This window comes from Rattus norvegicus, chromosome 10 (genome assembly GCF_021556685.1).
Source record: "Rattus norvegicus strain SHRSP/BbbUtx chromosome 10, alternate assembly SHRSP_T2T, whole genome shotgun sequence".
Lineage (NCBI taxonomy): Eukaryota > Metazoa > Chordata > Mammalia > Rodentia > Muridae > Rattus > Rattus norvegicus.
The window spans coordinates 79,601,783-79,664,533 of NC_141543.1; the positions used below are offsets into that span (position 1 = coordinate 79,601,783).

The 62,751-nt window shown below is 46.2% G+C and overlaps 1 protein-coding gene, 1 long non-coding RNA gene and 1 pseudogene across 3 annotated transcripts; 1 reads left to right on the plus strand and 2 right to left on the minus strand.

Annotated features, from left to right (window-relative positions):
- Window positions 1-8,374: 8,374 nt before the first annotated feature.
- Scpep1 (serine carboxypeptidase 1) lies at window positions 8,375-37,871 on the minus strand. Of its 2 annotated transcripts, NM_133383.2 has the most exon segments (13): window positions 8,375-9,087; window positions 12,623-12,786; window positions 13,635-13,772; window positions 17,122-17,235; window positions 18,184-18,277; window positions 19,155-19,283; window positions 20,321-20,358; window positions 24,514-24,586; window positions 27,140-27,214; window positions 27,902-28,057; window positions 30,490-30,579; window positions 35,047-35,195; window positions 37,776-37,870. In NM_133383.2, coding segments are annotated over 13 exon segments (1,359 nt in total). In that variant the 5' UTR covers window positions 37,852-37,870; the 3' UTR covers window positions 8,375-9,024.
- LOC148003033 (uncharacterized) lies at window positions 35,297-36,916 on the minus strand. Its single transcript, XR_015631930.1, has 3 exons — window positions 36,855-36,916; window positions 36,160-36,187; window positions 35,297-35,349 (listed from the first exon to the last, which is right to left on the minus strand). It is a non-coding gene; the product is annotated as an uncharacterized LOC148003033 (long non-coding RNA).
- Window positions 54,960-55,314, plus strand: Elob-ps4 (elongin B, pseudogene 4; annotated as a pseudogene).

The window sequence follows — 62,751 nt, forward strand, 5'->3', positions numbered from 1 at the left end:
CTGGTCAAAAACCTGGTGACCCAACATAATAGGTTCAAAGCCAGCCTGTGCTACAGGTCTCAAAAGAAAAGAAAAGAAAAGAAGAAGGAGGAGGAGGAGGAGGAGGAAGAGGAGGAGGAGGAAGAGGAGGAGGAGGAAGAGGAGGAGGAGGAGGAATAAGAGAAGTAAGCTTTTCAGGCAAAAATCCTAATCCTAGCACTTGGGAGGTAGAGGCAGGAGGATCTCTGTGAGTTCAAGGTCAGCCTGGTCTATAGAATGAGTTTCAGGACAGCCAGAGCTACACAGAGAAACCCTGTCTCAAAACAAACAAACAAACAAAAAAACAAACAAGCAAAAAGAAAAAAGAGAAAGAAGAAAAAAGGAAGGAGAGAGAGAGAGAGAGAAAGAGAGAGAGAGAGAGAGAGAGAGAGACTTGCCAGTATACACTGTATACACTGGGCCCTGGGTTTGATCCTCAACACAATAAACAAACAAATAAGAAAACACTTGAATATTGTGTTTGTGCTTCTTTTCAACCCACTCCCCCCATTAAAAATACAAAAATATTGTAAAAAGATTATGTGTATGTGTATGTTTGTGTCTGGATATGTGCATGTGAATGAAGGTGCTTACAGAGGCCAGAGGAGGGTATTGGGTTCTCTAGAACTGGAGTTGTAAGCTACCCAGTGTGTTAGAACTCAGGTTTCCTAGACAAACAGTGTATGCTCTTAACTACTGAGCCACCTCTCCAGCCCCCTTCCCTGTTTGTTTGGCACACTCTCTCTTGGCCTCCCCCCTCCCCTTGCCTGTTCATGTATGTGTGTGGATGTTCATGTGGGTGTATGTGTAGGTACACATATGGATGAAGCTAGGAACATGACATCAAAGACTCCTCTGGAGGGGCTGGGGATTTAGCTCAGTGGTAGAGTGCTTACCTAGGAAGCGCAAGGCCCTGGGTTCGGTTCCCAGCTCTGAAAAAAAGAACCAAAAAAAAAAAAAAAAAAAAAAAAAAAAAAGACTCCTCTGGAGCACCTGTCACCTAGTTTTTTCTGGTTTTAGCTATTCATGTGGAATCCGTTTCTTCCCCCCTCCCACCTTCCCTCCTCCACGTGTGTGCTTACATGTATGTGTGTGCATGTGGGTACCTGTGGATGCCAGAAGAGGGCAGCAGATCCCCTTGAGCCTAAGGCACTTACAAGCCAGTGGAAACTGAATGAACTCTGGTTCTCTGAAAGGACACTGTGTGTTCTTATCTCTGGAGCAATCTCTCTGTCCCAAACCTCGTTTGCTGATACAGAGCTTCACGTTGGTTCAGAATGCATTAAGTAGGGTAGGCTGGCTGGCCAGAGAGTCCCAGGGAAGCTGCCTGCTGCGACCTCCCCAGCACTGAGATTGTAACATGTGCTCTCTCCAAGTCTGACTTTTTTTTTTTTTTTTTTTTAATGGGTTCTGGAGTTGAATTCTGGTCCTCACGCATGAATGGCAAGCATTTTACTGACTAAGCTATCCTGCCAGCTCGCTTTTAGCTTCATCTCATCCCACCCCCACATCGGTGGAAGGGAGCAGCTCAGACCTGACTTTCATTTCTTTGTGCTCCCCTTCTGCTCTTTCCCCCTCACAACACCTCCTCCGGAAGCCATAGCTTGTTAGCAACCATCTTTCCTCATCCTGTACCCCTCCACCCCGCCCTGGTTTTCCCATGAAGTCTCAACATGGGTTTTTGGTTTGGGTTGGGTTTTTTGGTTTTTCAAGATAAGGTTTCTCCATGTATTCCTGGCTGTCCTGGAACTCACTCTGTAGAGTAGGTCTCACAGAGATCCACTTGTCTCTGCCTCCCAAGTGCTGGAATTAAAGGCGTTTGCCGGGCTGGAGAGATGGCTCAGTGGTTAAGAGCACCGACTGCTCTTCCAGAGGTCCTGAGTTCAAATCCCAGCAACCACATGGTGGCTCACAACCATCTGTAATGGAATCCGATGCCCTCTTCTGGTGTGTCAGGAGACAGCTACAGTGTACTCATATACAAAATAAATAAATAAATCTTAAAAAAAAATAAATAAAGGCGTTTGCCACCACCACCGTGCCAGGGTGGGATTTTTAGTCCATGCCTTTCCTCCACAGAAGTGTGAGTCTCTTGCTACAGTATCCTTCCTCAGGACTGCTGTGGCAGTGGGATTAGCACAGCCTGGAGCTGCTCAGGAGGAAACAGTGGTTCAGCTGCCTTTGTCTGTACTGGCCTTTCCCCCATTTCTTCCTCTCCAGAGGTCACTAGTTTCAAAGGTCTCATCCCAGAGCTCTGTTTGCCCATCTGTGGGTTTCTCCTCTTCAGGAGCAAGAAGGATTTGTCCCTGAAGGCTACAGAAGGCAGCAGCACCAGCTCCAAGAGAGCAATTACCTTGAAGAAACTTCACAGGCAAACATTCTTTCTCTCCCAAGTTGGAAAATCCTCACCTTGTGCCAATTAGTCCAGAGGGCACTTGAGTCTTAGCTAACCGAACTGCTCCAACCCTTAAAGGGAAAGTGAGCCAGGAACAAAGGCTGATTGGGGGTGGGGGCTGGGGTAACAGGTGGCATTTCAAGAAAGAACACAAGGTGACAAAGAACCATTAACCTGGTAGAACAAAATGGGACAGCATGCTGCATGGGGCTTTAGAAAGAGCCATCGACTGAAGTGACATTCATGACTTCTCCTTCCCCCAAAGAGTATGGATGTCACCGCTGTATTAGAGACCATCGCTCTAGAAGGGAACTCTCTAACCGGAAAAGGAATTAGAACATCAGATATTTCCTGAACCTATACACAGGTGAACTTGGTAACCAGCCAAAACTTCTGATTTACGACAATAGCAGAATGGCTGGGCATGCTTCCTCCCAGCCATGCTGGCTCTGGGAAGAATCGCACAATCCCCCTCCCCCCATGGTTATGTGTGTTTATATGTGTGCACGTGTGTGTGTGTGTGTGTGTGTGTGTGTGTGTGTGTGCACCTGCACATGTGGAGACCACAGCTTAACATTGGGTATCTTCCTTGATTTTGTCCACCTCATTTAAAATGTTTTTTTTCTAACTTACTTATTTGAGAAGGGTGTGTGTGTGCCACAGCATGCAGGTGAAAGGCAGAGGAAAACTGGCAGGAGTCAGTTCTCTGTTTCCACCATGCAGGCTCTGGTGATTGAACTTGGCTTTTCAGTCTTAGTGGTAGAAGCCTTTACCCACTGAACCGTGCTTCTTTACCTACGTCAGTTTTGTTTTTTTTTTTTTGTTTTTTTTTTTTTCGGAGCTGGGGACCGAACCCAGGGCCTTGCGCTTGCTAGGCAAGTGCTCTACCACTGAGCTAAATCCCCAACCCCCCTACGTCAGTTTTTGAGTGGGGTCTCAAAATCCAGCCAGAGTGACTGAGTCATCTTTCCAGCCCTGCCCAGGTTTTTTGTGGTTTCTGGAGATCCAAAGCTCAGCTCCTGAGGCTTTCAAGGTAGGCCTGGGACGCATGAGATATGGGTCTTAAAAATGAAACTAAGGGGTCAGCGCACTGACTGTTCTTCCAGAGGTCCTGAGTTCAGTTCCCAGCAACCACATGGTGGCTCACAACCATCTGTAATGAGATCTGATGCCCTCTTCTGGTGTGTCTGAAAACAGCTACAGTGTACCCATGTACATAAACTAAATAAATAAATCTTTTAAAAAATGGAACCAAATATAAACCAACCCTCAACATTAAATACTAGAAACAATAAGGTAACTTACTAGCTGGATCTCTGTACAAATTAGTAAATTTACTGCTTCCAAATCTGTCATCAACATCAGATGCCAATAAGAAGAAATGTGGACTGAAGAATGCAGTTCAGAGATGAGTGTTTGTCGCCTAAACATGATGCCCCAGGCTCTATCCCCAGCACCCCCAAACACTCCAAAAAGGGGAGAGAGAAGTCCTTATGTCTAAAGAAGTTGTTGCTTAAAATATTTCAAATATCTGATTCCAACTGTAAGGGATTGGGATACATTAAAATAGGTTTAGGGGCTGGAGAGAAGGCTCCACAGTTAAGAGCACTGGCTGCTCTTCCAAAGCTCCTCTGTTCAATCCACAGCAACCACATGGTGACTCACAACCATCTGTAATGGGATCCGATGCCCTCTTCTGGTGTGTCTGAAGACAGCAGTAGTGTAACCATATGCATGAACTAAATAAATCTTTTAAAAGAATAATAGCGTTTAAATAAATATATAATCAGGATTGAAACAGAGAAGTGTAACTCGTGTGTGTGTGTGTGTGTGTGTGTGTGTGTGTGTGTGTGTGTGTTCATGTGACCACTGCAGGACTTGACCCAGATGGTCTGGGAGATGGCCACGGTCTCAGACCCAGTCCTGGAGACTGAATTATGCAGCATAAGCAGTCAGGAAAAGACAATGGGTAAAAAGAGGGAAAAGGAAGGAAAATGTGAATCTAAGCATGGAGTAGAATCCTTGAGTTCTGTGCATGAAAAGGAACTACAGAACACATGTGAACACACACACACACACACACACACACACACACACACACACACACACACACAACCTGATCACCTTACTCAGATAATATGGCCCAAAGGCTTTCTGCGCTCTTCCTCTTTACCTGTGTCACATAATAATATTCTAATTTACCCACAATGGTCTGCACAGTCAGATCAGCCACCTCAGCTGGTCCTTTGCTTGCTGGTGCAGAGTCCAAAGAGGCCAGACGGCAGCCTCAAGGACCAGTTCAACGGTGAAACGTTTCTCCCACCGGAACCAAGACCTCCAAGCCCGTACAGCTCCAGCTGCGGGGATATTAAATGAAAACCTCGCTGCTAACCAGGGCTCATAGTCAGGTCTCTTTTGCTCCTTTGATGGCTACCCTCGTGTATCCTGAAGGTGAAAGAGGCCTGGATGCTCACGCAAGAGAGCACAGAGCACACACAACCCACTGGAGGATAGATAACACCGCAGCTCTGCCAAGCGTCCCCACCTCGCTGGGGCTGGGACCAAATGTTCAAAGACCCATTCAACTATCTGCCAAGGCAGGCGACTCCGGATGATGAAGAACGCGCCGAGAGTGAGTTCCACAGGGAACACCCGGCGGTTCCCAACTGCAGATACAATGTGAACGGAGACCTCGTACACCTACCTACCACCGTGTCGTCCCCACCATGATAGACTGTAGCCTCAAGCTGTGAGCCAAAACAGGCCGTCCCTCCCTTAGTTGCCTTTGTCAAGCATCTCGTCACAGCAACGGGAAATAACCAATACTGCTAGCGTACACTACGACATCTCTTCTGTGCGTAGCGGGGCCGTGCACGAGCGTTCACTAAGTTCACAGATGGTGGTTTTGGCAGAAGTGCCGTGACCGGGGAAGGCTGATGTACATCCAGAGCAAGTGTTTACTCCAGACGGAATAAAATACGGCCCTGTCCATAAGGAAAGTGGTCCAAGATAATCAACCTCACCCTAGGTAGCTGGCTGAACCCCAGGCAATGGTGGAACATCATTCGCTGCTGGCAGATGAGGTCCCCAGCAGTGGCTGCAGTCAGGTCATCCTTGCTGAGGGGCAAGTCCATGCAGGTGAGCCCACGAGTAACCTCCACTGTCACATGTCCGTGAGCCATCCATCGGCAGGAGCGCCTGCAAGAGGCTGTTGTGCATGGCAAGGGTATGGGTCATCCTACCTGCTCCATTACCACAATTTTTCTTTACCCTTGGATGGACATCACATGGACCACAGGACTTTTATACTCACCCTCCCCCCACCCCCACCCCCACCCCCACCCCCACCCCCACCCCCACCCCCACCCCCACCCCCACCCCCACCCCCACCCCCACCCCCACCCCCTGCTTCCTCAGATTTTTGTCATTAGTGTTGCTGTTATGTGTCTTCCAGGACCTGGGATAGCCAGTCAAAAAAGGATTTGGTCCTGGTCCACTCCACCACCCATGTCCTTTCTTTTCTTTCTTTCTTTTTTTTTTTTTTTTTTTGGTGGTTCTTTTTTTTTTTTTCGGAGCTGGGGACCGAACCCAGGGCCTTGCGCTTCCTAGGCAAGCGCTCTACCACTGAGCTAAATCCCCAGCCCCCACCCATGTCCTTTCAAATGAGGTGGAACTGGCACACAATTCCAGGTTGTACCCCCTGGGAGAATGGCCATCTTTCAGGGCTGCCACAGAGCGAGACTATGGCTGTTGCATCTTCAGGGGTTGCCACCACAGGGATCAGGAATGTGTAAACCAAGCCTGAGAGTTGCCTTCTACCATGGCTCCCTGGGAATTCCCTGTGAAGGCACCAATGTAACAGAGCAGCGTCTCAGGCTGCAACAGAATACCTCAGACTGGGGAGTTGATTACCAAGTTTCTTCTTGTATTCACAACAAAGATGTTCCGCTCCTGTGATAACTAAGCCATGAGTGGCATTGACACATCCCTGGCGGAAACATTCTCATCACCTATTAAGGCCCACCCCCAAGACTGTCACTCACAGAGGAATGACTTTGCAACACTGGCTCTGAAGAGGGACATTCAAACAAACAGGAACGGGGGTCAGTAACAACTCTAGGAATTAGGTATAGGACCTCAGGGCAAGAGAGTCACCCCCTTAGGCAAGAGCCAAAAGGCTTGAAGTCACCAAGTTCCTTAGCATCTGCCTGTATGACCTTCCCAGTGTTTAGAATCAAGTGTCTTCCCAACCAATGTACTTTTATGTTTGTGGACACAGGATTGAGCCCAGGGTCTCACCCATGTCAAACTCGTGCTTGTATGCTAAAGTACATCACCAGGAAACACACTTTCAATGGTAAAGACCTCCATGAAGCTAGCAAAGCGATGTGTCTTTCAATGCTTTCTGTGACGCACCACAGAGACTAATGAGATCAAGAAGGGTCATATGCTAACCCTTTCAGGTCCCCCCACCCGCTCCTTTATTCTATTTCCCTCCCTCCTTCCCTCCAGCAAAGTAGAATTTTAAGGGTTTTGTTGTTGTTTTTTAATTTAAAAAAAAAAAAAAAGACTTATTTTAGGGCTGGAGAGATGGCTCAGCGGTTAAGAGCACTGACTGCTCTTCCAGAGGTCCCGAGTTCAATTCCCAGCAACCACATGGTGGCTCACAACCATCTGTAATGAGATCTGATGCCCTCTTCTGGTGTGTCTGAAGACAGCTACAGTGTACTCATATACATCAAATAAGTAAATCTTTAATAATAATAATAATAAATCCCAGCACTTGGGAGGCAGAGGCAGGTAGAACTCTGTGAGTTCAAGGCCAGCCTGGTCTACAAAGCTAGTTCCAGGACAGCCAGGACTGCACAGAGAAACCCTGAATGAAGAAAGAAAAAAAGAAAGGAAGGAAGGAGGAAGGGAGGGAAGGAGGGAAGGAAGGAAGGAAGAAAGGAAAAGACTTTATTTGGGGAGATTTGAGATACGGTTTCCCTGTGTAGCCCTGGCTGTTCTGAAACGTGCCTGCCTCTGCCTCCTAAGTAGTAAAGGAGTGCTCTAACACCTTACTTTATTCTAACACCTTATCTTATTTGTAATCACATATATATGGATATGGCCACATGTGTGGGTACCCAGAGACCAGAGACGGTGGGTCCCCTGGAGCTGATGTTACAGGCAGCAGCTGTGAGCAGTCCTGGGAAAGATGCTGGGAAACGAACTCTGGTCCTTCTGGAAGAGTAATACACGGTTTTTGTTGTTGTTGTTTTTGTTTTTTTTTTTTTTCCTTTTCTTTTTTTCCGGAACTGGGGACTGAAATACACGTTTTTTAACTGCTGAGCCACCTCTCCAGCCTAAAGAGACTTCAACAACAACCAATACCTAGATTTAAGCATAGGGCTTAAATCCCTCTGGGAAAGAATAAGGCACAACAAGGGCCTAAGTGAGGGAGTTGCTTCTTTCCTTAATAACAACAAATGCAAAGCAAACACAGCAGGAGAAAAGGCTGATCCAGCACAGGCTTCTAATGAACAGAGGAACGGTCTTTCTCTGAGGAGCACAAGAGACAGGAGAACCTAACTCCAAGGGAGAGGAGTCTCCATCCAGGGAACTTAGATAACAACGCTGCTGTAATCTGTGAGGAAACCTTCTCCTTGGGCATGCAGAGCTAGGGTTTGCTGTCCGAGACTGTACTGGAAGCCACTCGACCACTTACCCACAGCTCAAGCTGTGATTTAAACATTAAGCCCGGAGCTTATGCTCTTAATTTTAAGGAAATGTGGAAATCTTTTGACTAAATATTTATCCTTCCAAGAGTTTACCAGGAGGAAACGGAGTGTGCACAGAACTATTAACTAGTTGGATGACTCACAGAGGACAAGGAAGAACTGGAAACACTCAGGGAACCAACTGGGCATTTGCTAAATAAATGCTGGAACGATCACAGAATAGAATCTTCAGCGGTCATTAAAAATATCATGGCACATTTATTGATGGGAAAAGACGTGCAAGTCATGTTGATACGGGAGCAAAGCAGACAGCAAAATAGCGAACAATATGGATTTCATTTTTGTAAAAATATATATGTAGCAGATAAAAGACCTGTAGTCACAGACACCTGGCTGGCAGCTCAGTGGGGCTTTAGTATTTTCTCCCACTGCTTTTGTCTATAAATCATGTCATCGAGTCCTTTGCTTTCTTTGCTTTTTTTTTTTTTTTTTTTTTGAGACAAGGACTCCCATTTGGTGCAGGCGGCTTTTGAACTTGTGATGGAGCCGAGGATGCGCTTGAACCTCTGATCCTCTTGCTTCTACCTCTCAAGGGCTGGGGTTTACTTGTGTTATCAGCTGCTTCTGTGCTAAGAAGCCAATGGACTGCAATCCTTCACTCTGATTAAATGAGTCTGGTTTTAAACACTGTTTACGAAGTAGAACTGATTTCTGAGTAGACACGGAAGCCACAGTCTTTTGGTACGGGAGATGGCAGGGGCTCCTGGAGTTACATCCCATGGTAGAGTCGGGAAGAAGAGCGCCGGGGATAGACATTAGCACCTGCATCCTGGGCCCTACTCCAGGGCCTCCAGGGCCTCCAGGGCCTCCAGGGCCAGCTCAGCTCAGCTACTCCTGCTGAGTAACCAGCCTCATCATCTTCAGAGCCATGTCCCCTTGGTCAGCAGGAACCTGGAAGCAAGAAGCAGTGAATTAGTGTTCCTGACAAAATGACTGGGTCATGGTCAAGGGTGACTGATACAATCCTTCCAAGGGGAGACCCTGAAAGACTGGTGACACCTTGCTGGATGAAAGTTCTTCTGGGCTCCCAGTGCGTTGGGGCCTGAAGAAGTTTGCATTTAGGGAAGTCTTCTATTCCACTTGGGGATGATGTGTTGATTTTCTCCACCCTTCTCTTTCCATGCCTCCCACCCCCACCCCTTCTCCCTTCCTCTCTCTCTTTAGCAGTGCTGGGAATCAAGCCTGGGCCTCACACGTGTTAGGCAAGTGCTTTACTGAGCCACACACCCCGAGCCCTTGCTGCCTTCCTAATGGAGGTTGAGTTTCAGCAGCAGGAGGATGCCTAGAGCTGGGCTGAGCTGGCTGGGCCTGGAGACACAGGAGCAGAGCTCAGGTGTTGGGACCCAACCTATTTAAGAAAGAAGGAGGGGCTGGGGATTTAGCTCAGTGGTAGAGCGCTTACCTAGGAAGCGCAAGGCCCTGGGTTCGGTCCCCAGCTCCGAAAAAAAGAACCAAAAAAAAAAAAAAAAAAAAAAAAGAAAGAAGGAAAATGGTGCAGAGAGAAGGGCCCAGGATGTAGCTCAGCTGTTAAAGCCACTGCAGGGCATGCACAAGTCTTGCATTCCATCCCCAGACCACCTAAAACAGGATGAGACTGCACATGTCTGCAAGACCAGCACTCAAGAGCTGAGGCAGGAGGATCACGAATTCAAGACCAGCCTTGGCTATATAGAAAATCAGGAGCCAGTTTAGGCTACATTATTAGACCCTCCCTCAAAAGAATAATCGATATGTTTAAAAGATTGGGGGGTGGGCTAGAGAGAAGGTACCCCACACTCACAGATCCATATAACAAAAGCCACCTTAACCCTGGCCTCTACTGCTTCATGTGTCCGTTCTTCAAAGGGCAGGTGGTCCTCCCCCTTTTCTGAGAATCTCCTATCTGAGGCTGGCCTCGAAGTCACTCTGTAGCTGAGGACCCTCTGGCAGGATGGGGCAGGGATGCCTGCAATCACAGCACTTAGGAGGCAGAGGCATGAGATCCAGGAGATCAAAACCATCCTCAGCACATGGTACATTTCGGACTAGCCTGGGCTAAACCAGACTTTGTCTCAAAAACAAACAAATAAAACAAACGCCCCAAGACAACTAATCTATTTGAGTTGTTGACTGGAGTTTAGTGAAAAAGTGCTGGGGAGATACCCCATCATTAAAAAGCTTGCCCTGCCAAGTATGAAGATCCGAGTTTGATGCCCAGAACCGTCATAAAAAGGTGGGGTGCACCAGGAGTGGTGATGCACACCTGTAATCCAAGCAAGTTCAAGACAGCCTGGCCTACACAAGGAAACCCTATCTATTTTTTTTAAAGATTTATTTATTTTATGTATGTGAGTACACTGTAGCTGTCTTCAGACACACCAGAAGAGGGCATTGGATCCCCATTACAGATGGTTGTGAGCCACCATGTGGTTGCTGGGAATTGAACTCGGGACCTCGGGAAGAACAGTCAGTGCTCTTAACCACTGAGCCATCTCTCTAGCCCCTAGGAAACCCATCTTGAGAGAGAGAGAGAGAGAGAGAGAGAGAGAGAGAGAGAGAGAGAGAGAGAGAATATGCTGGGTGTGGCGGCATGTGCTTTGAATCCTAGCACTCAGACAAAGGCAAAGACAGGAAGATCCCTGAGGCCTGTTGGCCAGCCAGCCTTGCCTAACTGATAAACTCTAGGGCCAAGGAGAGCCCATGTCTCAAAAGAGGCTGACAGCATCCTGAGGATACTGTTACAGTTATCCTCTGGCCTCTACACACACACACACACACACACACACACACACACACACACACACGCCCTCCTGAACACGTGCACCTGCACAAACACATGTATGTCCACACACCAATTTTAATCCCAGGACTCAGACAGCAGAGGCAGAAAGATCTCGGAGTCTGAGGCCAGCCTAGTCTACATAGTGTGTTTCGGACTAGCCAAGGCTACATAATGAGACACGGTCTCAAAACAAAACAACAACAAACAAAAACCAAGGAACGTAGGACATACTTTCCAATCATTTTAAAAATAATCCTAATTCTTTCTACTACTTTCCATTTCTTTCTCTCTCTCTCTCTTTTTAAATTTATTAATTATGTATAGTGTTCCGCCTGCATGTACACCTGCAGGCCAGAAGAGGGCACCAGATCTCATTACAGATGGTTGTGAGCCACCATGTGGTTGCTGGGAATTGAACTCAGGACCTCTGGAAGAGCAAACAGGGCTCTTAACCTCTTGAGCCATCTCTCCAGCCCTACTTTGCACTTCTTATTCCTAAGAAGCAGCATTCTCAGCGGTCACAAGCAGCTCAGTCATGCCTGACAGCCCAAGTTGGATCCTCTGGACCCATAGGCCTTAGGAGAGAAGTAAACTGCTCTGAGTTTATCTTTTCACCCCCACACGTTCATCACGCTCCCAACCTCTACAAAAGTAAATGTAAGCAGAAATATGCTAAAGTCAAAATAGCAGGGCTGCAGAGGTGGCTCCGTGGTTAAGAGCAGTGCCGCTCTTCCAAAGACCCAAGTTCGGTTCCTAGGATCCACGTTGGGTGGTTCATCGTAACACCAGCCAGACACCCCCTTTTGGTTTCCACAGGCATCCATACACATGTGGTACCTATTCATATAGACATTTGAAAATAAAAAAGGGGCTGGAGAGATGGCTCAGTGGTTAAGAGCACTGACTGCTCTTCCTGAGGTCCTGAGTTCAATTCCCAGGAACCACATGGCGGCTCACAACTATAATTTCAGTTCCAGATCTGATACCCTCACACAGGCCTACAACCCTCCCTCCCCCCAAAAAAAAAGGTCGATGGAGATGGTGCAGCAGTTAAGAGCACCAGAGGAATTCAATTCAGTTCCCAGCACCACTTGACAGCTCACAGCTGTCTGCAACTCGTTTTGGGGATCTGACATCCTCACACAGAAATACTTGCATACAGATATACAGGCAAAGGACTGATACACAACAAAAACAAACAAATAAATCTTTAAACTAAGTAAAAAAAAAAAAAAAAAAGATCAAGCCAGGTGATGACGTGTGCCTTTAATCCCAGCAGAGGCAGGCAGGTGGATCTTCGTGATCTCATTTAGGTTAGCCCTGTCATACATGTTCCAGGTTAGCTGAGGCTAGGTGGTGAAACCCTGGCTACAAACAAACAAACAAGGCGGGGAAGTGATGGAGGAAGACCACACCCTCATCAACCCGGGCCTCCTCCACACATATGGAAGAACGAAACACGCATGCACGCACGCACGCACGCACGCAGAGAGAGAGAGAGAGAGAGAGAGAGAGAGAGAGAGAGAGAGAGGGAGGGAGACTCTAAATCCTCCCAAGCCTGAAGCTCTTCTTTGAAGGCCAATCCAGGCAGCGGACACGTGTGGTACACTCTGGTTTCCCACACAGCATCATCCTTAAATCTACAACGGAAGGCAGATCACTCACCATGTGACCCGCCTTTAGGATCCAGTAGAACGCTAAGTTCTCATAGGACTTGACAAACGCAGATGTTTCTGAAGACTTAGGATTGGTGTACAGGGCCTTCCATTTTAGCTGATTGAATCTGGACAGCTGTGGCCACTTCAGCTTCTGAACCCAGGACTCCTGACCTAATGAGGGCCCAAGGATCAGATTCAGTATTAAGGGCTTGGTGGGGGATAGAGGAGGAAAAAAAAAATCTAGGTCTTGGGGTTGGGGATTTAGCTCAGTGGTAGAGCGCTTGCCTAGCAAGCGCAAGGCCCTGGGTTCATTCCTCAGCTCCGAAAAAAAAAAAAAAAATCTAGGTCTTAAAACAGTGCTTCCCAACTGTTATGTGCACTACACTCGCTGGTGTCTTGTCACAAGCAGCTCTTGGTGGGGCCTGTGCACCCACCCCTTCCTAAAAGGTTCCCATCAATACTTGGCTTAATGGATATCCCACAGCTGAGTCTAGCTTTTTTTAAGCTTTTAAATGTCTCAGCCTTTTTTTTTTTTAATAAACTGTCTTGCTAAATTTCAAAGTGTCCCAGGCTGGCCTTGAACTCACTCTGTTGCTTTGTGATTCCAACCAGTCTCAGCTTCAGTAGCTATAATCATAGGCATAGGATACACCTCAGAGCCTACGGAGCTCCTTAAGCCCAGTTCTCCTGGGGCCTTGGAAACCGAGCTATAGAAGTTAGTGTTCACCATCTTCTGTAACCCCACAAAAATAAACTTCCCCTCAAGTAAGTAGTGTATCTGGCCAAGAGCCAGGAAGACTTTAACTTTTCATATACCCAGGTACCCCAGGATTGGAAAGACCCAGAATTCTCTCATGCATCGCAGCCCCAGAGTCAAAGTCAGGAGTGGATGGATGTAGCAGGAAATGGTAGTCCTCCTGGCATTAATTCCACCAATCCCAAGGCTAACGCATCCAAGGCCATTTCCTTTGAGCTTGACCCATGATTGCTTCCGCGTGTCCCTCAGAGTTGGTTCCTACCTATGGTGTCCACAATGAGATCCAGCTGCCCATTGTACACAGTCACATTGACCCCGAGTTCCAGCAACGTATCCACGATGTCGATGACAGGCTTCATGAAGTCCTCTTCCATGCTTATGAAGACGGAGGACGACTGGGCTACAAACGGTGAAGGAGAAAGAGGTATCGGGTTGGAATTAAGAAGGATCTTTCAGCCGGAACATCCTAGACTACGGTTCCTAACCATCCCTAGGTGTTGGGGATTGGTTCTAATGCTTTGAATTGATCCAGCCCCTGAATCTGGAATCTGCAGGTCCAAATGGGGTTCTTGTCCCCAATTGGTTTTGGGTCAACCAATAAAGAGACAGTGGCCAATGGCTGGTCAGGTACACTGAGGCGGGACGTTTAGATTTGCTTCGGCTAGGTACACTGAGGCCTTTAGATTTGCTCCAGCTAGGAACTGGGAGGAAGGAAGGAGAATCACCATGGGAAGGAGAGAAAGCCAATCAGCCAATCAGTAAGAATTGGAGTAAATGGCCACTGGCCACTTCCCCGATTGGGCCTGAGGTAGCAGGGGAAGGCTTAGGAGCCAGGAATACTGGAGGGAAATGCATGCTAGCTGGGTGGAGGATTAGAACTGCCCAGCCTTTGAGTGAGTCAAGGCATATTGAAATTAACTGGCACAGGCTCATGTGTGTGTCTGTCTCTCATTCAAGAGTCCAGGCAGCTCCTGGGCAGGTGCGCAAGTGTGACCTGCCAGGAGCCAAAGTGGTGTCGCTAAAGTCCTCCTGCACTGAGGAGGTAATGCTGAAAGACAGTCGGTCCACAGAGAGGCCAACTGGCCAGCAAGAAGGAAATAGAGGGGTTGGAGATTTAGCTCAGTGGTAGAGCGCTTGCCTAGCAAGCGCAAGGCCCTGGGTTCGGTCCCCAGCTCCAGAAAAAAAAAAAAAAGGGAAATAGAAATAGTGCACACTGGGACTCTGTGTTGAGGGTACATGCCACGTACAATGAGGAGTGGAAATCCGCAGAAGGAACAGGGAGGCAGCGGCCCAGTAAGCTTTTAGCTGGTCCACTTGGGAATAAACTGTGCTTTGGGCCAGAGTGCCAAGTGGTACCAAGACCACGTCCCTTATTTTGAACCTGAACGGGGGTCTATCTTACCACGAACCAAACCAGACCGGAGCTACTTCAAAGCAGACCTTCAGGAGAGACAAATGAGTAACAAGTGCCAGGCCAGACAGTAGACAGCCCAGATTCCTGCTGATGCATGACCACTTGCCCAACATCATTGTAACCGATGGCAGCTACGCTTATCTGTTTATCTGACATGCACTAGGCTAGGTAAATTACTACAGAAGCAATTTCCATGTCTTCCTCACTACCCAGGAAGATAAGGAGCCCAGACGAAGTTCAGGTAAACAGGGCTCAGAGGCTGAGAAACACAGGCTGGGTGAGCCAACGATGATCTGAGACTTGAATTCGGGGATGACTGACCAACTGCAACTCAGAGTCAAAGGCAGCTTATCTGTTTTAAATCTTTGGATTTTTTAAAAGGTATATTTCCGGGGTTGGGGATTTGACTCAGTGGTAGAGCGCTTGCCGAGGAAGTGCAAGGTCCTGGGTTCGATCCCCAGCCCCGAAAAAAAGAAAAAAAAAAAGGTATATTTCCTGTTTGTGTGTGTGTGTGTGTGTGTGTGTGTGTGTGTGTGTGTGTGTGTGTGTGTGCCTGTGTGTAAGTGGTGCTCACGGAGGCCAGGACAGGGCACTGGATTCCCTGGAACTGATGTCATAGGTGGTTTTAAGCTACCCAGTGTGGGTGCTGGGTACCAAACTCAGGTTGTCTGCAAGAACAGCAAAGACATCAACCATGAGTCATCTCTCCAGTCCTTACTTGATTTTTTTAGACAAGGCCTCCCTCTTGCCTAGACTGACCTAGAACCCCCAGAGATTCCTACCTCAGCATCCCAATGCTATGTTTATGCATGCCAGCCAGTACACCCAGCTATTTATTTAAAGACAAGATCTTGCTATGTAGTCCTCGAAATCCTCCTGCCTCAGCCTGCTGAGTGTGGGGACTGCAGGTGTCTGCCTGCCACTATTCCCAGCCCAGTGAAGCAACTGAAGCCCTAGTCTAGCTTTTACCCTGAGTTATTAATTACTTACTATGTTTCATCTGGGCTGCTCTTGACTCCAGTAGGCCAGCCCTCAGGACCAGGTTTCCATGACTCACCTAACCCAGGGCAGCTTCTCCTCCATTTATTTTCTACCCCTCGTGGTTCCCCCAGGCCCTAGAACTCTAAACCCTATCTATGTCTCTTCTGCCCAGCTATTTATTGGCTGTTGGCATCTTTTTTTACCAATCAGAAATAACTTGGGGTCAGGGTCACATAGCATTAGGTCACTTAGGTCTACAGGCAGACTCTCTGGTCTCTGGGGCAACCAGGTCTTGAGGAACCAATATTAGCATTAGGACGCAAGCAGCATTGGGCCAACCCCCACAATGCAGATTGTGATAGAGTGACCCGTGACCCCCTAAAGAAGTCAGGACAAAGGTCAAAGCACAGCCCTCAGCAGCTACACTGGAGAAAGGGACCCCTTGACCTGGTAGTCTTGGGGTATCTTGGATGTAAGCCAAACAAATGCGGTTCACTCTGCTTGTCCAAAGGTCCCCGTGGGAGTGTGTCGGAGCTTACCCAACGGTTTCTATCTGGACTTGGTCTCCAAAGACTCAAGTATTTGCACAACGGTGACCTTCAGAGCAGAACACACATGGCAGACTATATCTAGCACCAGCATGTTTAAAGGCCAGCCTGGGAACTGGATGAAACCAGCCCATGCACACGGATGTTGGCTAGCAATCTCACCTGTGGCCAGCTGTGGCCTTACATGTAGCCCTTTGTTCTATCATAATTTTAAAAATTCTGTTTACTTACTGATGAGTGGGCAGGGAGGTGGAGACAGACACCCGCTATGGCGCACATGTCGAGGCCGTGACTTTTGGGAGTCCGTTCGCTCCTCCCAGCATTTGAGTCCCGGGGGCTGAATTCAGGTCATCAGGCTCGATGGCAAGTCCCCTTAACCACTGAGCACCTCCCCAGCCCTTTACTTATTTAAGAGACAGTGTTTAGCTAAGTTGTCAAGGCCAGCCTCAAACTTGTGATGCTCCTGTATCGGCTCCCTCGGTACTGGATTTCCCGGCATGTGCTACCATGCCCACTCTTACTGTCAATGTGTTACAAAGGTAAAGGGTGCCACCGTCCCCATGCACCCAGCCTTCAACCAATCACAACCAATCACATGCCACATCTCCTCCCACCCGTTTCTCTGTCAGCTCCTTATTCTGAATCACTTTTGCCACGTCACTGAGTCCACACCTGCTGCAGACTGTAAGATCAATTTTACTCAACGATGGACCATCACCACCGAGGAAACCCACTCTACGGATTAAGGGCTCTGAGTCTGCGCACATCGCCCCTGCAAGCCGCACTTGATCAGCGCACGTTCGTACCTCCCCAGGAGACATCGTCAGGGATAATTTTGAGCTTCTTTTTGATGGGACCGTTCATGAGCTGACTTAAGGCGTCTCCTTGTAGGTGTCTCACGTGGCGCTGACAGAGACGAACTAAAAGCAAACTGGTATACAGTGAATCAAAGGGCTAGGGTCAGAACCCCACAGACATTTTCCCCCAAGCTGCTGGGGGCAGGGGGGAGACAACACAGTGGAGAGAGGCTTTTTCCTGGAAAAGGAGAAAGTGTCACTTTGATCCATGTAGAGGAGGAAGGAGGCCAAAAGCAGGTTGAAAGGAGGTCTGTTAGTATTGATAACTGGATTCTGTGAACTTTAGGGCCACTGGGATTTGCGCAGAACACCCTGCAGGGTCCTGACACAAGCTGCTTCCCCTGGGGTGTAGCTCACTGGCAGAGCAGGCTCTCAGCATGCACTAGGTCCTGGCTACCGTTCCAAGCCTTCTCTCACCAAAAGGCATTGGTTCCCATTGCTTCCTGGCTTTTTTGGCTAAGATCAAGTGTTTAAGTATGCTAAGAAAGGAAAAAAGAAAAAAACAGACAAAGGGCCAGGTAATAGTGATGGTGACACCTTTAATCCTAGAGCTCGGGAGGCAGAGGGAGGCGGAGCTCTATGAGTTCATGGCCAGCCTGATCTACAGAGCCAGTTTCGGGACAGCCAGGGTTCCACCGAGAAACCCTGTCATGAAAAAATCAAAGAATTAAAAAAATAAAAATAAAAAAAGAGCTACTGTAGGATTCCATTTATATAGAATGTTAAGACAAGCCAAACCGAGAAACAGAAATGGCTCACTGATTGCCTCAGGCTAGGAGTGGGAAGGAGAAGGAGACGCAAGCAGATGTGTGGGATCTCTTCGGGGTGACGGGAATATTCTAAAACTGGATTGTGATGATGACTGTGTAACTCTGTGAATATACTTAAAACCACTGCGAGCTACACTTAGAAGAAGTGGATATCCTGTTATATAAATGCAATGCTGGTACCAGGACGGGTCCTCCTGCACAGAAGCTGGGGAAGGGACCAACAGCAGCAAGGTCCACTCACCTAAGGGGCTCCGGAAGAACTCGAGGCTCGACTCCATAGAGGTGTCGGGGGTGCTTTTAGTTAAGATGTTATAGAAGTTTACCCCGTCGGTGTTCTGAAATCAAGAGCGCGTTTGGATGGTTTCTTTCCCTGTCTACCAAAGTTGCAAACCAGAGAAGTGCCTGGCTTTCCAAGGACGACCTTGATCTTATAAATTTACTGGACTAGTAAAAAGCCTCTCTGACGGCTCAGACAACTGTGGCCTCCCATGTACCCGGAGCACATAGCTCATGGGAACCCTGACATCACTGAAACCCAAGGGCCCATGTGTCAATGTACAGGGACTGGAGTGATGGAGATCCTCTTAGCTATCTTACTCTTTCCTTCCATTTCAAGAAAGAATGCTACAAGGATCCAGGTAAGACAATACATTGTCTTGAAATACCCCTGGAGCAAGGCAGTCTCTAATCTCTGGTCTTTTGAGATGTTATCTCTTGTGCAGGAGGGCCTCAAACACTGTATCTAGCAGAGATAACTGGAACTCCTGATCCTGCTGCTTCTTTTAAGAGCTAGGGTTACAGATGTACGCCACCGTGCTAAGCCACTGGGCCATAGGCTGCAGATGTACGCTAAACCACGGGGCCATATTTTTTGTGCCCCTGGATTTCTGATCCTCCTGACCCTGCCTCCCAAGTGCTGGGATATTACAGTCATGCACTAAGACGCTGGGCCAACAGTCTTTCTTACAGAATCCAAATACTCAATCAGGGACAAATGGGTCTCTCAAGTCTAGGAGGCTTTGTGAGCCTATAAAGGGTCACTGTGTCATTGCTGAAAGTCTATAGGCTTATCATTCAGCATTCAAGCAGTTCTAAATTTGTGGGAGACCTAGGATAGGTCAGATCCTTACAACATCAACCAGGGGTCCCATTCTCCCACCCATCTCCCCTGGGAAAAAGCCATGTCTTGGTAGCCCCAATTCAGCCCCTTACCTTTTCAATGATCATTTCTGCTTTCCCCCACAGCTGAGTGGCTTCCTTGTAGAAGCCCTTGTTTACAGCATTGAGGACTTGCTCCGCAATGTCGGACACCTCAGCCAAGCCTTTATTATCAAGGAGAGACTGGAAGATAAACGGAGGGCAAAAAGCCCACTTGATTAGAGAGAGAGGAGACTCTGGTACCACTACAGCTAGGGAGGAGGCGCGGGAAGGGGGAGGAGACAGGAGCTTGAAGAGTGTGGTCAGAAGCCTCAGAGAGGTGCTGGGATTGAATCCAGGACCTTGTGCGTTCTGGGTAATTTCTACCAACTCACGTACTTATTGATGGGAGAGGCAGAGCAGAGCATTAAAAGAATCAAGAGAGCAAGCACATGAACGTTTACCATAACCGTTCAGCTGAAAGGTTGTATTAGAACAAGAGAATTTATGATTGTGTATTAGACTGGAATGGAGACGGAGGCAGGTGGATTTCTAGGAGCTTTAGGTCATCCTGGTTTACACAGCTTTGGGGTCTGGGAATGTCACACAGAGACACAGAAACAGACACAGATACACACAGAGACAAAGACACAGACACACATGCTCACACACAAAAGAACTCCCTAGGGCATTGGTGAAATTGACTCTGGGTGTGCCAATGGACAACCATCAACTGGGGTCGCAGACTGAATGTAAAGGGCAAATCAATGCCTGATGAGGGCCATCCTTCCTCTCTCTGCATCCTGCTCCACCCAGATACAAGCAGCTTCCCATCCCTGCTGCTGTATTTTCCTTGCCAGGACAGACCACACAAACTGTAAGTCAAAACACATCTTTTGGGCTGGGGAGATGGCTCAGAGGTTAAGAGCCCCGACTGCTCTTCCAGAGGTCCTGAGTTCAATTCCCAACAACCACATGGTGGCTCACAACCATCTGTAATGAGATCTGATGCCCTCTTCTGGTGTGTCTGAAGACAGCTACAGTGTACTTATATATAATAAATGAATAAATCTTTAAAAAAACAAAACAAAAAAAACAAATCTTTCTGTCCTTCGGTTGCTTTCTGTTAGCTCACAGCAATAATACTACACTCTCCCCACAGACCAAAGGGATCAGGCCCTGAGAAGTCAGTGGGGCTGTTTCCCAAGGAGACTGCAGAGGACAGGACCCACCCTACTTACCACGCTGTACAGGTAAGGTCCCCAGGACAGCACTGAATCTAAAGAAAATCAGATAGATATAAATTAGCTATGTCTTTCCAAAAGACTACCCCACAACGATTTCTCTTCAAAGGTACAGGAGCAAGAAACCCAGTGACTTTGAGAGTAAATGCTCCAGAGGCCCCTAGTGTCCAAGCAGGAATGGTTGACATCTCAGTGGCTGGAAGATGTCCTTCCTGTAGATTCTAAGGTCCAGTGGCATGGTGACCTGATTGCTGACCTGATGTGACTCTACCCGGCAGGGTGGCCTGGGCACAGATGTACCTGACACACCATACAGGCAGGCAGTGCCAGGTGTGTATGTGCTGGAGGCTTGCTTGTCTCTGCAGCCTTCCAGGTTCCTGACAGCATCAAAGATTTCCCCACCCTCGCTGCCTCTGCAATCTATTTGCTCCTCCAGTGCAGAGAGCATTTGCTTCTGCCACTGAACTGTAGGAAGAAAATGAATGTGACTCTAACCAACTCCTGCGTCTGTGGCTACCCTGCCACCCAGCTCATTTGTCCTCTGCAAACTCTATACAGTGAGAAACTCCTAAGGATGCTAAGGGAAGGGGTTGGGAATTTAGCTCAGTGGTAGAGCGCTTGCCTAGCAAGCGCAAGGTCCTGGGTTCAGTCCTCAGCTCCAGAAAAAAAAAAAAAAAAAAGAAAAAGAAAAAAAGGAAGAAAAAAAAAGGGGGCTAAGGGAAGCAAACAGCTCCAAAGGACTTCAAAAATGAGTAGGACAGCCAGGCATAGTGGTGTAGGCCATTAATCCCAGCATTTGGGAGGCAGAGGAAGGTGGATCTGAGTCTCAGGTCTACAGAGTGAATTCCAGGATGGCCAGAGAGAGAGAGAGAGAGAGAATTACCTTCTGGGAACAATGAGATGTGAACTGGTGAACTGGTGGGGCAAGTCTACACAGCTACCACTACCACATCCCCACCAGGTAGAATACAAGCTACTGAAGTGTGCCAACAAAAATACCAAGGACCTACATGAGCCCTGCACATTTGAGAGCATCGCTCTGCTGCTTAGAACCCTCCAACTAGGAGCCATTTAGTCCCCAAAAGAATATCTGACAACATTTCTTGTCACACTGAGTGGCACCTCATGACCAGAGAATGGAGATGCTGCAAATAAATGTCCAAAAATGAGGGCTGGGGAGAGAGTTCAGCAAGTAAGAGTGCTTGCCTCACAAGCATGAGGATCTAAGTTCTAATCCCCAAACCTACGTACGAGGTCAGGCTTGGTTGCATGTGCCTATAATCGTAGCACTGGGGGCTGGGGAGGCGGTGTGTGTGGCAGAGACAATCTATCATAAGAAATAATCTTGTGAGGGCTGGAGACAAGGCTCATTTGCTCTTCCAGAGGTCCTGAGTTCAATTCCCAGCAACAACATGGTAGCTCACAACCATCTGTAATGGGATCTGATGCCCTCTTCTGGCACGCAGATATACATGCAGATAGAGCACTCATAACGTAACTAAATAAAGAAATTAAGTAAGTTAGGTTGGAGAGATGGCTCAGTGTTTAAAAGCACTGGCTACTCTTCCAGAGGTCCTGAGTTCAAATCCCAACAACCACATGGTGGCTCACAACCATCTGTAATGGGATCTGGTGCCCTCTTCTGGCCTGCAGGCAGAATGCTGTATACATAATGAATCTTAAAAAAAAAAAAAAAAAATGTGGGGGCTGGGGTAGGCACAGCTGAGCAGTTAAAAGCACTTGCTGCTTTTCCGAAGGACCAAGTTTGATTCTCAGGTGTTTACAACCACCTGTCACCACAGGACTGAGGCTGTCCTCTGTCCCTGGTGCACAGACATACACGTAGGCAAACACCCATGCACATGAAATGAAAATAAATAAGATCTCAAAAGGATTGTTTTAAAGACATGAGGTGGATAAAGCAATAGAGAAAGATGCTCTCTTCTGGCTTACGCATGCATACACAGGCATATGCACTTGCACACATGTAGTAATACACCACGTGGGTTGGGGATTTAGCTCAGTGGTAGAGCGCTTGCCTAGCAAGCACAAGGCCCTGGGTTCGGTCCCCAGCTCCGGAAAAAAAAAAGAAAAAAAAAAAAAAAAGAAAAAAAAAAGAAAAAAAAAAGTAATACACCACGCACACACATCTGGCACTCTTCTGGCTTACACATACATGCATGCGCACATGCACTTTTACACAGGTAACTAATACACCACGTGCATACATCTGGCATTTATCTCTTCCCCCCAACATATACATGACAAAAGCATTTTAAGTCCTTAATACTCAGAGCAGTTCCCAAAAACAACAACCTAAACTATTCCAAATAGCTGTGGTGTTGAGGTTGAAGGAACCGAACCCAAGAGACTTAATTAAACCTGGCCAAGACAATCAGTGATGCCTGAAGCCACACCCTGACTGTGTGTAAGATAGGCCACTCCTGTCTTGTGTTCCCAAATGATTACAAAAGTGCAGACCTCAGGGTTGCAAGACCCAACGCCAAACTTGCCTCATAACCACTATCACCACCACCACCACCACCACCACCACCACCACCACCACCACCACCACCACCACCACCACCACGAGCCATGGATGGGAAGTTCACTGCAGACGCTCTTCTAGTATTAAGATGCTGGCAGAGTGGGGATGGGGGACACAAGCTGGTGACACGGTCCACCCTGTGCTGACTCAGACAGAACCGGGGCTCCTCTTTATGAGGCCACGCCGTATGGGGGTGTATTTCGTCATTCACAGGAGTGTCCCAAGCATCTCCTGTGGTAGACTTTGATTCCTCTGCTGGGAAAATCCCTTCAGAGGACTCAGCCTGATGGCAGAGGCTACTCCAAAGGTGTTTCATCCCCATGCCTCTTGGATACTCTTGGGGTTAATGGATGCTTTCTGTGATGGCTTCTCCCAGAACCCAGAAACTTCTGCTGTCCTCCTCGTTTATCTAAACATCAGAGGGCTGGAGAGATGGCTCAGTGGTTAAGAGCACTGATTGCTCTTCCAGAGGTTCTGAGTTCAAATCCCAGCAACCACATGGTGGCTCACAGCCATCTATAATGAGATCTGATGCCCTCTTCTGGTTTGTCTGAAGACAGCTACAGTGTACTTATATATAATAAATAAATCTTTAAACATCAGAGCCGGGAGGGATGGCTGTTTCTCTCTGGCTTGCATGACTTGGTCACCACCACAGAGCAGAGTGGTGATTTATAGGAGACCTTGAACTGTAGTCAAGGAAACATAATAAACAGGACTACACTGCAGATAGCTGGTCCATGAAGACAGAGCGATCAAAAGAGGGAAGAAGACTCTAAGGCCACACATACACTTCCTTCAGATTTCAAGCCCACCAACCCCTGCCCCACTATACATAATCTTAGAAATATTAAATATATAATGTTGAAGATTGCCTAGGGGGCCCAGCAGGATGGCTCAAACTCTCAGATCCCATATAAATGTAGAAAAAAAAAGAGTCAGCTTGGGCTGGAGAGATGGCTCAGTGGTTAAGAGCACTGACTGCTCTTCCAGAGGTCCTGAGTTCAAATCCCAGCAACCACATGGTTGCCCTCTTCTGGCCGGCAGGCATACATGCAGGTAGAAAGCTGTATGATGCATTTATAATAAATAAATATTAAAAAAAGAAGAATCAGCTCCACCAAGTTGTCCTCTGACCTCTACATATGCACCATGGCACTCCCTCACTAACACACACACACACACACACACACACGCACACACACATTACAGCCATCATTATCATCATCAACGCTAACTTTTAAATACTGCCTGGGCTGGGTGCTGGAGCACTTCTTTAATCCCAGCACTTCAGAGGCAGGAGGCTCTCTTGTGAGTTTAAGGCCAGCCTGGTCTACCTAGTGCGCTGCAGGACAGCCAGGGCTATGTAGAGAGACCCTGTCTCCAAAAAAAGAAAAAAAAATTTTTTTTATTAAATTGGTAAGTATGGGACTTCTCAGTGCCCAGGTTTACAGGAGTCACCCAGGCTCTTGTAAGTAGCACTCACATACACCGGGCCCAGCAAGCAGGACATGGATGGAATCTTTCAGTCTGTTGGTACTGGAGGACTTTCATGTTTCTCCAGAAAAGTCAGACAGTAAGTCCAAAGTCACAGAAAGGGTCAGGGTTAGAAACGAGAGATGTCTAAAAACTCCATACTTACCCACAGGGGAGATCCAGGAGTCACCCAAAGCAACCCCAGAGAAGTTGCACTTGATGGTCCCTTGCTGAATAGCCTGAAAAAAGAGCCAAGAAATGCTCTGACCAAGGGCACCCAGGCCTCTCCATCCCTCCTCACTAGAGACACACACTCAAGGCTTCTCCTATCACACGGTCTAAGTTTCCCCAGGCAACAGAATACCACACCATGGCAGCAAGGCCTGCCTACCACTAATGGTAAATTGAGGAGGGGGTATTAATCACTTAATCGAGGAGGGGGGTATTAATTTGCATAACTCGTGTCCTCAGGACAAGTATGGGATGTGTCCCTAAGTTGTCTTTGAGAGTCTAGGCATAGCCATGTCCAAGTCTGGGAGCCTCTTCAGGTGCTGAAGAGCTCCTTGGGTTCAGGTATCCCTGCCAAGCAGTGGTCGCTGACACTGGGGCTCCTCAGGACATCCTTGAAGTGAAGCCCACACACAGGCCAGGAAGCTCATCCTTCTGTGGGACATTCTCTTCACTCACTCACTCATTCATTCATTCATTCATTCACTCACTCATTCATTCATTAACTCATTCATTCATTCACTCATTCATTCACTCATTAACTCATTCATTCACTCACTCTCATTCATTCACTCACTCACTCATTCATTCACTCATTCATTCATTCATAACCTTAACACACACCAGGAAGATGAGCCACAGGAACCATTGTACATGATAAAACTCACGAGAGAGCAGGAGAAAGGGCCTTACGAACTGAAGTGACAATATTCCCACACAGTAATACTGAACACTCAAAGGACAGACTATAAGCCGGGGGATCATACATGCTGTCCATGTACAAAGGTGGGGGAAGGAACACATATGAATTACAGTACACAGCCATGTCTACCTGGGAGAATAAAGGGACTGGGAGACTGCCGAGAGGAGCAGGGCAAAGGAAGGGAGGGAGGGAAAGGAAGAGGGTGAAGAAATCAGAAGCTGAAGCAGGCAGACTGCAACAAGTTCAAGGCCAGCCCAGACTACACAGTATGTAGCAAGTTACTACCGGTCCAGCTAGTGCTACACAGAAGGACATTGTTTCTGACTAAATTAATACACATCACAGAAAAGGGGACTTTGCTAGATGAAGAGCCCTTAGGAACCTCCTAGCCAGAGGCCACCCGGACTATGCATTAGCTTCGACAAGCTATCTCTTTTTTTTTTTTTTAAAAAGATTTATTTATTATATATGATTACACTGTAGCTGTCTTCAGACACACCAGAAGAGGGCATCAGATCTCATTACAGATGGTTGTGAGTCACCATGTGGTTGCTGGGAATTGAACTCAGGACCTTTGGAAGAGCAGTCAGTGCTCTTAACCACTGAGCCATCTCTCCAGCTCTTGGACAAGCTATCCCCTCCCCCCCCCCACCCCCGGAGCTGAGGACTGAATCCAGGGCCTTGCGCTTGCTAGGCAAGCGCTCTACCACTGAGCTAAATCCCCAACCCCTTAGACAAGCTATCTTAAAGAAGTGTTGGGATCACCTAAAGCGGCCTAAACACAGAGGGTGAAAAGTGCTACAGAGAGGAGGGGGGCCCACCGAGAGGGGCAGGTCAAGTGTGACTGCACGTGGGTTAGGATTTCAGGTATGTGAGCAGAAAGGATTACTGAGTGCTCGGCAGCAGCAAGCGCTGCTTAGCAGATGAGTTTTTTCTGTTTTCGAGACAGAGTGGAGCCCTGTCTTCAAACACATAGCCTCCTTCCTCAGTCTCCTAATGTCTGAACTATACAGTTTATAGTATTTTATAAGTGTATATATTAGTATACTATAGTATACTACTGTACTATGCTAATATACTAGAGAATATAGCGTATAGCTAGATATAGTAGGATATTATATATAGCATAGTATAACTGTACTAGCTAGTTTATAGTCTGATATTAAAAAATAAGATTGGTGCTGGAGAGACGGCTCAGAGGTTAAGATTACCCGCTGCTCTTTCAGAGGACTCTGGTTCCATTCCCAACACCCACATCGCCGATCACAAGTGGCCATTCTTTCTATTTCCAGGGGATCAATGCCCTCCCTCTTCTAGTCTCTGCAGGTACCAGGCCCCCCATACACACACACACACACACACACACACACACACACACACACGTCTGTGGTACACAGATGTACATTCAGGCAAAGCACTAATACACATTGAGAATTTCAAAGGAACAAAAGAACTCTTTAAAAACGTCCTTATTGGGGGTTGGGGATTTAGCTCAGTGGTAGAGGGCTTGCCTAGGAAGCACAAGGCCCTGGGTTCGGTCCCCAGCTCCGAAAAAAAGAACCAAAAAAAAACAAAAACAAAAACAAAAAAAACCACGTCCTTATTTTGATTGTGTGTGTCTGAGTGTTGGCCTGCAGGTATGTATGATGTCATGCTTGACAACCTGACTTGACCCCAAGCTCACAGTGGGAGGAGAGGACTCCTGAGCTGCCCTCTAACCTCCACCCATACCCACACCACGGCACAGGCACAATAAACTTCAAATAACTAAGGCCTGTTCAGTATCAGGTAGGTATATGAAAGTGACAGCCATTCTTTTTTGTTGTATCAAAGCAGTAACAAGAGTCACCCTCCTGTTTACCTTGTGAAGTTCTAAACTGATGCCAGCAGCCATCTTTCCTCCGTAGGATTCTGAGAAAATGTAGAACGGAACCGTCTAGCAAGAAATGGGATTTACAAAGAATTAAAACAACCTGACTGCCTGCCTGTCTACCTTTGTTTTTTGAGACAGGATTTCTCTGTGTAGCCCTGGCTATCCTGGAACTCAACTCTGTAGACCAAGTTGGCCTTGAATTCATGAAATCCACCTGCCTCTGCCTCCCAAGCACTGGGATTAGAGGTGCCCAGCTCCCTGATCACATTTCTATTCACACACATTATCTTCAAATTTCCTTTTATTTTTAAAAGATTTATTTATTATATATAAGTACACTGTGGCTGTCATCAGACACACCAGAAGAAGGACCCAGGTCCCATTACAGATGGTTGTGAGCCACCATGTGGTTGCTGGGATTTGAACTCAGGACCTCTACAAGAGCAGTCAGTGCTCTTAACCGCTGAGCCATCTCTCCAGCCCACAAATTTCTAAAGTGTATGATGATAGATAAAACCAATCTTTTTGTCTCTGTCCCCAAATCTGATTACCGACGTCAGATGGAGGAAAGTCAAAGCCCACAACCCAGGAAGGGAAGAGGAAGGCTCTGAAAACAAGCTGCCCCTGAACCGTCTGTCCCTCTAGGCTGTCCCAGCTGTCCTGTGGCACTCGACTCTTGGGGGAGCTCAGTGTCTGTGAAGAATCCCTCGTCCCTCTTGCTGGCCTTTCCTGCCGAGGCTGTAGAATTACCTGGAATTCTTTATGACAATCAAAGAAGGATTTCAGGAGGACCATCATGTCGGAAGCCACCGTGTCCAGGTCCTTTGCGTAGGCATCTGTCGTGTTCACGTAACTGAAGCCCGTGCCCACAGGATTGTCCACAAACAGGAGACTGGCCCACTGCAGCTGCCCACCCAGAAGAAGCAAGCATGGGAACCAGTATTAGTCACGAGTTACCTTCCTAGCAACGTGGCAGAACAACATTTATGGTAACATCAATGTGGTGATCTTATCTTATTGTTCAGAGTGATTTTGGGGTCTTGGGGCCCAGTTAGTGAACTGCTTGCCTTATGAGCATGAGGCCCTGAGTTCCATGCCTAGAACTCAGGTCAAAAACAGTTGAGCAAGCATGGCGACAGGGCATGGCTTTAATCAATTCCAGCACCAGGAGGCAGAGGCAGGTGGATCTCTGAGTTGGAGGCCAGTCTGGTCTACAGAGTGAGTTCGAGGACAGCCAGGGCTACACAGAGAAACCCTGCCTCAAAACAAAACAAAACAAAACAAAACAAAACAAAACAAAACAAAACAACAACAAAAAAAACAAAAAACAAAAACAAAAAACCAAAAACCCAGCCAGGCAAGGTAGCAAATCCGAGCTGGTTGTAACCCCAGAGCTGAGGAGGTGCAAACATATTCTCCACCTGGGATCCCACTCGGCAGTGTAGTCTAAATGGTGAGTTTTAGGACAGTTACAGAATAAGAGACCGTGACTCAAAGCAAACCAAGATACACACACACACACACACACACACACACACACACACACACACACACAGGCAAGCACACCAAAATAAATGCAAGGTTTTTTTTTTTTTTTTTTTTTTTTTTTTTTTTTTTTTTTTTTTGGAGCTGGGGACCGAACCCAGGGCCTTGAGCTTGCTAGGCAAGCGCTCTACCACTGAGCTAAATCCCCAACCCCAAGGTTTTTTTTTTTTTTTAAAGGGAACAGGAGTATAGACCACAGTGAAGACAGGAGAGACAAGATGAACACATCACAGGGACAGTTTCCACCCATTACGTGTCACACACACAAGTACGTGCTATAGGCAGCAGTGCAGGTGGCACCAGGCTGCATGGGTCTGAACGGCCATCTGAAGGAACGAGCATACTCGTGGAACACAGACATCGCGTGCTGGAGACGTAGCCCAGTTCTTGGAGTGTTTGCCTGATGCCCTGGGCTCCAGCCCTAGCACTGCACAAACCGGAGGTGCTGGATCTGTCTATGATCCCAGCCCACAGAGGATCAGAAGCTCGAGGACATCTGTGGCTACACAGGAAACTGGAGGCTGGCCTGGGCTCCACGAGATGCTGTCGCATTTTTTTAAAAAGAAATATGGATGTGACACATCAGTTTCCTTCCAGATGGATCATTTCTACCCCGGCCCATCTTCCCTTTTACGCTGTAAGAACAGACTGCTATGCTTATCAAAGAGGCTGAGAATTCTCAATTGGGCACCTGAAAGGATCCTCACGGATGAGCCATGATCCTCATGATCAGGAAAGTCCTGAAAGGGCCAGAAATTGTGCAAGGCCACAACACTGGGCAGAAGATGGACAGCAGAATCTAGACCCGGAGCCAGGCCCCTCACTCCCCACTCAGGCTCTGCTCCTGTCTCAGGCTTCTGGTTCCAGGAAGTGTGAGAACGAGGGGGCGGGGAGAGACTCAGTGCCACAGCAGCAGGATTAGAACTGAAACATCAGGCCAAGAGACAATGTCACAAGACGGGTTAGCACCAGATGAGAGGAAAACGGGAGTGGCCCGAGGATACTGGGGACCTGTCTCAGTGCTGGGTGCTGCTGGGAAGGGAGAGGGCCATAGTGTGTGTGGGAGCCCAGGCTGAGCTAGTTCGAGGGATGGACTTGCCAGGCTGTGAACTGAGAAAGGGGTTGCTTAGAGAAGGAAGGGATGGGTGGGGGACATAAAGAACTAGGAAGACATTCAAAGGGGAAGAGGACAAGGGACTTGCAAGCTTCATGAAGCACAGATGTGAGGGGAAAGAATTGGAACTTGTAGCAGACGGAGGGACTCAAGGTTGCAGATGGCCACCACGTGGGTAAGCACAGGGTTGCCAGCCAGGGTCAGCTACAGGGATTTCTAGTTTTGCTTGTTTTGAGATAGGGTTCACACAGCCCAGGCTGGCCCTAAACTTGGTACATAGCCAAGGATTATCATCCACTTCTCACCCTCGGGCCTCTACATCCTGGAAACCGAAATTGCAGGTGTTCATCCTTAACCCTGGTTTAGGTAGTGCTGAGCTTTGCACCAGGGCTCTGTGTGCGCTAAGAAAGCGCAGCATTCACTTAGCTGCCACCTAGTCTTGGCTAGAAGTCTGTGACGGTTAAGTGGAAAAAGATCACTGGAAAAGGCAGGGACAATAGGACATTCATTCTGAGACAAGGGGAGAAGCTCGACTGCAGGAAGGAAGGCTGTAGGCAGGTGACCGAGGTCTCAGGAAAGCCCACCAAGGCGGGCTGCTAATTCTGTGACCCCCACCCTGCCCTGGGTGGGGCCTCTTAGGATAAAGAGCAGGCAGGGGAGAGGGCTGTTCTCACCGTACCCAGGTAGTGTTCCGTGGCTTGAGTCGGGTGTCAAGAGGGCCGATTTCCTCAAAGTTTCCAAATCCAGTGCTAGAACCACCTGGACCACCCTGTGGAAGAAAAAGAAACAGACACTGACCAGAGAAAACGCAGCCAAACCCTGGCTGTTCTAACAGAAAGTGCGCAACCAGGAAAACAACAGGAACAGGGCCACAGTGCCCTACACAAAGGAGACATTGCAGCTGGATGAGGAGATGCACATCTGTAATCTCAGCCTTCGATGGGGATGAGGTAGCAAAATCAGGAGCTTGGGGTCATCATCCTGAGCTACAAAAAAAAAATAAAAGCCAAAGGATGTGGTTTTTTGTTTTTGTTTGTTTGTTTCCAGCTCCATGTTTTCTAGGAGCTTCTGTGCCCACCAAACTCCTGCAGGAGCCATGCAAGTCTCTCTTTGAAAGGACGGTGATGATTTTAGAGGTCCTAGGTGAGCTTCGCAGCGGTGGCACAACCTTTAACCCCAGCACTCGGAGGGCAGATCACTGAGTCTGAAGTCAGAGCAGAGGTGGGGTGGGCCGGCGGGCGGAGGAAGGTTCACAGGTGAACCTGCCTCATGGTTCTCTGGATTTAAACTTGGGCCTGACCTGGGGCTCATTAAACCTCTCATTTCAAAGATCAAAAGCTAGGATAGAGCAGGCTAGCTCTGGCCCTCTTAGTAACTGCAGGCTCCATCTGAACTAGACCTTGAGCTTTTTGACTCTTTCTACCCCTCAACGGAGAGCCGGAAGACTCTCCCCTCTGGCCCAGTGGATAAGCCTACCCTTTGTGTGTGCCACAGGTGACAAAGAAGTCTCAGGGTAGGAGCTTCTGACATCATGGGGTTTTGTTTGTTTGTTTGTTTATTTTCCGGAGCTGGGGACCGAACCCAGGGCCTTGCGATCGCTAGGCAAGCGCTCTACCACTGAGCTAAATCCCCAACCCCTGACATCATGGGGTTTTACATGGACACTAGAGAGGCAGAATTCTGAACTGAAGATGGGTACCGGGACCTCCAAACTGCAGAAGGCAAGTTCTGTGTGCTCTGATGGCTCGGATCGGGAGGGAAGGGAAGAAGCAAACAGGCGAAACAGGGCAAATAAGGTGGACTTGATGGGAAAAGGTCCTCTGGGAGACAGATGATCAGGAAAAAGAAAAAGAGGGTGTTTTTCTAGATGGATCTGGGAGACCCAGATGAGCTTGGGGCAGGGATGAGGAAAAGATTAGCAGCTGAGCCAGAGACAGGCCCAGGGTATACGGTCTCTCTCAGCATATAGGGAAGGGAGAGGGTAAAGGAAGAATTATATGGCACCGTGGAAGCCCAGGCAATCTGAAGAAAAGAGACTGACTGGGGTGTAGTGGCAGACACCCGTAAGCCCTGCACTGCACCCAAAGGAAAGAGAATTATTTATTGAGTTGAAGGCTCGTCTGGGCAAGACCCTGCCCCTCCCACATGGAGAGACAGACAAGTGGGAACAGGGCTGAGGGCCGGCTAGACAAGGCAACAGGCACTACCCGTGAAACATCCCTCATACTGCTTTGAACTGACACTAACCTCCTTGATAAAAAAAATGGAGGCTCGACTCCCTCGTAACATCACATGTTGAGATTTCCTAACACAGCGGCAGAAAGTTCACGAACCAGTTGGAGATAATTCATCCCAGAGCCACTAATAGCAACAAGAGGCAGGGCGCAACTGGATGTCCTCCCACGGGGAAGAGGGTGAGATGCCACATCTGCAGGATGAATCATGTGGCCACTTGGAAGAATCGCAAACCCCAGAAAGTGCTATGGCTCCTAAAAAAATACCAAGTACACAAAAGAGTGCACTCTCAAACGAAGGTGGGTCCCTTTCTTTCAAGGAGACTTATTGGTACAGGCTGGATAAAAACCGAAGTTGGGGGAGCACATCTGAGAATCTAGAAGCCTGGGCCACTGTGGGAGAATTTCTATCTCCCAATTCTGCTCCATCTTCCCGTGCTCCTTTCCCATTGGCTAGAAGCTGCTGGGAAGATCTCACTTTGCGAGCGTGTGCACGCGCACTCGTGAATGTGGAAGCCAGAGGTCACGGTAAGTGTCTGTCTCGATCTCTCTCCACCTTATTTTTTAAGGCAGGGTCTATCCATGAGCCTGGAGTTCATGAATTCTGCTACCTGGATGGCTAGTGAGCTCCAGGGTCCATCCTGTCTATACCTCCAGGGTGCTGCGGTTACAAACTGGCACCATTGATGAAACTTTTATATGAGTAAGGATATCTAAATTCAAACCCTCATACTTGCATAGCAAGCACTTTACAGACTGAGCTATGTGTGCCCCTGCTATTTGAATAGATTAATAATAGAAATTAATAATAGTAATAGCAATAATAATAATAATAATAATAATAATAATAAATGCACCACAAAAATCTTCATCCAGAAACCCTGGAAACAAGTGGTATATAGAAGGTTGAAGCTCAGGGCTACACGGTTCCTCTGAGAAAAGATAAATGTGTCAGTGAAATGAGCTGAAATGACTTGAAAATTAGCTTACTATCCCTGAAATAGATCACTATTCCACTCGTGACGTGACCTCAATTCTCAAAGAATGCCACTTGGTAAAGAAGTTACTGCGTGAGTCCTTGGAAGGCTGCTAACTAGATCTTCATATCTAAATGAACTGCTTCCTCCTTAACACATTTTATTCTTCTTCCTTGGGCTTGGGGGGTGGGGAGGAAAGAGCAGATGAGTGTTTTTAGTTACTAACCTTCCTACAGCGACTGAGACTGACTGACTCAGTTCGAGGGCTAACCTAACCAACAGCCACATACCAGACAACTTCCGGGGCCAGGCAGTTGCTAGTCTGCTTCCCCTCACCACACACACACACACACACACACACACACACACACACACACACACACTGCCCCGCCCCTGCAGATAAGGAAACGGCCTCTGTGCTCAAATGGAAGGCTAGCTTGCAACTTTTGTTTTTTGTTTCACTTTGTGTTTTGTAGTAGTAGGGACAGAACCCAGGGCCTTTTGCAGGGTAGGCAAACTCCCCGGGCAGAGCTGAATTCTGAGCCTATGAAATGCAATGTTTTTAAAACTGGTTTCTGGAAAGCCCAGAGAATGCTCTGGGGGTAGCAGGGGACAGAGAGGAAGTCACAAACCTAGGACTCAGCAGCTGCCCCGCCCCAGCATTGGCACTTCTGCTTTTTTGTCCCCTACACTGGCTTCATCTGAAGACTACAAAAACCATTCAAATCCCCCACTCAGCAGTGTGGCCCAGAGAAGGGAAGTGTCAGGTTATCGCTAATAGTGTAAGGGAAGGTGCTGGAAACCCAGGAGAAAGCCCGCCAGCAGGCTCAGGCTTTTCCACAACCAGGCATTCAGTACCAGCTGCCTGATCCGGGATGGACACACTGATTCCACTCCGGAACATTTTCCAGCGAGTGCTACCGGGCCTGAGCGGTATCCTCAGCCCCTAACAGGGCAGCTGTGAAGACCCTGCAGCAGGCTCACCCTCACAGCTGCTTGTTCTTACTTCAGCAACACCTCAAGTCTGCTGTGACAGACCCTGGGGCAGAGCCTCATCCATATCCCACAGAGGTGAGTCCCAGGGTGCCCTAATTACTGGTGAGACATCAGGAACTTCAAGTTTCCTCAGCCCCTCCCTAGAGACTAGTCTTCCTGGTGGGCGAGGCCACCATTGGTGCCATTTGAAGAATGCAGCAGGAGCTCTGCCTATCCTGCAGGATCTCTGTCTATCCCTAAAGAGATCACAGGACTTTTTTTTTAAACCTTCAACCCTACAGACAGAACTCAGAGTTAACATGCAAACACACTAGGGTAGGGCCTCACATTCATGCTAAGATACAAAAAGGCTGGCATGTTATACACACACACACACACACACACACACACACACACACACACGTATGTATGTATGTATGTATGTATGCATGCATGCAAAAAAAAAGTAATGAGAAAAGCCATAAATTTGAAAGAGAGCAAGGAGGGGTATATAGGAGGGTAAGGATGGAGAAACATAATTATAACTTCAAAATTTTTAAAAAATTGTTTATCTGGGAACTCGAAGTTGGGGCTCAGGACTGTGTGGAGAGGAAGAATGCAGGAAGGTTGGGGTACCTCAGCCTTTGGCTCAGGACTTTTCAAACACTTTCTGGCTGTAGGAAGCCAACTGTACCACAGACAGCGTTCGATAAGGGGCCTTGAAACTGTCGGGACCCAACAGAAAGAGTCCAGGGAGTAAGGGATGAGCCGTACACCTATAACTTCAGCACTCGGCAGGCCGAGGCAGGCTCGCTGAGCTCAGGGACCATTCTAGACTAAGATAGCTCCAAAAATGAATGAATGGAATTAAGACCAGAAAAGAGGCTTCCTTTGCTACACCCTTGCTTTAGGCCATTTCAGAAGCACGGGAACCCCCAGGACTGGCTGGACCAAAATGAGTCAGTCAGTTCTGAGCCGGAAGCTCTTGCAAACCAAGCAAAGAGGTCAAAGGAGACCTGACCTGGAAGCCAGGCAGAGAAGTTACTTTACCTGAAGCCACATGACCAGAGGCAGCTCTGAGAAGTTCTTGCAAGGGTTGGTGGCATAGTAGAGCCACCAGAACATGCGTGCATCCTCTCGAACAGTCACGTAATCCCATACTTCCTTGCCTTCTTGTTCCCGCCAGTTGAGGGCAGATCCTGAAAACGGGAGCTCAGAGTCATTTCCTGAGGAGTTCTGAAGTGGTAAAGATGATGGGGTAGAGCACTCCAGGTGAGTTCCAAGTTCGGTAGAGAAGGTCATTCAGGCTAGAGATGGCACTTTATGCTTTAGGTAATTATCTACTTCAGTACGCTGGGCCAACAAGGAAAAGAAAGATGCACACACAAAGAGAAGTCAGGCGAGCGTGTTTGTGTGCCCCTCTAATCCCAGCACCTGAGAAGCAGAGGCAGGTGGATATCTGTGAGTTCAGTGGGGCCAGTTGGTTACAGGTCTGCCAGGGCTACACAGTGAGAGCCTATAGCAAAATCACACAAACACACTCTCTCTCTCTCTCTCTCTCTCTCTCTCTCTCTCTCTCTCTCTCTCTCTCTCTCTCTCTCACACACACACACACACACATCACCATACAGTGCGTGTGAAGCTCAGTTGTGGAACCTTGGCCTGACTTGTGCCAAGCCCTGTGTTCAAGTGGGCAGATGGCATGGGGAATGGGTGGGTGAGAGAGTGGGAGGATCAGGAGCCACAGTGAGTTTGAGGTCAGCTGGGGCAACAAGAAACCCTATCTTAAAAAAATACTCATGAAAAAAAAAATAGGAGGAGAATGAAGATTAAGAAAATGGAAAAAGTGAAGCTGAGGAAACAGACCAGTCAGCAAAGTTCATCTTAAGGCCACACAGACCACAGCTCCATCTCTAGCTGTGTTTGTGCTTGAGATTCCAGGGCTTGAGATAGGGGCATCCTGGGGCTTGCTGGCCAGCCAGAATGGCCTACTTGGTGTTACAGGCCAGAGAAAATCATCTTCCAAAAAAAGAAAAAAGGTAGATAGTCCCTGAGAGACAACCCATGGGGTTCTCTTCTGACCTCCATATCTGCATGTGCACACACACACACACACACACACACACACACACAAAACACATGTACACACACATACACACATACCTGCACACAGGGTCGGGTGGGGCTGCACCTAAGGAAAAACAGGTTGAAAAATTACAGGTGTGGCTGTATCTATACGATAACATGAAATTAGAGTTCTCTTGAAAATGACTGATAAGGCTGAAGTCCCTCATAATCTAAGCCCTGGTATTTTTCTCCCTTCCCTGGTAGTAACTGTTAAAACGTAAGAGGTAAGGAGTGGGAAAAGACATATCTTTCATTTCCCAAGCATAAGTTGTAGGGCCAAATGAGTCCCAGTTTTCCAAAAGAGAAACTTGGATCTGCTATGCAGCTTAAGAGCAAAGGGCCAATGGGACCGACTGGAATTCTCACCTCATGACTTAAACCAGGAAATATTTTTCCTGAATTAAGACTGAAAATTGGGGGGGTGGGGGAGGTTTAGATGGCTCAGGAGATAAATGGGGCCACCAAGCCTTACAACTTAGTTCAGTTACTGGGAACCACAGTGTAGAACTGACTTCTCCATGTTGTCCTCTGACAACACACACACACACACACACACACACACACACACACCCTCTAACACTCACAAAACAAATAAAAAAAATCAAGAAAAAATTAAATTAAAAAAGGCTAGAAAGATGGCTCCGCTGGTAAGAGTACTCTCTCACTTTCTTGCTCATCCAGAGGACCTGGATGAATCAGAAACTTCACATGGCAGTTCACAACCTCTGTACCTTCAGTTCCCTGGGATCCAAAGTCCTCTTCTGACCTCCCAGGGCACAGGCATACAAGCAGTACACAGACAGACATGCAGGCAAAACAAAATAAAAATTGTGGTTGTTGTCGTTTTTTTTTTTTTTTTTTTGGTTTTTTTTTTTTTTTTTTTTTTTTTCCGGAGCTGGGGACCGAACCCAGGGCCTTGCACTTCCTAGGCAAGCGCTCTACCACTGAGCTAAATCCCCAGCCCCGGTTGTTGTCGTTTTTAAATAAAGTGAGAGTTAATCCCAGGACTTGGGAGGCGGAAGCAGGCAGATCTCTGAGTCTGAGGCCAGTGTAGTCTAAGGGGAGAGAGTTCCAGGACAGCCAAGGCAGAGAAACTCTGACTGGAAACCACTATCCCACCCCACCCCCCAAAAAAGAAAAGTGTCAATTTGCAAGTCATTCCACAAAACAAATTTGCTTTTGCCCAAAAACAGGCAGTGGAGTCAGCTGATACTTTGTTCTAAACCAGCAGAGGGGGCAGGCTTTGTTTCAAAGCGAGGATTTGAAGGGGTCTCTTTGGCCTCCAATCTCAGCTCCATCAAATGACCCTATAACGTCACTAGGCAGCCAACCACAGGAGGAGGAGGAGGTGGCCTTTAGACCCTGAAGTCTCACTCATCAGCAGTTTCCTGAAACCATACGTTTCTGTACAACCACTTCTTCCTCCGCGAAGAGGGCTCACTCAGCATCAGAAAAGGGGAGAAAAGGACACTTTGAATTAAGACATCAATGAAAATCGAGATGTTCAAAAGCAAAATAAATTTCGCAAGGGAAGAAGCGGGGAGGCGGGGGGGGGGGTAAGAAACGCGTTGACAAAAAAAGAAAAAAGCGAATGCATCAACAAATTCGAGAAGGAAGCACCCACCGTTGGTGCGTCTTTCCTGCGAACCTACCCGCGCTGAAGCCCAGCAAGAACGACAGTAGCAACAGCCACAGTCGGACGAGACAAATCCGCCGCGACAGCTCCATGATGAAAACCCCGCCTCAGCATCAGCAACAGGCAGGAGCCAAAGGCTAGCGCGTGACGGTGTGGGCGGGGCCTGGGCGGGGTCGGGGCGGAGCCTAAATGGGGCCTGAGGCTCGTAGTGTTTCGTACACCCTCTGCCGGCCATGTAGGAGTTGCAGAAAGGACACAGTTAATGTATCCTTTGACTTTGGTTACAAAGGAGTGGAGGATTGAAAAACCACAACTGGATAACTACCAAACCTTCAGTTCGACCCGACCAAAGGCTTAGTGTTTTATTTTGTATTTTGTAAGATCATTTTCTGTGTATTTATGTGTGTGAGTGCGTAGGGTTATGGAGGAGTGGGTTCTTCTGGAGCTAGCGTTACAGGGATTTGTAAGTGCCAGTGCGGATGCTGGGAACTGAACTTGGGTCCTCTGGAAAAGCAACAAGTGCTCTTAACTTACCGAGCCATCTCAGTAGTCCCAGGCCTAGAATTTTTTTTTTTTTTTTTTGGTTCTTTTTTTCGGAGCTGGGGACCGAACCCAGGGCCTTGCGCTTCCTAGGTAAGCGCTCTACCACTGAGCTAAATCCCCAGCCCCTAGAATTTTTTAAACTGCATCTGCAAAGATTAAGTCAGATTAAAGCATGAACCAGGTCATTTAAGACTAGATTCCATTTTCAGAAACCCATTACTCTGAAGTGGTGGCTTAGAGGTTAAGGGCATTGTTGCTCTTCAAGAGGACCCAAGTTTCTTTTCTTTTTCCTTTTTTTTTTTTTTACGGTGCTGGGGACCCCAAGTTTGGTTCCCAAGACCCACATGGTGCCCCACAACGATTCAGAACCCCACATCTTATGTTCCAGGGGATCTGGCACCTTCTGTCTCCCTCAGGCATATATACGATGCATATATAAGCCTGCAGGCAAAACTCTCACGTACATAAAACAAAGTGAATCTAAAATATTATTATTAAATCACATGTGTCATTAATATATTAGAAATTTATAAAAATATTACATATAACCTATAACTTTTGGTTATATATTTTAAACAGAGCAAAGAATGTACTTTTTCTCTCTCTTGATAACGTGGTCAACATCACTGTGTGGTAATATACTATCTTTTTTTAAAAATATTTATCTATGTCAGGTGTGTGGGTACACTGTTGCTGTCTTCAGACACAGGAGAAGAGGACATCGGATTCCATTACAGATGGTTGTGAACCACCATGTGACTGCTGGGAATTGAACTCAGGACCTCTGGAAGAGCAGTCAGTGCTCTTGACCACTGAGTCATATATCCAGCTGGATATACTATCTTCAAAGCAGTCATTTAAAAGAAGGTATCAAGGGCTTGTGGAGAGGAATGAAGAAAATGTGGACTGCAGAGGTGTGTGTATGTGTGTGTGTGTGTGTGTGTGTGTGAGAGAGAGAGAGAGATGTGTGTGGGTGTGTGTATATGTGTGTGGTATGTGGTATGTGTGTGGTCTGCCTGTCTGAAGATGATTTTTTATTTTATGGAATTTTTAGGGGTACTGACTCACCTCACAGAGCTAAGAAACAGCAAGAGCTATACGAAGGTGACTTTGTACTTTGTTTTAAGAGCCTAGATAACAAACTCACAAAACAAAGCAAGAGCAAAGTACGCACCCCTGACTCACATTTTCTTTTTCTTTTTTTTCTTTTTTTCGGAGCTGGGGACCGAACCCAGGGCCTTGCGCTTGCTAGGCAAGCGCTCTTCCACTGAGCTAAATCCCCAACCCCCTGACTCATATTTTCATCTCCCTCCCCCCATGCTTCCTATAAGTCAGAAATGTTTTTCTCTGCAGCCTGTAGATTTTCTAGCTTCTAGAAAGAGTGGCGAGTGTCCTGTGCTGATCCTGAGGGCTGTGTGGCCGAGAAGTGGGGAACCTGGTATCCACCTTTCTCCTGCTCCAATGTGGGTGGATCCAAGTGCCTCAAAAGTCTAGCCTTTAAGCGTGGCCCCTTGGGAAACATTGGTAAGATACAGAAGGTGTGAACACTGCTCAGAATGGAGGATGTACCTGTGTTGCAGAATATTCAATCACATTGTGACCCCCAAGATGGTGATATGGAAAACCTTGTTGTAGTGTGGCTCAGGTCTGGCACACACCTTTAACCCAGGAACTAAATGAAGTCAACCCTAGGTCGAGAGGCAGAGCAAGCAACAGAGAGTAAACAGGAATAAACAGAAAGGATGGTATTTAAGGTATTTAGGACAGTGTGGAGAAGGAGAAAGAGCCTTTCCTTCTGGGACATCAGTGGAGTAGGAAGGTCAGCTGGCTGCCTGCTCTTCCTCTTGACCTAGGGTTGACTTTATTTAGTTCCTGGGCTAAAGGTGTGCGCTAGGGCTGAGGCACAATGAGCTTTCACTACAGAGCCTGCCTCTGATTTGGTAAATCAGGTGGCTGGGATTTTTGTTTTTAAAACGTGTGGCTCAGGGCTGGAGAGATGGCTCAGGGCTGGAGTAAGCTCTTCCAGAGGTCCTGAGTTCAATTCCTAGCAACCACAACCATCTGTACTGGGACCCGATGTCCTCTTTTGGTGTGTCTGAAGACAGCTACAGTGTGCTCACTCACATACACTAAATAAATAAATCTTTTTTAAAAATCATTTTTAAAAAACCCATGGCTCATTCTCACTGGCCCTCTGGGGTCAATCCTTAGCACTATGTAATATAGGACATGCAATCTCAGGTAAAGAAGGATGGCCAGGCTCGCAAAGCCAGCTTGAGGTACCTGGTATCCTGGCTCAAAAACAATTAAATTACACTAAAACAGCTAACTATATAGCAAACACTGTCCTTCACTTTTCCATGGTCTTTATGGCCAGTACCAGCAGATGCAGTACTGTGAACCGTATTTTCAGAAGACCGCAGCAAGAGAATTCCCATGAGGTTTTCTCTAACCTGGGCTGCATAGCAAGACCTCCATCTGAAGCATAGATAAAATTAAAGTTTTTTTTTTTTTTTAAGATTTATATAGTATGTACAGTGTTCTGCCTGGATATATGCCTGTCCGCCAGAAGAGGGCGCAAAGATCCCACTACAGATGTTGTGAGCCAACCTGTGGTTGCTAGGAATTGAACTCAGGACCTCTGGAAGAGCAGTCAGCGCTCTTAACCTCTGCCACTGAGCCATCTCTCCAGCCCAAAATTAAAGTATTTATAGTGTGATATTAGTGGTAGAATATGAGTCACAGAGCGTTTGCAGCACAAAAAAAAATCAAATTTTCTCTACGTTTGAAATTTTTTTTAAATAAAATACAGGGAAGATTGGCTTTTAAAAATAGAGATTCAGGGGGCTGGGGATTTAGCTCAGTGGTAGAGCGCTTACCTAGGAAGCGCAAGGCCCTGGGTTTGGTCCCCAGCTCCGAAAAAAAGAAAGAAAAAAAAGGACCAAAAATAAAAAAATACAATTTCTAAAAATAGAGATTCAGGCTGGAGAGATGGCTCAGCAGTTAAGAACACTGACTGCTCTTCCAGAGATCATGAGTTCAATTCCCAGCAACCACATGGTGGCTCACAACCATCTGTAAAGAGATCTGATGCCCTCTTCTGGTGTATCTGAAGACAGCTACAGTGTACTTATATATAGTAAATGAATAAATCTTAAAAAAAATAAAAAATAAAAATAAAAATAGAGATTCTGGAGCTGAAGACATGACACTGTTTAAAAGCACTTGCTGCTCTTGCAGAAGACCAGGGTTCAATTCCCAGTACTCACATGGGGGGGTCACAACTGGCTAAAACTCCAGTTGCAGGGAATCAAATGCCCTCTTCTGGGATCCTCAGGCCCCAGGCACACATGTGGGACACAAATGTAGATACAGGGACAACACATAAAAAAAAAAAAAAAATCAAGTCTCCAGTCCAGGCAGAGGCAAATAGTAAATGTGATTGACAAAGGTCACAAGAGAAAAATATCAAGATAAACTAGTCTAGAGATGATGATTTGCACAAAGGACTTGCACCCACAAGGACTAGAGGGTGTGTGGGGCTCTGGTCTTCCTCTGTGGCTTTGCAGAAGGTTGCAGAATGGGCCTTTCAAAATTGCATGCTTTTTATTGGCTTATTCCAAGCGGCACTTTAAGCAGTTGGGCATGTACCCCAGGTGACCCGAAAGATGAATGATGATGGGCTACCAGATGCAGAGGTGGCTCGAAGCCCTATTTGTCAACTTCAGCACCTAAATCCGAGTTGTTACAGGTGTGATAGCAGGAATCATAATTTACCTCTAGATTTAGGTACATCCACATTCATTTTAGTTGTTGCATTTCCAGATCCCAATAAGAGTAAACCAGAACCCAGAGCCTACTGAGTTCATTGCAGCTTGTGTATACACAATAGCCAGGATGAAACCTAGAGCGAGATTTTTGAAAAACAAAACAATATCCCAGCCATTTGATTTTACCAAATGAAGACTCGGAAGCCAGACTCTGTGGTGAAAGCACCCACCTGGCCTTCCTACTTCACTGACTTCCCAGAAGGGAAAACCTCTTTCTCCTCTCCCACGCTGTCTTCAATGCCTTTCAACTCAAAGACCCTCCTTTCTGTTCACTTATGCTCACTCTCTGTCAGCCGGGTGCTTCCTCTGCCTCTTGACCAAGGGTTGGTTTTATATAGCTCTTGGGTTAAATGTGTGGGCTAGGCCTGAGCCACAATGAGAAACAGGATCTTTCAGGTCACAATCTTAAGGTTCACAATATGATTGAATGTCCTGCAACATTTCTTCCTTTTTGACTAAAATAAAAGACTCTTTCTTTAACATTAATAAACTCTAGACTGTCTGGTAAGAATTGCATTCCCAAAGTCCAGTCCATTTGTATTTAGCAACCTTGGATAAAGTACTCTGTTATCTGTCCTGTCTCGGCCAGTTCACATTTCTGTACCTAAATTATATATCTGGCATTGTTCCACCTCAACACAACTTTTTAGACCTTAAACCATTTTCTTAAATCCTAAACAATGTAAGCTTAACTGTGAGACTGTAACTATCTAGTTTTCCACCTCATCAGAGCTGAGGTTAATAAGTATTACGGGAAGTGCAAAGCCAGCAGCTTCCAAAACTGTAGAGATGACAGTCTCCTGACCGCCTGAACAGTCCCCCACGATTCCTCGGCAACATGGGAGCAGCCATGTCTTCAGCTACTGTCCCAGAATATCTGACAGATTTTCCAGGGAAGCAGGAATTATGGAGGGGCTTTTCTACCTTGTGCTGGCAGAATTCCTCAGTCCACTTTCTTTGTGGGCTGCCTGTCTTCAGCTTGGACAGCAAACAGTCAGCAGTTGAAGCAAGGGCTGGTTCTTGCCACATTTGAAGTGAACTCCATAAGGAGATTCTGTGACGCTCTTTGAAGTAGTGTGGGGGTGGTGCCAAGAGCTGACAGGTCTCACTGTCACAAAAGTCCTAAGTTAATAAGGTACCTTTAAATGCCATATTCTACAGATCTCTGATGTTTTAGAAGACCATCCTAACTAGCTCAGTATATTTGAAAAGGCAAATGTTACTTGTCTCTAGCTATTCATTATCTGATTGACTCTGAAAACATCGGTGACTGACCAAACTAGTACCTAATAAAACCACAAGTTTGATTGGTTACTTCCCTGCATTTCTTAATTATCCTAAACAAGACGCAATGGTAGTTTTCAAAAGGATTACACCTTTACGTTGCCTTTTTAAGAATTACAAATTACATAGGTACAATACCTTGAAAAGGGTTGATACTGAGCCCTGGAGAGATGGCTCAGTTGTTAAAGGCACTGACTGCTCTTCCTAGAGGTCCTGAGTCCAACTCCCATAAACCGCATTACAGATTTCATCTGTAATGGAATCCAATGGCCTCTTCTGGTTTGTCTGAAGACAGCTACAGTGTACTCGTATACATAAAATAAATAAATAAATAAATAAAATAATAAATAAATAAAATAATAATAATAAAATAAATAAAAGAGGATGAGTATTATAACATTTTGGATTATTAACATTCTTCAGTGTCAACCATAAAACACCAGTGAACTCATACACAAGTGCAGGAAGGGCTGCCCGGTGGTCAGCTCTGACTCAAGCTATGTTAGAAATAGCAGTTCATGTTGACCTTTGATTTGATGGGACCTACATAAGGCTTTGTTGAATTCCTTAAAATTAGCAAACGTTGGGCTGGGGAGATATTGGCTCAGGGGTTAAGAGCACTGACTGCTCTTCCACAGGTCCTGAGTTCAATTCCCAGCAACCATATAGTGGTTACCAACCATCTGTAATGGGATCTAATGCCCTCTTCTGGTGTGTCTGAAGACAGGAACAGTGCACTCACATACATTAAATAAATAAAAAATCTCTTAAAAAAAAGATTAGCAAACATCATACAGCCCACTCGGAACATATAGACCAAACAGGTTATATGTCAGTATGCCTTTGAGCCAAGCCATTTCTCTGTGTCAGTGAATAGCAGGCATGTTACAGCAACAATAGGAAAAAACAGTCCCACACGGAACAAAATGGCTGCAGCTATGCTGGTGTGTTTGGGGGTGGAGGTCAGACCATAACAGTCACATAGTATGTTGTAACCAAAATAACCTTAATTTTGTATCAATATACAGAAATCTGTGCCAATGTAACAAAATATAATCTTAATTATGCATCAACATACAAGGATCTGGAAGAGTAGATTCAATAACTTCCCCTTTTCCCTAGTATTCCTATCTATCCTCTCCCTTTCCCAGTAGAACTAATTACAATGATGAAGCTATTTCTGACAACTACTCCACAATGTCCAGCTTGGCTGTATTTGGCAGTCTTAGGATTAAGTATTTTTGAGTTCAAAGTTCTGTAGAATGGTCTTTTCAGTCTCATAGGAACTTAGCAATGCCCTGAGTAGCTTGTAGTCCAGAGCTGAGCTTTGAGTGGTCTTTGTCAGCTCAGAGAAAATGCTGGCTAGGTAGAGCATTGCAGTCACCCCAGAGGTGTCTACTGTTAGTGCAGAACCTGGCTGTGAGATGCCAAATCTTTTTTTTTTTTTCTTTTTCGGTTCTTTTTTTCGGAGCTGGGGACCGAACCCAGGACCTTGCGCTTCCTAGGCAAGCGCTCTACCACTGAGCTAAATCCCCAACCCCTATGCCAAATCTTTTAACTTCAGACTCCATTTTAGAGAACCTGACCAAAGTTTGAACTCAGGTAACTAACAGGCTGGTACCGAGCATTACTTTCCAAGTTGTCCCCCAACAAAGCCTGAGCCTAGCTCTAGTCTCTAGGCTAAACCCCAACAAGACCAAAGTTTCCAGGTTACACCCTCCACAAGACCACTGTCTCCAGGTTATTCCCCCACAAACTTGCACCCCATGTTACAAGCCCATCCCCTGCCTAACGACCACCACTGCAGAGGGGAGCAGAAGTTAAGTTTATGATGTGACTCCCAGCATCAGCCAACTATGTGAAAGGCCACAGCAGCTTTCCAATGAGAGGCTTGCACACTGACTCCTTGCTTACTGCTTACTATAAAGCCTCGCCCCATAGACAACCAGGGCTCACCCACCACCAAAACTGCCCCGGTGGTGGTACGTTGGGGGAGGGGGCGAGGGAGATGGAATAGAATAAAGACTCTGCTATGAGTTGCATAGGATGTGATACTGTCTTTTTTGGGGATCACTAACATTTCCATGGCACTACAGCCGCAGAAGAGGCACAGGGCAGTTTAGCTCAGTGGTAGGTACCCTTACTAAAGTACATGTGGATTCATCCTGGTTTCCCGCCCCGTCATCCTCTTGGAAACAATTTAGCCAATTTATTCTTGGGAAGCATTTAGGGACAAGCTCTCTTCATGATGCATCCTTCTTCAGGAGTTTAACTTGTTCAGTAGTTTCCGGACTCCTTACTTGGAGGCCTCATTCTCAAGGAAAGATCAGAACAAAACCCTACCCAGACTGGTTGTTTCTTTCCTAGGGCAATCTTTTTTTTTTTTTTTTTTTTGTTGTTGTTGTTGTTAGAGGGGAGTTGGGGAAGGATGGAAAAAATATTATGTGTTAATTCAAATTTAAAATTCTTTCAAAATGTTGAAACTACATATACCTTAGAGGATATATTTTTTCAAGGGTTATGTGTATGTGTTTTTAGAACAAAAAAGGACATTCGCTTTGAATTTCAGCATGACTTTTGCTTTTGTAGGCAAGGGTTAAATTTCACTCCTTGTAATTCCTATGTTCCTGCCTCTGCCTCCCAAGTGCTGGGATTAAGGGTGTGAACCACCACCACCTTGTCCACTGTGACTCTAGAGTCTAGATACCAACTAACTTGAGATCTGCCTGTCTCTGGTGGGATTACAGGCATGGCCTACCACAGCCCTGCTCAAATATTTTCTCTTAGCTCCAAATCACTTCAGCTCTTACAGATTTAGAAAACAAACTTCAACTATAGTAACCCTTGAATTTACTTCAAACATTGTAAATCTCTTCCCTGTGTTTTACTACATCCATTGTAAGAAAATTCAAAGGGTGGTGTCCAACAGGATAATTAACTATGTTAAAGGTAGAGCAGCTGCTGGTGCCATTGAAACCTGTCCTATCCTGTCCTGCTTAAGGACAAACTGGACAGTCTGCTAGTGTTCTTGATAATAGCTTTTTTTTTGGTTCTTTTTTTCGGAGTGGGGGACCAAACCCAGGGCCCTGCACTCTTCCACTGAGCTAAATCCCCAACCCCTTTGATAATAGCTTTTAATATTTTCTTCAGAAACCTTATTTATTCTATGGTTTGTACGTTTTGCAAATTACTGTTAATAAGGTTTCAACCTGTCCTCTCTGCCAGTCCCCAGCAGAGGTCCTCAAGGAGAGGTTATTAGGATATGGGGGAAGGGAACCTGTTCAGCAATAGTTTTTTGGGGGCAAACTAAAACTTCTCTCTCAGCACTTTAGCCCCATATTAAAAGCAGAATGTGATGGCCCACTAGGCACGCAGAAACCACACACAAACTGGCAGTCACTGTCCAGGCCTCTCAGGAGGGACACACAAAGAGATGGCCAGGTTTCCAAAGAAATGACCAGCTGTTGTAGGAACATAGGAGCAGATCTGCAGCCAGATTCTCTCAACAGCAGAGTTACAAGTTGAGCTCAACAAGTCCATGAAAGGCAAACCAATACATGCCTGTCATTTGCAAAGAATACCTAGCAAATCAAACCAATGCTCTGTGCTCATCTCCCACTGACTGGGAGGTCATATTTATGCTCCATCATGGGTCCTGTCATGTATCAGGTCCAGCAAGGCATCCTTTCACCTGTGTCCCCAGAAAAACATTTGATATAACTTCTCAAAGGACCTATAAGTTTCTACTTCAGTGGTTTCTGAGATTGGAGGAATGTTCATCTCTTTCCCACTGATGCCACAAATCACATCCCCATAGATTCATGGCTCTATTAACCACACATGACTTTAAGTTACCTATTTCCCCTTCTAGCCCCTTACACCTGACCCATTTGGCCCTTTACTTTAGCTGGCACAGTTGTAGACCCTAGAACCTAATTTCTACCTCCTGAAGAGGCCAATCCAGACGCCAAGACTTTGGTGAAATTGTGACATCGGCTCCTGTAGCTCTTAAACCCTCCATTTCTATTTTATTGTTTTGTATTTTCTGCTCAGTCAGGTCTCTGATCCTTTAGTTTGCCCAAATATTCGTTACCTAGTCTCTCCTGAATTTGGAATTGTCGGTTTATGTACTGAAGCTGTTCTGACCTTGAACACATTGAGCATAGAGAATGTGGGGCTGTGCTACCAGACAGGCATGAGGACTGGTAAGGCTGAGTGAGCTCAGACCCTGGGAATCTGAGATTTGAGAACTGCCAGAGCAGGGCCACTTTCTATTGTCTCTGTCCCTGCTCTGGACCACAAACCAGGACACCCAACCCAGAGGACCCCAAGGGGCACCCATCTGTAGCACAGCATGGGAGTTCTTCTCCATGCTAATGAGGCATCCAGATAGGTTTAACCTGTCAGCCACTGACCTTCCCTTCCTGGGTATTCTCACTCCCTTACCCTGAGAGAGATTTAACCCCTGACTCGCCCCAATAAAGTATGTGCCCATATCTCCTCAGCAAATAGCAGTGTGAACAAGAAATGCCTGTCTCAGGAGAGCTACTTCATTGAAGAATGCCTCAGGGAAGGCCTTCACTGAAGCACAACAATAAGACTTTTCTCTCATGCCTTCCATACTGGGCACTGGCTCCCAATCAGACCAGACCCTCCTCTTCTCAGCCTCTGCCTCCCTCTTCCTCCATGGTAAACAGACACCCCATCCCTGACTTCCTCTCCAGAAGACACCATCAATGCCTCAGTACCCAGAGAGGAAGGCTGAGAACCACATCACTCCATCCAGACCCCTCTCCTACTGCCCTTCCAGTCCTGCCTGTATCAGGGCCTGCCATCCAGAAGGGAAACCTCCGCTGTGGACTTCCTACTTTGGGCTTTGTTATATCAGCCGTGGTGGTGGCTGCTGGACACCTCCAGCAGAAGGCGAATGCCGTGTGACATCAGAGCAGTGTTTATTATTTTTTAATGAAGTTTATTATTCTTTTTTAATGTAGAAAGACAGCCATATCTTTATGGGGAATGAATACCTAGGACGTGGGCCTGGGACCCTCACTCTGGCTGTCTAAGTAGGTCATTTTTCACCACACCTTCAATTAGTGGACAAGATAAGGGGTGGGTATGCAGGAGTTGAAAGGCGTCTTCTCTGAAGGCCAGGGTCACGAGGGCTGGGTCCTCAGGCTTTGCTACACGGCTAGTGAAGCCACAGTCACGCAGAGTTTTGCTCTCATCAAGGAGCTGGTCATCCTTGAACAGCAGCTGCTCCTCGGGAGGCCTCTTCAGGATGCCCTGGATAATGCGCTTCAGCTCTAAGACCGTGCTCGACTCCTGGGCCTCAGCGAAGATGGTGGTCTTCTCACGCCTGATCATAAGAAACACTTCCATCCCTGCGGCTACTTCTGGCTTGATGCACCAGACCTGAGCAGTGAGAACAAGCAGTGAATCTTTTTTTTTTTTTTTTTTTTTGGAGCTGGGGACCGAACCCAGGGCCTTGCGCTTCCTAGGTAAGCGCTCTACCACTGAGCTAAATCCCCAGCCCCTAGGCAGTGAATCTTAATTGCTCTGGGGCTGAGTTTCTCTGACCCTGACAGGGATTGATTAAATTCAATTGATACCACGGCCTGCAGGAGGCCCCTCAGGGTGTCAATCTGAATTCATTAGCCTACTCCTGGACTTTGCCACACCTTATGCATACTGCAAAGGCTGAGCTTTCTTTTGGATATCTAGAAAAATATTGTTTCCAGGAGTGCCTCGCCTAAATCCCTTTTCAAGTGACCTTGCCACCACAGTTAAGACTTCTGACAGTTTGCTTTTTCTTAAGACCTTTAGAAATTACTTCCATCTGGTTAACATCATCAAGTATGAGATCCAATATCTCTAATCCATTCCTCTATTCTTCCAGATGGTGCCTTTAAAGGTCTGATCACCCTTTTGCATTCTGAATTAGCCTTGTCTAAAGCCTAGGGTTCAATTACTATCTTTCTGACTTCTGAATCTGATGATTCTATTTACAGTTAGGTTCAATGTTTCAATTAATATTTCAGACTTCTGAATCTGATATAATTCTGTTTACAGTTGAAGTCAATCTTTGCATAGAAATCAGGGAAGGCTGCTTTGGGGCCTTGTGTGGTTTTAGTAAATGACTCAGACCTTTCTTGGGTCTTCACCCTCATCTCAAGCATTTAAAGCTACTAAATGACATGGCACCAAGATATCAGCATCAAATCCAAGCTGCTTTTGTCACTTAGCATTTTGAGCTTTCCCTAGCAAGCCATCTACAATACATCCATGCCTCTAGCCTGATTTTGTTTTCCATGGCCCCTAGCTTCCTTTTACTACCACGTTCACCACTGTAACTGAGGACCATCTTCTAACATTGGGGTGTCTAATCTTTCCTGACTTTGGGGACAAGTCTCTTCTGACTTGATCATGAATTTAATATCTGCTTCACAAGGGGTGCATGCAAACTATAGGAAACAATCTATTCCTTAAGTCTCTTCACATCAAATTCATATTTTTTCATAACCTTGGGGGTGCCTGCTGTCTCCCGGTATGCATTCTATATAGTAACTGCAAAACTAAACTTGGTTTGCTAGTGACCTTGGGCCAGCCCCTCTCAGTTCCGTGATGTGACTTGTAGCATGGTAGGCTCTTGCTGTGTCTGACTTTTTCCTAGGTGTTTCTAAGGCTTGTCTAAATTTCTTTGTCTGTGTCCTAATATTTTTCTTATTCTCATTTTAAGTCTAATTTTCCTTCTACAGCTTGTATCTTATTACCCACTGTTTTTGAGCAGGTACAGAAGCCATTATGGCTAATAAGAATAATGTATAAAAATATCAACAATAATCATCTGTTTTCAGCCAACTGTACTTGAGTATTTAGCCTTTCATTTTCTGCTTCTATTTTCAAGGCATCTGGAGTAGCACAGTGCAGGATCCTAAAGCCTACTACCTTCATGCTACTTCCCATCCTTAACTCCCTCCACTTCCAGGGTGACTTACCAAATCTGATGGCTTCTCAGGTTCTCCTCAAGGGAAGTGGTCTCACTGTCCCTGGGGCCTTGGCAGAAGTTTGAAGCCCAGATGTTTAAAGCCAAAATGCCCAGCGTTCAGATTTTGCCAGTGAAGATTCAGGAGCCAGATGCTGGAGTAAAAGCCTGCTAGCTCAGAGAGGGAAAGTAAGCACCCAGGTGACCTTCCTACTCCACTCAAGTCTCAGAAGCAAACAACTCCTTCTGCTTCCCCATGCTGTCTTAAATACCCTTCAATTCAAAGACCCGGGTTGACTTTCTTTAGCCCTTGGATTAAAGGTGTGTGCTAGAGCTGAGCCACAGGGAGAGACAGGGTTTTTCAACTCACAATCTCAGAGCTCACAATGGGAACAGATATCCTGTGAGAGCAAGGCACTTCTCCCACCAGCCCCAGTTAAAAGGGATCTGCCCTCCTTATCCCTTGTGTGGGCGGGCACTTATCCTCTGTTCAACTCTAGTTCCTCAACATCCACTTTGCCTTTATCTGTTTCTTTTTTTCTTTTTCTTTTCTTTATTTTTTTTTCCGGAGCTGGGGACCGAACCCAGGGCCTTGTGCTTGCTAGGTAAGTGCTCTACCACTGAGCCAAATCCCCAACCCCTATCTGTTTCTTTCTTTTTTTTTTTTTTTTTTTTTTAGCTGGGGACTGAACCCAGGGCCTTGCGCTTGCTAGGCAAGCACTTTGCCACTGAGCTAAATCCCCAACCCCCCCCCCCATCTGTTTCTTAATAAAGTAGCCAGGCGGCAGCGGGATGCCTCTCAGTGGTGTAGTGCTTGTCTGGTCTGTAAGAAGCCCCATGTTCACTCTCTGGCCTTCCAAAACAAGCAATTGGTGTTGCCAAATCCTTGCACAGAGTCTAGTAGTGTATCCTAACACCTATGCCAGACAGACATGCTGCACACACACATTCACACACTCACAGATGAGCACACATAACATGAATCTAAACATACCTTCCAGTGTGTGGGGAGGGCAGCAGGAATAATGTTGTGAAGTGGAAACTTCTGGTGTCTTAGGAATGTCAGTTATGTCAAATGATGGTTTGCTTAGGCACACAGGTGAGAGGACATTTTCCTGAAGCAGACATAGGTGAAAGGACCTTTTGCTGGGGCAGATGGTTATGAGCCACCACCCTTTGGGTGCAGGGAATCAAACCTGTGTCCTTGAAAGAGCACTGACACTTGTTTGAAATCCAGATCCAATCCCAATTTTATCTATTGATAATGTAATATTATAATAGGCAACTCTCAAATTTCAAATATGTGTCCGAAAATGTCTAGAACCAGCCCATGGTCTTTACCTTTCTTCTAATATTAGATGGATTACCAGACGAATCCATGATTGAATTAGAGTAAATGGTCCCATTAAAGAAAGAGAAGGGTCTCTGTGACTTCTCTATTTGATTAATTTTCCAAGGTAGTTTCCACAGTCTCCATGTTCTCTGTCCCACAAGGTCTAAAAGCTTGAGGCAAGGCGGCTTGGCCAGGCTGGGATATAGGCAAGCAAAGGTGGGTCAGGAACACAGGCCCAATACAGCTTCCCAGTCTCCATTGTCAGGGCACCCAGCAAGCTCATGGTCAGCATCATTCTTCGTCCCTGCATCAGAATGGCTCACCAATTGCTCTGGCAACCAACATGCTCCTTCAGTGTCTTGGAGGACAGCACACACACACACACACACACACACACACTCTCACAGACACACACACACACACACACACACACACACACACACACACACACACTGTCTTCCCCATATTCATATCTGATTGGAACCGTTTCATAGAGACAAAGTGTAACTTGTCTTTTGGATAGTGACTTTGAGTTATGCCTGGAAAGGTTGCACATGCAATGGGCCAAAAATCAGTTCTCTGCCATAACCCATTTAATTGCTGTTTGAAATAAGGAATAAACATTTCGTCAGGTTGAGGCATCATCTGACCAATCCAGCTCACTAATCAACAGGGTACCCAGGAAGGTTGTGAGGTTTAAAGAAAAGAAGATACATTAGGCAGCATTATAGCATAACCCAAGCCAGTGGTGAGGCAGGTTTTTTTTTTCCCAATTTTTTTCTAAAAGTGTCTGCTTTTGTACCATTCTAGGTACATGAAAAGAATAGGTCAGTTCTAGATAAAAAACAAAGTACTCCAGGAACAAACAGGGCAATAAACAAAAGTCCCATGATTACTGTATTCCTGTATTCAGGAATCATGATCAAGATCAAGATACAGAGAACATCCATTCCTCAGCTGTGTTCATCTTGAGCCTACTCCCTTGTTCCAGCCCAAAGACAAATTTTTGCCTGAGCCTATATGCTTCTTTTAGGAGAAATCTAAAAATCCTTGCCAAACTCCTGGAAGTGACCCCAAGTGCTCTCCAGAAGCCAGGAATAACATTGCAGAAACATCTGCATCGTTTGGAAAGTCAGTTATGTCTCATGATGATTTGCTGGGTCGCACAGGTGAAAGGATTCTTTGGCCTTCCAGAGCAAGCAACCAGCTGACAGGGAGGAAACTTAAGTGAACAGAAAGCAGGGTCTTTGAGTTGAAGGGTATTTAAGAGGGCATGGGGAAGCAGAAGGAGCTGTTTGTTTCTGAGAAGTGAGTGGAGTTGGACGGTCAGCTGGGTGCTTCCTCCATATCTCTGAACTAGCAGGATTTCGCCCCAGCATCTGGCTCATAAATTTTCATTGTTAAAAAATCTAACCACTGGGGGGTTTGGTTTTAAAATATTTGGACTCTCTAACTTCTGCCAAGGCCCCAGGGACACTGAGACCACTTCCCTTGAGAAGAACCTCAGAAGCCATCAGATTTGGTAAGTCACCCTGGACATCCTCATGGAGGGAGTTAAGGATGGGAAGTAACTGGAACGTAGGTGTTAGGATCCTGTACTATGCTATTCCAGATGCCTTGAAAATAGCAGCAGAGGGTGAGAAGCTAAATACTCGAATCTGGTTGGATCAAAACAGCTGATTATTATGGTGTTGGTATTTCTATACAGTATTCTTACCAGTCATAGTGGTCTTTTGCCTGCTCATAAGCAATGGGTGATAAGATACAAGTTGTAAAAGAAAAGGACTCAAAAGGAGAATAAGAAAAATATATTAGGACACAGACAAAGAAATTTAGACAAGCCTTAGAAGGACCTAGGAAAAAGTCAGTCACAGACACAGATTTTAGGCAGGAGCCTGCCATGCTGCCAGACACATCATGACACTGAAAGGAGCTGGCCCAAGGTCATTAGAAAACCAACTTTAGTTTTGCAGTTAATATATAGAATGCATACCAGGAGACAGCAGGCACCCCCAAGGTTATGAAAAAATATGAATTTGATGTGAAAAGACTTAAGGAATTGATTGTTTCCTATAGTTTGCATGCACCCCTTGTGAAGCAGATATTAAATTCATGATCAAGTCAGAAGAGACTTGTCCACCAAGACAGGAAAGATTAGACACCCCAATGTTAGAAGATGGTCCTCAGTTATAGTGGTGAACATGGTAGAAAAAGGAAGCTAGGGGCCATGGAAAACAAAATCAGGCTAGAGGCATGGATGTATTGTAGATCGCTTGCTGGGGGAAGCTCAAAATGCTAAGTGACAAAAGCAGCTTGGATTTGATGCTGATACCTTGGTGCCATGTCATTTAGCAGCTTTAAATGCTTGAGATGAGGGTGAAGACCCAAGAAAGGTCTGAGTCATTTACTAAAACCACACAAGGCCCCAAAGCAGCCTTCCCTGATTTCTATGCAAAGATTGACTTCAACTGTAAACAGAATTATATCAGATTCAGAAGTCTGAAATATTAATTGAAACATTGAACCTAACTGTAAATAGAATCATCAGATTCAGAAGTCAGAAAAATAGTAATTGAATCCTAGGCTTTAGACAAGGCTAATTCAGAATGCAAAAGGGTGATCAGACCTTTAAAGGCACCATCTGGAAGAATAGAGGAATGGATTAGAGATATTGGATCTCATACTTGATGCTGTTAACCAGATGGAAGTAATTTCTAAAGGTCTTAAGAAAAAGCAAACTGGGGGTTGGGGATTTAGCTCAGTGGTAGAGCGCTTGCCTAGGAAGCGCAAGGCCCTGGGTTCGGTCCCCAGCTCCGAGAAAAAAAAAAAAAAAAGCAAACTGTCAGAAGTCTTAACTGTGGTGGCAAGGTCATTTGAAAAGGGATTTTAGGCGAGGCATTTTTTTTTTTTCTCCCCGGAGCTGGGGACCGAACCCAGGGCCTTGCGCTTCCTAGGCAAGGGCTCTACCACTGAGCTAAATCCCCAATCCCTAGGCGAGGCACTCCTGGAAACAATGTTTTTCTAGATATCCAAAAGAAAGCTCAGCCTTTGCAGTATGCATAAGGTGTGACCAAGTGAGGAGTAGGCTAATGAATTCAGATTGACACCCTGAGGGGCCTCCTGCAGGCCCTGGTATCAGTTGAATTTAATCAATCCCTGTCAGGGTCAGAGAAACTCAGCCCCAGAGCAATTAAGATTCACTGCCTGTTCTCACTGCTCAGGTCTGGTGCATCAAGCCAGAAGCAGCGACAGGGATGGAAGTGTTTCTTATGATCAGGCGAAAGAAGACCACCATCTTCGCTGAGGCCCAGGAGTCGAGCACGGTCTTAGAGCTGAAGCGCATTGTCCAGGGCATCCTGAAGAGGCCTCCTGAGGAGCAGCTGCTGTTCAAGGATGACCAGCTCCTTGATGAGAGCAAAACTCTGCGAGACTGTGGCTTCACTAGCCAGATAGCAAAGGCACAGGACCCTGCCACAGTGGCCCTGGTGTTCAGAGAAGACGCCTCTGAAGGCGTACAGATCCACCCCTATTCTACTCCTCTGCTTCCAAGTGTGATGAAAACTGGCACAGACAGTCTGAGTGACGAGATAAAAAGTGGTCTAGACAGTCTGAGTGATGAGATAAAAAGTGGTCTAGACAGTGTGAGTTCTATGGAACAACTTGTCCTGTGAGGGGCTCAGGCCCATGAGCTAGGTATTCATTCCCCGTAAAGATATGGCGGTCTTTCTACATTAAAAAAGAATAATAAACTTCATTATCAAAATAATAAACACTGCTCTGATGTCATACTGCATTCGCCTTCTGCTGGAGGTGTCCAGCAGCCAACACCATGGCTGACCTAACATAGCCCAAAGTAGGAAGTCCACAGCGGAGGTTTCCCTTCTGGATGGCAGGCCCTGATACAGGCAGGACTGGAGGGCAGTTGGAGAGGGGTCTGAATGGAGTGATGTGGTTCTCAGCCTTCCTCTCTGGGTACTGAGGCATTGCTGGTGTGTCATCTGGAGAGGAAGTCACGGATGGGGTGTCTGTTTGCCATGGAGGAAACAGAAGCAGACGCTGAAAATAGGGGAGTCTGGTCTGATTGGGAGCCAGTGCCCAGTATGGAAGGCATGAGAGAAAAGGCTTATTGTTGTGCTTCAGTGAAGGCCTTCCCTAAGGCAATCTTCAATGAAGGAGCTCTCTTGAGACAGGCATTGCTTGTTCACACTGCTATCTGGTCGGGGGGATGTGGGCACATACTTTATTGGGGCGAGTCAGGGATTAAATCTGTCAGGGTAAGGGAATGAGAATACCCAGGAAGGGAAGGTCAGTGGCTGACAGGTTAAACCTATCTGGATGCCCTATTAGCATGGAGAAGAACTCCCATGCTGTGCTACAGATGGCTGCCCCTCGGGTCCTCTGGGTTGGGTGTCCTGGTTTGTGGTCCAGAGCAGGGACAGTGACAATAGGAAATGGCCCTGCTCTGGCAGTTCTCAAATCTGAGATTTCCAGGGTCTGAGCTCACTCAGCCTTACCAGTCCTCATGCCTGTCTGGTAGCACAGCCCCACATTCTCTATGCTCAATGTGTTCAAGGTCAGAACAGCTTCAGTACATAAACCGACAATTCCAAATTCAGGAGAGACTAGGTAACGAATGTTTGGGCAAACTGCTATAAAGGATCAGAGACCTGACTGAGCAGAAAATACAAATCAATGATATAGAAATGGAGGGTTTAAGAGCTACAGGAGCCGATGTCACAATTTCACCAAAGTCTTGGCATCTAGATTGGCCTTTTCAGAAAGTAGAAATTAGGTTCTAGGGACTGCAACTGTGCCAGCTAAAGTAAAGGGCCAAATGGGTCAGGTGTAAGGGGCTAGAAGGGGAAATAGGTAACTTAAAGCCATGTGTGGCTAATAGAGCCATGAATCTATGGGGATGTGATTTGTGGCATCAGTGGGAAAGAGATGAACATTCCTCCAATCTCAGAAACCACTGAAGTAGAAACTTATAGGTCCTTTGAGAAGTTATGTCAAATGATGTTTTTCTGGGGACACAGGTAAAAGGATGCCTTGCTGGACCTGATACATGACAGGACCCATGATGGAGCATAAATATGACCTCCCAGTCAGTGGGAGATGAGCACAGAGCATTGGTTTGATTTGCTAGGTATTCTTTGCAAATGACAGGCATGTATTGGTTTGCCTTTCATGGACTTGTTGAGCTCAACTTGTAACTCTGCTGTTGAGAGAATCTGGCTGCAGATCTGCTCCTATGGTTCCTACCACAGCTGGTCGTTTCTTTGGAAACCTGGCCATCTCTTTGTGTGTCCCTCCTGAGAGGCCTGGACTGTGTCTGCCAGTTTGTGTGTGGTTTCTGCCTGCCTAGTGGGCCATCACATATGGTGTTTAATATGGGGCTAAAGTGCTGAGAGAGAAGTTTTAGTTTGCTCCCAAAAAACTATTGCTGAACAGGTTCCCTTCCCCCATATCCTAATAACCTCTCCTTGAGGACCTCTGCTGGGGACTGGCAGAGAGGACAGGTTGAAACCTTATTAACAGTAATTTGCAAAACGTACAAACCATAAAATAAATAAGGTTTCTGAAGAAAATATGAAAAGCTATTATCAAGAACACTAACAGACTCTCCAGGTTGTCCCTAAGTGGACAGAACAGGACAGAAGTCAATGACACCAGCAGCTGCTCTACCTTTAACATGGTTAATAATCCTGTTGGACACCACCCTTTGAATTTTCTCAAAATGGATGTATTAAAACACAGGGAGGAGATTTACAATGTTTGAAATAAATTCAATGGTTACTATACTTGAAGCTTGTTTTCTAAATCTCTGAGAACTGAAGTGATTTGGAGCTAAGAGAAAATATTTGAGCAGGGCTGTGGTAGGCCATGCCTGTAATCCCACCAGAGACAGGCAGATCTCAAGTTAGTTGGTATCTAGACTCTAGAGTCACAGTGGACAAGGTGGTGGTGGTTCACAGCCTTAATCCCAGCATTGGGATGCAGAGGCAAGAACATAGGAATTACAAGGAGTGAAATTTAACCCTTGCCTACAAAAGGAAAAGACATGCTGAAATTCAAAGCGAATGTCTTTTTTTGTTCCAAAAAAATAAAAACACATAGCCCTTGAAAAAATATATCCTCTGGGGCTGGGGATTTAGCTCAGTGGTAGAGCGCTTACCTAGGAAGCGCAAGGCCCTGGGTTTGGTCCCAGCTCCGAAAAAAAGAACCAAAAAGAAAAAAAAAAGAAAAGAAAAAATATATCCTCTAAGGTATATTTAGTTTCAAATTTTTGAAATAATTGTAAATTTGCAATTGAAACATATTATTTTTTCTGTTGTCCTCCCCCCACCCCCAAGAAAAAAAGATGGCCTAGGAAACATACAACCAGTGTGGGCAGGGTTTTGTTTTGTTTTGTTTTGTTTCTTTTTCTTTTCGTTTCTTTTCTTTTGTCTTCTTTTCTTTTCTTTTCTTTTTTTTTTTCCCCTCCGGAGCTGGGGACTGAACACAGGGCCTTGCACTTGCTAGCAAGCGCTCTACCACTGAGCTAAATCCCCAACCGCCCAGGGTTTTGTTTTTATCTTTCCTGGAGAATGAGGCATCCAAATAAGGAATCTGGAAACTGCTGAACAAGTGAAATACATGAAGGATGCATCATCAAGAGAGCGTTTCCCAAGAAGAAGAAGAAATTGGCTAAATGTTTTCCAAGAAGATGATTTGGCCCCCAAACCAGGATGAATCCACATGTACTTTAGTCCGGGTACCTACCACAGAGCCAAACTGCCCCGGGCCTCTTCTGCTGCTGCAGTGTTAGAAAGCTGTCCAGTTGTCTCTTCTTTAATCCTCTCTTCCTTCCTGGAGACCCTGTTGAGTAGTGAGCTGGATTGGTCAGATGATGCCTCAACATGATGAAACATTCCTCATTCCAAACAGCCATTAAATGGGTCATTGCCGAGAACTGTCTTTTTGGCCCATTGCATGTGCAACCTTTCCAGGCATAACTGAAAATCGCTATCCAAAAGACAAGTTACACTTTGTCTCTAGGCATGCTTTTGTTTTTCCAATAAATTTGCCCGTACAGCCCATAGAGAACACACTTAGTGTGTTTACAGATGGCTCATCCAATGGGAAGGCAGGGTATGTAATTGGATCACATGTTCATTTTCTCGAGTCTCCCACCACTCAGCACAAGTAATTGAATTACATGCTGTAGCGGCTGTTTTTGAAATGTTAAAAAGTCAGGCTTTTAATTTGTATAGTTATAGCCAATATATAGCACAGAGTTTGCAATTGCTTGAAACTGTTCCTGTTTTAGATATAACTCTTTAACGGGAGAAGCAACTATAAATGTAACTTGTCACTGCTTGTGCTGCTTGTCTATGCAGCATGTTCCAAATCAGGTTTAAACAGAAAACGGAATGGGCTATGGCAGTCAGACCTGTGTGAAATTCTGTTGACAATTTTTTTTTTGGGGGGGGGAGCTGCAGACTGAACTCAGGGCATTGTGCTTGCCAGGTAAGCGCTCTACCACTGAGCTAAATCCCCAACCCCTCTGTTGACAATTTAATATTACCCATGCTACTGGGATTCCTTATAATTCTCAAGGACATGGTATTGTGGAAAAGGCCCATGGAACTTTAATACAATATCTTCATAAAATAAATAAGGGGGAATAATATCCCCATCCACCACAAAATTTTTTAAATGGTCTGTTTTTTTATTTTAAAATTTTAAAATGTGGAGTCAGAGAAACTCTGCTGAGTGTGTATGGCACCCTTAACTAGGCACACTTATGCCTTGGTGAAATGGAAAGATCCACTTTGTGGTATATGGCATGGTCCCAATCAGGTATGAACATGGGGAAGACAGCATGTGTGTGTGGGCGTGTATGTGTGTGTGTGTGTGTGTGTGTGTGTGTGTGTGTGTGTGTGTGTGTGTGCTGTCCTCCAAGACACTGAAGGAGCATGTTGGTTGCCAGAGCAATTGGTGAGCCATTCTGATGCAGATACAAAGAATGATGCTGACCATGAGCTTGCTGGGTGCCCTGACAATGGAGACTGGGAAGCTGTATTGGGCCTGTGTTCCTGACCCACCTTTGCTTGCCTATATCCCAGCCTGGCCAAGCCGCCTTGCCTCAAGCTTTTAGACCTTGTGGGACAGAGAACATGGAGAATGTGGAAACTGCCTTGGAAAATTAATCAAATAGAGAAGTCACAGAGACCCTTCTCTTTCTTTAATGGGACCATTTGCTCTAATTCAGTCATGGATTTGTCTGGAAATCCCTCTAATATTAGAAGAAAGGTAAAGACCATGGGCTGGTTTTGGACATTTTTCAGACACAGACTTGAAATTTGAGAGCTGCCTATTATAATATTACATTAGCGGTAGATAAAATTGGGACTGGATCTGAATTTCAAACAAGTGTCAGTGCTCTTTCAAGGACACAGGTTTGATTCCCTGCACCCACAGGGTGATGGCTCATAACCATCTGCCCCAGCAAAAGATCCTTTCACCTATGTCTGCTTCAGGAAAATGTCCTCTCACCTGTGTGCCTAAGCAAACCATCATTTGACATAACTGACATTCCTAAGACACCAGAAGTTTCCACTTCACAACATTATTCCTGCTGCCCTCCCCACACACTGGAAGGTATGTTTAGATTCATGTTATGGGTGTTAATCTGTGAGTGTGTGAATGTGTGTGTGCAGCATGTCTGTCTGGCACAGGTGTTAGGATACATGACGAGACCCCGTGCAAGGAATTGGCAACACCATTTGCTTGTTTTGGAAGGCCAGAGAGTGAACATGGGGCTTCTTACAGACCAGGCGAGCACCACACCACTGAGAGGCATCCTGCAGCCTGGCTACTTTATTAAGAAACAGGTAAAGGGGGCTGGAGAGATGGCTCAGCGGTTAAGAGCACCCGACTGCTCTTCCAGAGGTCATGAGTTCAATTCCCAGCAAGCACATGGTGGCTCACAACCATCTGTAAAGAGATCCGATGCCCTCTTCTGGTGTATCCGAAGACAGCTACAGTGTACTTATATATAATAAATAAATAAATCTTTAAAAAAAAAAAAAAAAAGAAACAGGTAAAGGGAAAGTGGATGTTGAGGAACCAGGGCTGAACAGAGAGGATGAGTGCATGCTCACACCAGGGATAAGGAGGGCAGATCCCGTGTAACTGGGGCTGGTGGGAGAAGTGCCTTGCTCTCACGGGATATCTGTTCCCATTGTGAGCTCTGAGATATCGAGTTGAAAAACCCTGTCTCTCCCTGTGCCTCAGCTCTACCACACACCTTTAATCCAAGGGCTAAAGAAAGTCAATCCTAGATCAGGATGGCGAGCAAGCAACCAGCTTAAGGGAGGGAACTTAAGAGAAAGGAGGGTCTTTGAGTTGAAGCATATTTAAGACAGCATGGGGAAGCAGAAGGAACTGTTTGCTTCTGAGCAGTGAGTGGACTTGGATGCTCATCTGGGTGCTTCCTCTGCCTCTCTGAGCTAGCAGGCTTTTACCCAAGCATCTGCCTCCTGGATCTTCACTGGCAAAATCTGAACGCTGGGCATTTTGGCTTTAAACATCTGGACTTCCAACTTCTGCCAAGGACCCAGAGACAGTGAGACCACTTCCTTTGAGGAGAGCCTGAGAAGCCACCAGATTTGGTAAGTCACCCTGGAAGTGGAGGGAGTTAAGGATGGGAAGTAGCATGAATGTAGTAGGCTTTAGGACCCTGTACTGTGCTACTCCAGATGCCTTGAAGACAGCAGCAGAAGGTGAGAAGGTAAATACTGGAATCTGGTTGGATCAAAAGAGCTGACTATTATGGTGTTGGTATTTTTATACAGGATTCTTAGTAGTCATAATGGTCTTGTGCCTGCTCGTAAACAATGGGTGATAAGATACAAGTTGTAAAAGAAAAGGACTCAAAAGGAGAATAAGAAAAATATATTAGGACACAGACAAAGAAATTTAGGAAAGCCTTAGAAGGACCTAAGAAAAAGTCAGTCACAGACACAGATTTTAGGCAAGAGCCTGCCATGCTGCCAGACACATCATGGAACTGAAAGGAACTGGCCCAAGGTCATTAGAAACCAATTTTAGTTTTGTAGTTACTATATAGAATGCATACCAGGAGACAGCTGGAACCCCCAAGGTTATGAAAAATATGAATGTGAATATTGTTTGCATTCAGCCAGGTCAGGCAGATAATAAATTCATAGACAAGTCAGGACAGAAATGTCCCCCAAGACTGGAAAGACTGGAAACCCCAATGTTGGAAGGTGGCGTCAATTACACTGGTGAACACTGTTGAAAGAAGAAGGTAGGGGCCATAGGACAACAGAATCAGGCTAGAGGCATGGATGTATTGTAGATCGCTTGCTGGGGGAAGCTCAAAATGCTAAGTGACAAAAGCAGCTTGGATTTGATGCTGATATCTTGGTGCCATGTCCTTTAGCAGCTTTAAATGCTTGAGATGAGGGTGAAGACCCAAGAAAGGTCTGAGTCATTTACTAAAACCACACAAGGCCCCAAAACAGCCTTCCCTGATTTCTATGCAAAGATTGACTTCAGCTCTAAACAGAATTATATCAGATTCAGAAGTCTGAAATATTAATTGAATCATTGAACCTAACTGTAAATAGAATCATCAGATTCAGAAGTCAGAAAGATAGTAATTGAATCCCAGGCTTTAGACAAGGCTAATTCAGAATGCAAAAGGGTGATCAGACCTTTAAAGGCACCATCTGGAAGAATAGAGGAATGGATTAGAGATATTGGATCTCACACTTAATGATGTTAACTTGATGAAAGTAATTTCTAAAGGTCTTAAGAAAAAGCAAACTGTCAGAAGTCTTAACTGTGGTGGCAAGGTCACTTGAAAAGGGATTTTAGGCGAGGCACTCCTGGAAACAATATTTTTCTAGATATCCAAAAGAAGCTCAGCCTTTGCAGTATGCATAAGGTGTGGCCAAGTCCAGGAGTAGGCTAATGAATTCAGATTGACACCCTGAGGGGCCTCCTG

Coding starts and splice junctions, on each gene's coding strand:
- Scpep1 (XM_087569335.1), bottom strand. CDS start 37,851: ATGGAGCTGTCGCGGCGGATTTGTCTCGTCCGACTGTGGCTGTTGCTA. Junction 30,580..35,046: donor CTCTGGTCATGTGGCTTCAG/GTAAAGTAACTT, acceptor TTTCTTCCACAG/GGTGGTCCAGGTGGTTCTAG. Junction 18,278..19,154: donor CAGAAATGATCATTGAAAAG/GTAAGGGGCTGA, acceptor TCTTGATTTCAG/AACACCGACGGGGTAAACTT.